Below are 69,235 nucleotides of genomic sequence, written 5' to 3'. Positions count from 1 at the left end.
TCAGATATATACACACACACGCCCAAAGACACGCAGAGATACCCCCAGACATCCCGTCATTGATTCAACCTCTGATAAGTTTCGGCCACAGAGAGGAGGGAGTGATGAAAGACAGGAGCAATAAGAGACAGACAGGTGGGAGAGACAAGAAGAGACGGGGGAGTGAAACAGGACGAGGCAGCGGGGTGGAGAGTCCGTTTGGGAGAAATTTGTAGGTCATTATCTCTGGATTTTAATGGGGGTCTTGCATATGAATTGTGTGTGCGTGTGTGTGTGACAGCAAGAGCGTCCTCCATCCTTCCTTCTTAAATCATTTTTTGAATGTTGTAGATCGACTGTACTTCTTTCAATCACATCTTAAATCTGTGTTTTAAACCGTTAATTTACCTCAGTGCAATACAAACGCAGCTTTAGGCATGCCAGCTGTGTGATTAGCAAATGGCCTTTGGTGCTCCTCTGACTTTCCCTCTGGTGCCACTATGAAGTTACCATATGTATTTTTTGGTAACTGAGTTGATTGGACGAAACGTTCGCCTGGCCCCAGACCTTTGAATGCATCCCTTCCACCTACTTGACTGACTGATTAGCCAGCAGTTTCTCTGATAACAGTAATTGCTCCAATCAGCCTGGGCGAGACTAACGCCACTGTTGAGCTGATTTCAGACTGTGTCAGAACCAAGGAGGAGCACAGTGGCTATAAATGGTAAATGGACTGCACTCAAAGTGTTTCACATTACTGCCACATTCACCCTTTCAAACACACATTCCTGCCCATACGTGGTTTTTGGAGCAATTCGGGATTCAGTGCCCAAAGACGTGTGGACTGCAGGAGGTAGGGATCAAAGCGTGAACGCCCCGACTCACCTCTGAGCCACAGCCACAGACAAGAGATACTTATTTTACATATATGCCATACAGTATCTTCTCGAATTGTAGTTTGTTTTTACTTTGCGTTGTTTGACTCTGAACACTCGAACACTCGATATTGTTTGGAGTGGAGGCGATGGCAGGCTGAAGATTGAATGAATTGGCTGTTCAGTCTGATACTAGACAAATACACTCATTTATATTTCCCTTAAGGAAAAACTGAAAAGTTTGCATAAAACTTATAAATATATTTTAGTCAGACAACTCACTTTGTGATAGTTTCAAATGTTCATTGCAGCAGCAGATTTATTCCACATGCAGAAATTTGAGGAGTGATGAGATCATATCTTAAACCTAGCTAGCCAGAGCCTGCAGGTGGATGCTGGGGGGGTGGTGGTGGGGCTGAAAATATGAGCACAGTATTGGTGCAGGGCAGCAGTGGCAATGACTGGAAATGTTGCAGCTTAAAGTTATAATCTCGAAGATCTCAGTTTCGTTCTCTTTGGCGGCACCTATGGCGATAAACGGTTATTGCGGTAGCACACTTCCCAGATATCCAGACAGTGTCGCATGTGTGACGTCCACGATTGGCTCCAGTTGTAACTCTTGATTTTCTGAAATCATCGATATTTTCTTTGTTTGTTCAGCCATAGTAGATTACTGTTTACTCGTAACACTTGCAGAGACCGGAAAAGCAGCCGCTTTACGTTGCGTTAGCTCCGCCTACCCTCTCTGGCAGACCAACCACTGCTGGGTGATGGAAAACGCGCCACTAACTGGGCATCGCTTGTTAATTTGTATCTGCTAAAGTCGCCACACGCAGTCATTCATTCTGCAAATGCGAAGGCTTTCATCAGTGGGCCATAGGCTCAGATTTATCATTTATAAATGTTATTTTCCAAACTTTTTGCGTAACATAAAAAAGAGAGTCATCCAAAGCAACAGTTTCTTTCTGTACCCCTGAATGGAGGCCCAAATTTTCACTGCAGACTTTGCATGCAGAGGACAGGTGTAGTTTGCAGGCATGCATAGTACGAGAGCACTAGAATTGGATCAGCTAAATAAAGTCATCATCAGTGTTAATTACACCTGTTTGTTTCAGCTGCTGTGGCATACAAAGATAGCTGCTGTGAAAATCATCTTCACATGTTAATCTTTGACTTCACCTTATCCATTTTTACCTTTACAGCAACACCTTGTCATGGATTATCCCCTTTTCAACAGGTACCTTTTCTGCAAACAGCCCTCGTTTTAGACGCATGCATGGAGATGTGTTGATGTGTGCGTTGCATCAGGTTCTGGTGAGATGATTAAATATGTCAGTAATATTCCATATCGCATAAAGCTAGTAAGAAAAGTTATCAGGGTGAATATGATTTATTCTGTTAGCAGTAAAAATGCTACGTTCACATTACAGAGTCATCAGGTTGTTATATTAGCCAACACATTTCCTTTTTTGCCTGACCCCTGTTTTTTTTTCATCTGCACTCATATTTTAGATGCCATTTTTCACCGTTTGTAGTTTTCTTTAAGCTAGTTTGCAACACAAGTGAAATTGGAGACTCGAAATGCAAGCTGAAAAAGCCTGCAGTTCTTCTGGGCCACCAACCACGGAGCAGAGCTGGTGCTGAAAGAACAAAACATTTTGCAGCTGCGACAGGCTGCGCCCCAGAGACATGGGGAACATGGACGACAACTGCAAGCGTTTTTCATACTAAATACTTACTTAGGTTTAAAACAAGCATTTTCCTTAAACTAGGGGGGGAAAGGAAGAATCCCTCCTCCTCCAGAGAAAGATTGATTCAGATGCAACGTGAAAGAAAAGGTTAGCAGGTGCTTTAAGTTACATTTTATAAGCCTTAAATGAAGATGCTCATATTATTTGTTTTACACTGCTCCTTTGTTTCATCATCTTTGGCTTTTATTACCCCCCACCCTTCCATCTTCCACTCTGTCTGTGTCACCCTGAGGCGGTATTTCACATTACCATGTACATCAGTCACAGAAGCTCTGCTTAAATGCACCTCATACCTCTCTGCGGACACACACGTTTATTAGCACACACACACACACACACACACACACACACACACACAAACACACAGTCCATGTAGCGCTCAGCCATGCATGATGACAGATCCTAATAGCTGTGACTTGTCTACACACACGCAAAAAAGTCCAATACATACAGCGGCGTAACGCTCGCAAACACACACACACACTAACACAATAGTGCGCACGTGGATCATGGTGGCACACACACAGAAACAAAGAGCTCATCCAGAGCCGAGTAATGTCGACAGCGACCCTGCTATTTTTAAAGGGCACACTTCACAAGATATCATCTCCTCATCATTTGTCCTCGGGGATCTTTGTCTATTTACACACACACAAAATACACACACACACATAAGCATGCACACACACAAGCATTAACACACACATGCACACAGTAGGGGTTAATGTCCCATCTCCCAGGATCTTTGTGTCGTAACAATTCAAGCTGGTAAAAACTGAAATGACGTTTTTTTTTTTTGTAAGCGAGGTCATGGGGGAGTTAGGCGCTTTTTCTTTGTTCGCCATGACTCCATTTTCACAACATTGTCAGTGTGCAAAGTGCTTTAAATGAGTCAGATTTTACTTCCAATTTGAAACACCTACTTTGTCAAATAAACACCAGCTTCAGAACATTAAATGCATTTGTTATTTATTGTTCTTTTAGACATTCATTGCATTAAATAGAGCCACCAACTGGAGCAGTAATATGCTCGTGCTGTATCTCTGTCTCCCGGTAATTCATAAATAATCAAATACTAAGTGACGCAAATAAACCGTAACTAAATATAACACTAAGTACAAATGCAGGTAAACAGGATGCTGTTGATTCTTAGTTCAAACTGCAATTCCACAATGTTATAAGCTACTGTATGTCAAACATATTTGTGGAAAACTAGGCAGTATCCCTCAATTTTGCACTCCACCATCCCCGATAACAGCTTGTCGTGATCATAAGAAGCTACAGACAGATGAAGAGCTTAAGAGATACACAACTCACATAGTGAACTTCCAGAGAGAGCTGACTGCAGCTTAAGAGAAAGCTGGATAGTTCTGCTTTTTAGGCACAAAAACAAACATTAACTCATGCAAATGCAACTCAGTAAAATTGTTCTTAATAGTTTGTTGTGATGAAGCAGGGCACAAACAGTTTGCCTGAGGCAGCTGAGCAAAACAGCCTAGTCTTCAGTGAGGCTCTGTTTTTTGGGGAATTTCAACGCAGATAAACCCGAGATGTTTACCTCTTGTCAGTGGTGCATTCTGGGTAAAATATATTTGAGGCTTTTATAAAACCTCAGTGACAGTTTAGGGTTACTGGTTTCTGTCTTTGTATTTGGTTTTGTTTAATTTAAGCTGAGAAAAAAATACAAAAGACCATGGTGGTACAGTAATTAATCATCATTGCTGATGTTGACTATAGCAGATCTGTAGCTGTGTCCCAATTCAGGGGCTGCATCCTTCAGAGGACGTGTTTGAAGGCTGACTGCGTCACAGCGGCGTGTCAAAGGCTGAAGGCTGTCCCAATTCGAAGTCTCCTTCAGATGCGGCCGACAAATGTGTCCTCCTTTTCCCAGGACACGATGGATCCATCGGATGCATCCTGGTGGACTCTTAAACAGCTGAGGGATACACTTTTAAATGTGAAGTTTTAAATGAAAAGTTTTTTGGTTTCAACTCAATCAAATAGCTAGTGTTACACATGTTAAAAGATGTGTAACACTTGAATGGGGCCTTGAAACAAAGATCTTTAAAATAATAGTTTAAGTTAGGCAACGTTAGTTATGATGGCTAGTTAGCCAGCTAGCTACCTGTTGCTAGGCGACAGGAGCCGCATTTGGTGATGCAAGGGTAAGGCCGGGAACAGCTGATGAAACAAAACCCTCCGTAGACCAGACCGTCTCGTTTCAGTTTCAGCTTTAATGGTCTACACAAGCTACGAATGACTCATCCTGTGTAGAGTGTGTTCCTGGAAGGATGCAGCCCCTGAACTGAGACACAGCACATGACACACTGATGTCTGATGTTTGTTGGTCCCATTTGTTTGAACACTTCCTGCAATACTCTGTAGTTTTTGATCTGAACCTATGGATGCTGTTGGCACAACTGGACACATAAAAGAGACAGCTAATGCTGGCAAGATCCCATCCTTGTATTAGGTCAGTGCAAGTAGTGTAGTATTTGCAGTGAATCAATGCAAGTATTTCCAGTTGTTTAATCCAACCAGTGTCCAATGCGTTCTCATCCACGGTTGTTAAATACTAATGCTTTGTCACGGGCCTTTCTTGAGCGTCTCATATAGATGCATGAGGTAGCATCTGTTTCAAGGTTCCCTTGAGCATCTGTTTTAAACAGGTTCTTTGGGTTCAGGCACAAAAACACTTGGTTAAGTTCAGGAAAAACCCTAATATGGGTTAAAATAACTACTCAACTGCCATCACCGCCCAAAGGGGACTTCTTAATTTTCTCTACTACGTCACCTCCCTTCACACGTGCTGAACAGCTGGAGCAGTCCCTCTGTGCATCTAATATTGCAGCTAATGGGTTTATATTTGCTCAAGATTACCTGGCTTATATAGGAACTACAGAGCAATACATTTCCTAAGTCTAAGTAGAACAAGTGAACGAGAACAGCCTGAACACAAATGTAACAGTATGATAGGTCCTCTTCTAGTCACACTCATGATATTGGATATTACAATACAGACCTTGCACGAGGTTGTATTTGATTTATAATTCCAGGGCGTTTGCACGGCAACTGCTCAGGATGAGGTAAAACTAAAGAAACACAGTGTTTCAGTGGACATGAACAGTGAATCTGATGCAACGACACAGTGAGGAAGTCTGTTAAACCATTAAAACCATTTTGATCGCTGAGCTGAAATTTGCTGACTGACATTTACATAAAGCTTTCCAAACAGCCTTTTATGTGATGGTGAGGCGATTAACAAATGTGTTGCAGCGCGACTAATGACCGTGACTGAAAATACATGCTGAATTTATTTACTGATTGGCTTGTGCAGTAATGAGGATGGAAACGTCGTTCACAGGAAGTGGGTGTAGAGTAAGCTGTTTCCCTCCATTTAGGTTTTATTTGAGCAAGTAGACAGAGCAATATCTGACACAATTTTTTAAAATTACATGAAACACATGTTTAATTCAAGGGGAACACACTTATAAACCAATTAACAACCCAGTTCCTATTAATTATAATGAGTTTAACCTTGGATTCCTGAAGTACCATCTAGGCAACAAAGTACTTCACATTGAGTAAGACATAAAAAGACATCAACAAAAGTGTATATATAAAAAGACATTTAAATGGGAACTAAAAGGTCAACATAAAGTAATAGAAAGAATATAAAAAGACTCAAACAGATAAAATAGTTTAGAGTGTACCAGATGTTCTTTATTGAAAGGCAGAAATGTTTTAAGCTCCGATTTGTCTTTGTTAATTGAACTTTTGGCACATCCAATCACTGATATATTACATGCACCTACTAAGTGGTTGTTGCGACCTTATGTAAACCTCTGTGTCATCTGCATAATTGTGGTAGATGTTAATTGTGGCAGGTGGGAGCTTGTAGATGTTGAATAGTAGAGGCCCGAGAATGGAGCCTTGAGGAACTCCATGCGACTTACAGACATTAGGCACAGTGCCAGAAAGCCCCGCACAGTTTAAGTTTCTCTCATTGTTCAAGGATGTTGAATGCAGTACTGAGATTAAATAATACTACAACTGTGTCACCAGTTATAAGTGGATGTCATAGAAGCCCTTAAAAAGGTGCCATGTCTGTGCTGTGGCGCAGTCTAAGTTCTGATTTGGAAAAAGGCAAAACTATTCTTCAGAGCCAAGACAGTTCAGTTGTTGAAAAAAGTGCTTCTTTAATCATTTTACCTAAACATGGGAGGTTTGAAAGGCCAATAACTTTTCACTGGGCCTGTGAAAAATAACTAAAGTATAGAGACTTATTGACTATTTCTAGAAGATCTGATACGATGCATTAAAACACTTGCACAGCCTATAAACTCAGGATTTCTGAGGGTTTCAGAGTTAAATTTAGCCAGGGTGATTGAATTGGCACAATACAGACCACATACCTGTATATTGAGGTACTAACTTTCTGTGAGTGGGAAGGAAGCAGGGAAAGTTGTGTCATGACTTAGTGGAGACGTTTCTGGGCTTATTTCAGCCTGCAAACGTTAGCATATGAGATGGATGCATTTTATTGTTTTGAAAATGTCTTGCATTTCTCAGTTCTATATTAAAAAAATAATGAACCAGGAGACACTCTATTTTGAGATTCTACCAGTTTGCAATATCTCCATGGTGCCCTTTTCTTACTGAAGACTACCTTTATTCTAGTGCCATCAACAACAGCTTTAATTTTAGAACTGAATTCTTTTACAAAATCCTTTAAGAAGACCCAAGTTGGGGCTGGAATAGAGGAGAAAGCCTGAAAGAATAATCAACCCATGTTTTCAGAGATATACTGTTTTAGATTACCTCTTTCTGTAGGTATGTGTGCACTTAGATTGTGATCTCAAGGAAAACACGGGAATGGTTGGGAAGAGCAACATCAGTCACCACAAGCTCAGAAATGTTAAAACCCTTGGAGATGATTAGGACCAGAGCGTGCTTCTTATTGGGTGTGGCATTGCACGCTGAGTCAGTCCATAGTTATCAAGAGCAGAACACTGTTCTTTAATGTCCTGGGTTTACTTAAAATTAATGTTAATAAATCACTAAACAATATCTACACAGTCAGAGCTCAAAATACGGCTCGACAAGGGGAATTAAACTAAAGTGTTGGGGGTTAACTTAAAAATAACTACTGCATGTTTGTCTTAGTATAACGTTAAGTTTTCAAAGTAGTCATTCTACCTTAATCAGTAACAAAACTAGAGGGTTTGAGGTGTTAGCATACACGTTAGCAACATTCCTTGTTAGCATGGTGCTTTAATCAATGATTCACCAAGGTCACATGGAGGATTTTGAAACCTCCTCTCATCTTTTAAGGAACCACTTCACATCTTTTCAAACGTATCTCATCTCTATGCTTTTGTCATATCATGACATGCCTTTATACTTCACTGCACTTGTCAATACTCTCTGTACCTTGTAGGCAGGCTCCCTTCACCACCCAAAGTCCTACACCTGATGATGCAAGTACCGGCCAAACGGCGGCAAGAAAGACTCCTCTTAGCCCCCAGACCAGTTATCATTCTCTTTAGATAAGACTGTGAGATTCTATAAGAAGTAAAGCTAAAGTGAGATTTTAACACAGGAGGTTTTCTTGCCGTTGTCTCAACAGATAAAAGATTATTGCAGGAGGAAATATTTTACAATAATAGCTGAATATCGCTTAAGCATATGGGAAATTAATAGATGCATTAAAACTGTTACATGGTCCTTCCAAAAAAGTAGATCGCCCATTTCTGTAAAGCTCGATATGTTAACGGGGATCTTTCTAATGCAACAGAATGTCGATTTTCACACCCTTCCTCTGTATTCTCTGCCTGCTGCTTGCAGATAACAAAACATCAAATGCTAATTATTGCAACAAAACGTTGCATGGAGGTAGCATGTCATGACGAGGAAACAAACGCTAGTTTCGTGACGTTAGGAAATCATGCAGCAAATTTTTTCCAAATCTCCAAAAACAATGAAAAAAGACATGGAGAGAATATTTTAAATAATGAAGAAAATCACCCCAAATACACAAGTGTAAATCCAGACTGACACCAGGTAATGTCAATTTAAAAAAAAAACACTTCCGTTAGCGGTACCGTCAGCTGACTCTTGGAACAATGGGAACATAGACAAACAGCATTTATAAGTGAGTCTTCCCGGGTCTGAGAAACCTGCGTCAACACGCTAATTTCGGTGGGAAAGGGGTATAAGAGAATCAACACAGCAACTGTTGCCCTTAGCTGTTACACTGAGCGCCCCTACAGGCCTGGAGCACTTCTGTTGTGCAGCGTTTTCCTTTTGCATGTGTTTTCTGGGTTCATTTGTTTTTGACTTTGCATCGTTTCTGTATTTGCTGCACGCTTTTGGGTGACCGTTGGGGTCAGCCCTACACACAGGTCTGTATATGACTGACTGACTGAGTAACTGACTGACTGAGTGAGTGACAGTACTTTCACAGCTCTAGAGAGAGAGAGTTGCGACATTGCAATGACAGATCGTGGAGCATATTGGACCTCCACTGACACGATTCTCTAGCCCCTTCACACTGCCCGTTCAAGGCGGGATTCCTCTGTTACGTTTCGTATTCTATGTAAAATGCACGGCGGTGGTATGATGGGACGAAGTCATTCAAACGGCGTCTGTGTAAACTATAGAGCCGGCTGGGCGAAACAGTGCGACGTGTGTGTATTTGAATCACGCGCTGCAGCGTCGTCATCGGCCTCATAAGGGCAGTCCTTGTAATACATTGCCTACAAAAGCACACATTGACCGGATGCCACATACTAGGTTTTGACATAGTCTTGTTTTATTTTATTTTGCTGCACGTTCCCATCGTCGAATGTGTTTTTTATGGATTATTCATCGTGAGTGATGGATGTTCATGTAAGGTAAAGGCTTTATTGCATTGTTTCACATTAAATAATACACCTGTAAATGATACGTTACTATAACTAAAAACTATGACCATTTACTTTGCGTACTTATTAAAGGGCAGGGAAGCTAAAAATTAGTTTTTAAAGCTGTTTACATGGAGCCTTAAAATCACTTTAAAAGCTCTAACAGAAAACACATGCTCCAAATGAACACCTCAATCCAAATAAATAGGACGTAACCGCTTGAATTTGCAATAACAATAACGCAATCTACTGCTCTGAACAGACGATAGATATCTATCATGAGGAAGCTGATCACAAACATGCCAAGGAGCTTAACTGAGTTGGTTAGTGCTAATGGGGAGTCCTTGAGGAAGACAAATGCATGAGGTATATCTATGGAAATAACTTTAATGGGAAACCACATTTTTATTATCATTACTAGTTAATATAATTTATTCAATTGTAATTTATATTCATAAATGAGGTTGGTTTCAAATTCTGACAGCCAGCCAGCATTGCTTCACCCCTTTCTGACCCACCTTGGTTGCAGTGTTTGCAGTGGAGGTTTGTGCGCTCTGTGTTATTTAGTCTACCCTCTGCTTAAAGCAAAAGCATTGTAGGTGTTAATGATGAAAGCGGCCCCTTCAGGCAGATGTAGCACTGTTAAAAAAGAGCTGTCATGTCAGACACTTGCCTCTCTCTCTCTGTCTGCTTTCTCTCTCCCCCCGTCTCTCCCTCTCAGTCCTCCAGTCCTTGATGTTCGGCTCCCACTGGTATTCTTCCAGTCAAACCACCAGTGGCGGAATATCACCCGTTTCCTTACATGTCATGAGAGGAGCGGGGATGCAATTTTTAGTGCCAAAGTGTTTTTTTTATTTTTTTTTTATAAAGAAAGTAGGCCAAGAGCATGAGGATTTTTGAAAAGACAGAATGACAGAGAGACACAGAGGGGGAGAGGAAATGAAATGTGTAAACAAGAGAGTTTCCATCATATTTGTGACGTTTTGTTATTTGTTTGTGGGACATCCATCACTCTCGTACACATCGCGTCTCTCACTGAAAGGAAACAGACAGCCGACATGAGGACAAACTCTCTCTCTGTTATTTCCTCCCTTGTTCCTTTTCTCTACTTACATACATCACTGTCTCTCCGCCTGATTCAACCTGATTTAAAGGTACCGTTCCACTTAAGTAGTAATACTCACAAGGCAGTAATACAGTTCACACAGACACATAAACCAGAGAATATTAATAATATTAAATACTGTTTGAAATAATATATTTTTTCTAAATCCATCCTCTCTGTCCTTCAGGCTTTTTCTTCCTCTCTGGTGTGAAACTGTCATAAAAGTCACATATCTGTCTGACAATGACAGTGACACACACAGATAGATACAAGAGCATGTGAGAGATTTTCCCTTAAGTTAGATGCTACTTTTTTTGTCAAAAACTAGACAACACTTAGAAAAGTGTAGTTCAGCAGGGAAAGGCAAGAAAAAAAAAAGGGCGGGGGTGGGGTATAAAGTATCTAAAGGAAGATAAAAATAAGGAAATGTATACCAGCTAACAGAGGAGGAACTGAGACGAGTCTCTTATATGTAAAAGCAAAAGTAGCCCTCACCGGGCGTTCATACAAGACATTCACACTTCATTGCTTCAGGTACCACGAGACACCTCAGATGTTATCAGACAATTAAATGGTCCATTATCATCCCGATCATAAGAATGCTTCCGCTGGGACCAAGAGCACTAGTAGGCCAAAAGGTGCATATGTTAATAACGTCACAACAGCAGCGACATTGGGCAATGCTGCCGGACTTTTGGCATCATGTTAACAAAAAATGTGGTTAACAACGTGAAACGATCACAGTTTGACAGGGTTTAGATACTAAAACCAGTTGGTTAGGTTTAGATTAATGTATATTTCCAGATTCTACATAGAAATGTAGAATTACCTTCTTATTAATCTCTATAAACGGACATCTGCAGGAAGTTCAGCTAACAATGTGTTATAGATCTAAAGTTCAACTTGAGATAAACTCCCTTGTCGATGTGTTGTGAAAGCCGTTCAGATTTCCCAACTTCCTCAAATGCATCAGAAATGACTGATCGGACCTCCGTTCAACAAACAAGCATTTTAAAAGTAGTTTTCTTCTCCTCTTGAGGACAGACCTGACAAAGCTTCTTTTTTGCTTTTTACTAATCGGCATCGTGATGTTGAAATTTTGGCAAAGGTAAGACCCGTTAATGAAAGAAAATCGCAAGAAAAACTGTTTATTTTTCTGTAAACGAAGCAGCACGTGGAAAAGGAAGTCTTGACTGGAAGTTGCTTATTGCTGACTGCTGGCTACACGCTCGGCATGTTCTCCATTGTCCCCAGAGGCTATACCGTCGTCAGTCCAAGCCGATGATACAGGAGATTGGGTTTAGATTAAAGATCCCTGGCTTTGGGTTAAAATAAAGGACTTAAAAAAAGAACTGAAGCCACGTGACTTACATCAGTTAAAATAACGGGAACCCCGGGCTCATGGCTGTAAGTCCTGTGTCCGACCCATCCTTTCACCCCAACCATCTTCTAATGTGGATTTTCTCGCTCTTTATACATAACCTGATTTCCTTATATGCTTTGTTCCCATCCTCATTACTGCAGCCACAGTAGCATAGCCTTACCAACAGAGGCAAAGACTTGTGTGTTCAGACCAAAATTGCTAAATATACTAGCGTTGCGTTACTCACCTGAGTTTGGGCGGAGGATCATTTTAAAGTGTGTTCAGATCAAATGCGATACAGAAATTTTGCCCCTCCAGATTTTTCGGCAAAATGAACCCCGTCATGTCTTGGTTCATTACATCCCAGGGAGGAGGTTTTTCTGATGGAAACCAACTACTGGCGTTTTGTTTTAACTGAGGAGAGCCCAGTGAGTCTCAAGGGGAATCTACACAGGCAACATATTTGAAGCATATTCTTGACATGCGTCTGCCGGGACAAAACTGCTCCAATGTTACTCAATGCTGCAATCTCCGCCAGCCATGCATGCTGCCACCCCTATTTATGGCCAGAAATCACAACTACCATTGGCTGACTTCGAGACTCATCTTTGCTGTAGTCGCAGCCGGTGTAGATTGCAAAGTAGATGCTGCCGTGACGCTGTAGATTCAGTTTCAATGACTTACTACAGCGGTATGAAGCCAAAAACAAAACTAATTTTCTTGCAATTCATGGATCGAAACTTTGCTGACAAAGCAGCATCATGATACAGATTAGTAAAAATGTAACCTTTTTTTTTTAAGGTAAAAATGCCACTTTTGTGGTGCTGGTTTAGCTCAGTGTGTAGAGCAAGTGCCCCACGTACAGAGGCTACAGTCCTTGAAGCACCGATCGCAGGTTCGACTCCCGATCTGCCGATCATTTGGTTCATGTCATCCCCACTGTCTCCTCTCCATCTTCTTCTCCACTCTTCAGCAGTCCGACAAATAAAGGCAAACAAAAAAATGCAACCTGTTTTTGCATCCCTGGAGGTCAGTGAAATGTAAACACTCAATGACACAGCGTTAAGCGCATTTGTCGCTCGAGTTTTTTAATTCCAGTGAAAACGTGTGTGTTTCCATTGCATCATTCTTGTGGCCCGTCCAAAATTCACTTCGTTACTTTAAATGTAATTTCATCATGTGAGAATTTTAATTTGCTTTTGTTCTGAAAACACAGTTAGTAAAGGCGCAGCGAGCTGCTCTTTTTTTTTACCGAAGGCTTCAACAAAAAAGGCAGTGTGGTGCGCTTTGCGTTTTACAGCCTGCAAAACACGTTCCCTCTGATTGGGCCCTTAATCAGCTGACTAAGAGAGAGTGTAGGCCCCTACTACGTAATTTCTCAGCTCCTGAGGACAACTGTTTATTGTCCGTTTCCATTCTCCTCCTCACCCTGATATCACGCATTGATTACTGCAACTCCCTACTGGCAGGCGACTGGCCTTCAATCAACCTAAAGCAGCACGTCACTCCACAGTCACCGCTCGCATCTAATTCAAACCCTGTTGCTCGCTTAGAAAACAGCAACAAAAACATCTCCTGCCTACCTGAACGCCTTATCCAGGTCTACACTTCCTCCCGCCCACAACACTCTGCCAATGAAAGGCGCCTGGTACTCCCATCACAACAGGGCCCCCAGCTGCTAACTAGACTCTTCTCCGCTGTAGTCCCCAGGTGGTGGAACGAGCTAATAAACTCCATTCGGTCCGCAGAGTCCCTTTCACCTTTAAGAAGAAGCTAAAGACCCAGCTCTTTATGAACACCTCTGACCTTAATGATATTGATGCTACTGATGATGACGACATCGAGGATGTGATTTATGCTGACTTGGATTTTCATGATGATGATGACTATTCTGATCTTGTTGATGTTGCTGATGATGAATATTATTATTATATTAAAAAAAAAAAACCCTTTACACTGAGTGTCTGCACCAGTGTCAGGTCACACTTGAAGCTGTTTGTTGGCACTTAGTGACTTTGTTCCCTCCCGTCTTGATCGTTGCTTGTGTCGTATTAACTCTCAGATGTACGTCGCTTTGGACAAAAGCTAAATGAAATTGTAACATTGTAACCCTAAAGGTCCCATGTGGGGTTTTCTTTCAAACAAACAAAAAAAATCATTTTATTTCAGTGTCTCTCACCAAAACACAGACTGTATATCCTTGAGGTCAACAAAGGCGTTGAGTTCCTTCCTAATAAAACGTTTCCAGAGCAACTTTTTGAAATTATTAATCCTGATTGGAGACATCCATGTTTACTTCATTGCTTTTGTAGGCACACTATGTTTCTTGCATACTACCACAGCTCACTGTTGATAAGCTGAATAACGTAAGACAAGCAGGGGTTGAAACCAGTGCTTGGTGTGGTCAGAAACTTAAACTGTTTCTTACCCTACAAACCAGGTGTAACAGTTTTTAAAGGCAGCAACAAGCAACTGTTTTGTCCTTCAGTTTGTGGAACTTGTTGAAAAAAGTACATGTGGTGTAACTGATACGAACACAGCTCCTGCTATGAGGGAAGAGGACTCAAAGCAAATGTTGGTTTTCTGTCATGTTGATGTTCGGCAGCTCTATTCCCAGCTGCATTGAAGATATTGCATGTAGAGTGGAACTGAAAATGCAAATAACAGGAGAGTGAGCAAACAGAGAGAGAGAGAGAGAGACAAAGACGGAGAGGGAGGACAAGACTGCTGCTGCTGCCACAGGAGAGGTTTCATGTAAAAACACACAGCCGGCTTTCCTGTCCAATTCGCCAAATTACTGACGACCGGCTCTCCCCCTGAAGAGAAGAGGAGGGGGGTGGGATTGATGAAGTGTGTGTGTGTGTGGCGGGGCGTCCGACTCATCTCATTTACCAGCTTAGACAAGATCTCTCTGTCAGATACGCTCACACACACACACACTCCCTCTGAAATATTTACTAGCCTCATGTGGGGAAATCTCTGAGGATTATCCCCAATAACCTGTTTAACTTAATCCTTATCTCACACACATGAATAATAAATCCCCCCACCCTCACTCTCCATCTCTCTCTCTCTCTCCCTCTTCGAGAAGTAACGCCACTCTCACCTTACTCTTCATCACCCCTCCCTCCCTCCCTCCCTTCTTCTCCCTCACACATTCACTCCATCTGCTTCACGAACATGAGCCGGCTGCTTTCTCTGCCTCTCCGAGCGTCTTTGAGCCGTTTTGACATATGCGCTCCCTCTCTGCCTCTTTCTTCTTCTCTGTCTTCCCACCAATTCCCCGTACCTCTTCACATACCTCTACATCTCTGTCTCTCTTTTTGTTCTCCCCCTCCCACTGCAGGACAGGAAAAGGAGCGGTAGCAGGGAGCACCAGCGAAGAAGACTGACCACAATAACAGGAAGAGGAAGTGGGCAGTGACCTGCGAGTGAGAGAGTGAGGACTGTGGTCAGACAGCTGGGGTTCAACACTTTTGACTTCTGGATGAGAAAACCACATCAGAGGCGGCGGGAGGAAAAACTGGAGAACCTGTTGGACTCCTCTGGATGAACCGTGATCTCCTGAGGAGAGAAACATCACGATAAGGGAACTTTAGAGCTGGAGCGACTGGTGTTTTTACCTGTTTGAGAGATCACTGAGTGATCGCTGGGAGAACTCTGGGATACATCCATCCATACTTCATCATCACAGACTTATCTTATTATCTGCTCTTAAGTCCAGAGAAGGATTTGTACGGAAACCTGGTGAAAAGAAAAATCAAGCCCGGAGAGAGAAATCCCCGCCTGTACAACAACACCTGCTGCTCTCTTTCAACATCAGAAAGAGCCCACAGTGAAACAGAAGCGAGAGCGGGGAAGAGACAGAGTTGAATCAGGAGGCGGTTTTACTCCCTGTTGAGCACACGACCACCTACCAGCCTCTAATTTCTGCCACAACCTGCCACATTAATAAAGAATAACCTCAGTGCGAGCGCGGAGGAGAGTGCTTTTAAGGATTTCTATTCGTGCGAAAACAAAGGCTTGAACACTTCTGCGTGGCTTGGAGTATCGGTCTGCGAGGTAAGTTATCTTTTAATGAAAATACTGAAGTGTGTCGTATGTGTGCGTGTACATCCAGTGCTTCCAGCTCAAGCGAATGGGAGTGTAAGCGTCTGATTAAAAAGCCGTCTACAGCCTGAAAACGTAACCCAGATCCTTTTGAATAAAACGCTCCAGGCTACTTCCCCGGTCACCCCGGGGTGAGGCGCTCATGAATACCGGTCAAACTGTCTGGAGGAATGCTCAGAAATAACTTGATACGGTGGTTATAACCCCTGTAAGGACAGGCTGTCGGGCACCGTCACTTTTCACATATGTTGTGCCGATGATGTCGGACAGCTCGGTGTAGATTTGAATGCTGTAATTGAGTGCTGCTCCTCCAAACACACACACACACACACACACACACTTCCCCAGAGGCTGGACTGTCATTCCTGAGCACAGACGGCTGTGACCATTAAGACGATACCGGATGATCTGTGGACGCAACAGGGGGAAAAAAATATTAAAGGACTTCAGCTGCTCATAAAAATCAGTTTTTTATTTTAAATATGTCAAATTGAAGTCCAGTGTGTGAGGCTCTAAAGTCTGTAGTACCCATGATTTGTTTTCCAATCTCCCCCCTTCCTTTCTTTTCCAAACAGGCCGCACAAAATCACACCTTAAAACTGAGGAAATTATTGTTTGAGAGGTTATTTGGATGATTTCTGGTACCGTAATCTCTGGTGCAGTTGTCCCCGTATACTCCATTACGTCTGTATCCGTTATTTATTTCTTTGCACTGATGAATCTCCTCCGTGGCTCGTGGATCCGGCGCCCACAGTGACAGAGGTGATTTGATTTGGTCGTTACATCGAAAGCTGTCGATGCGACTAAAACCCAGCGGTCTAATTCCTGGAGAGGGAGCTATGAGGGGGAAAATCCTCTGGGTGCCATCTGGAAGACTTCAACCTCCCACACACACACACACACACACACACACAAGATTCCTGATTAGAGCCATTCATTCGTTCATTCAGATATATGTCAGAGTGGTTGACAGGCTGTCCAGATGTGGCGATGTTAGCTCAGCTGAAGTTCCTGATTACAACTGAAAGACCCAGTTAGGGTTTTATTTGCAGCAGTCTGACCTGTATTCTGCACTTTGCAGACTCTCACACACGTGTGTCTGGACAAGATTGAATTCTCTTTTACAACATATAAATCGCGTTTTACATCCCACCCCGAGGGATTGCATCAATAGGGACGTAGAGGCATCAAAATGCATAGATTGAATCTGACATTTCGGGTCGTACATTCAGCCGGATGATACATGTAAATGCATCAGACAAAGAGTGAATTCAATGTAATGTGATCGGTGGATTGGTCCGGCTCCTGCTCGGTTCAACATGGAGGATGTGAGGCGTTCGCATGCTGCAAAAAGGCCTTATAACAAATGAACACAGCCTGCATGTTTTGGTTGAAGATGGAGCGACTTAAACTGAAAACATGAGTTATATGATCGTTCAATATCTTATATAAGAACAGGAAAGTCACTCTTTTGGGTTGCTGTAGTTGGAAATTGTGCCTCGAGCTGAGACGGGGACAGACAGCTGAGCCAAAACCAATGTGGATAACACGCTCGGCACACTTAAATCACTCTCAGATGTCTGTTGGTCATTAGTGTCAGTTCCAAAGCAGGACCCAAATCCTCAATTACCGCTTCGCTTTGATAACATCAGATCGTGTAGAGAAATAGAATAAACTAAAAAAGACCGAGCACCAATCAGAGCCTGAGTACACTTTGTGACATGACCGCGTCAGTGAGGACACAGTGTGTGCGTGTGTGTGTGTGTGTGTGAGTGGTAGCGGGTCCTGGTGTGACTCGCTGGCAGACAGATTGTTAGAAGCTGCTCTGTGATTAAACGTGTTTTAATCTCAACAACAGACACCCGCTACAGTGTTCGGCAGCATGACACCACATGCAGATTTAAGGGCTTTCAAATCAGTTCCTGTGGCAGATGAACAAACTCCAGATTTTAGGGTGGTGAAAGAAGACTGAAGTGAGCTAAACTGTGTCAAAGACTTCATTTGGGGAGAGATTTGTGCTTAACAACGCTTCAAGGCTGCAACTGGGGCTGATTTGCGTTGAACTGAATAGTCAGGATTTTATTGTTCTTGGACTTGGCGAGTAGAAGGCCAAGACTTGTTTAAACGACCCCTGGAAGGCTTCATAAACTGGATCATCAATACACCACTTTGAAACAGGTGTTTCCTCTGGGGAGGAGAAACAAATGTCATAGCAGTCAGCCTTTTCCATCATGCAGCATGTTATCTTTGGTGTGAGTGAAAACATTCATGTAAGCGTGGTGCTAGACAAAAGGTTATGCGTTCATCAAAGTCAAGAGGTTCATCCTCTGGGGAGCACGATCAGTCTTAATAAACACCATGGCAACCATGGCAGCAGTGATTTCCTTGTTGGTGTGTTCAGATGTTCTTCCGGTAATGGATTTTTTCAGACTTTTGATTGGCTACAATTTTCTTCTTCTTTGCATGACCGGGTTATATCGGCGCCTGTTGGTGTGGCATTCTCATGACAGCGTTTCTGTTGTGCTTTTGCATTTTCCTTGGGACAAGGTTTTTTTATAACCGTGCTTGTGTGGACAGGGATTTCTTTTTTTTTTAACGGAGGAGGGAAAAACTCAGTTTTGAAAGATACCCGTGTACGTGTAGACACGGCCTTAGACTCTGGGGACAATGAATAAATGCAGCAAATCATAAACAGTACATGATGGAAACCAGGCCATTTGTTGTTGAGTCTTTTGCTCTGGACCCAAAATTACCCAGTGGGCAGATTTACCATCTGACACACCATCATTCCTTCATTTCAAGTTAAAAGCAGGTGGTTATTATTTTGCTCCCTTCAGTCAGTAGAGTGTTGTATCTGTCTCATCAATGTCATCCTAAGTTGACACTTGGAGCACTTAACGCTTTTCATATCTTTTCAGAGAAATAAATCCATTTAATAGTTGTTTTCTCTGCAAGTCGGCTCACAACATTAACAATCTATTCATGCTTTTCGCTTATTTTCTGGCTTTGGCATAGAATAACTGGCATCCCACACCCTTATTCTTGTCAAAAGAACTCAGACTGACTTGGTTATTTTCAAACTAGGGGGAAAAAAGAGTGTGAGCACAACAAAAGATGTTTTTGAACTGCTTTAAAAGTGGAGATGCTGGTAGAAAATCCACATCTGGAACAATGTGGAACAACTTCTTCCTGTAAACTCGGAGTTAGGCGGAGATTGGGATTAGGAGATGACCGAGCCAGCCGTATTTGATTGTCTTACATTGAAAGAATTAAGAAAGAAGTTAGGTAAATAATACATTGCAAGAAGTTAAACTTCCTGCAAATGATCCAGTGTCCCGAGATGACTGACATGCAGACAATTACAGGTGAACAAAAGACAGATACGTCTCTTGTCACTTCTGAGATTTGAACACAGCCAGACTTGTGCACGAACTTCAGCGGCCCTTCAGCGAGCGTCGGGATTATGAAGTCTTGTTGACTCGTTTCTATGCTTTAGCCTTTGGTTGAGTGAAACTAGGTCAGACCTGTCTGCCAGTCACAAAACATCCCGCAGAATGACAACTGTATCTCTGCTCCTCCATCACACTCTCACACGCTCCCTCGCCCGCGGACAATGTACAGATGTAATTACAGATATTCCTGGATGTTATTTATTCTCCATACCTCTGAACGATGCCTTTGATAAACGCTGCCATAAATAACTTTGTATAATCCTGAAGTGGTGAGCTTTGCATGCATGATGCCTGCAGTTGAGGGGAATAAAAGAGCGATTATCAAAAGATTAACAGCTAGCAGCGTAAATAGAAATGACAGGTGTATACAAGTGTACAAAAGGAACCTAAACAACATTTACGTCTACTTGATCGTACTCATGACTCCTGTCACTTTTCATAAATCAATCTGCACTCTCTCTGATGTAAAAGGAACAGTAAAGGAGGTTTGTTGAACTGTTTGTATAAGTGTTTTTACTCCGTGCATCATCCATTAAGGTGCTAAATCTGCTTTTAAGGTGAGGCAGAGAGAGTGGAAGGAACGAGGGAAAGAGAGAGGTGAGGAAGAAAAAGGTGAGAAAAGGCAAAAGGAGGTATGATACACGAGAGACAGAAGTAGACGGTGTGAACATCCAGATTTTACCTTGAGAGTATCAGCTAAAGAGAAGAGGAGAAATATAAGAGGAAAAACCCGTCGACAGAACGAGACAAAAATAAACAGACCAAAAGTGTGAGACATCAGAGAGACAGACATGCAGTCAGCAGCTGAATACCAGGAAGGGTGTGTCCACTCACTAATCACGGCCCTTCATTAACAGACCCCTGCGTTATTTCCCAGAAGGCATTGTGTTTACACTTCCTGTTGCTGATAAAAGGGGAGGAGTGAGACGCGGCCGGCTGGAGACGGAAATGCAGTTTTGAAAAATGCCCATTTAGGGAAAATTACTAGGATTTGTCATGACTGAACTAACTGAATGTGGAGCTGAGGTCATAGGCTGTGACTGTACATGTGTGAGTAAGAGGTTACATGTATGTAAAGGGGAGGAAGAGTCTATCTGAGTCAAGCTGTGTCTCAAGTAAGTGTGTATTTTTCCAGTAATATATCAGGATAGCTAAAACCATATTTCGCCAAATCTAATAATAATACAATAAAAATTCATCCACCACCTTAACCGCTTATCCTGTTCAGGGTCAAGGGGGGGTTGGAGCCTATCCAAGCTGTCATTGGGCGAGAGGCGGGGTACACCCTGGACTGATCGCCATTCAATCACAGGCCTAAAACATAGAGACAGACAACCTTCATGCACACATTCACACCTATGAGTGATAACCTAACGAGCATGTCTTTGGACTGTGGGAGGAAGCCGGAGCACCTGGAGGAAACCAACGCATGCACCGGGAGAACATGTAAACTCCACACAGAAAGGCCCGCTACGTTTGAACCGAGATCTGAACCAGGAACCCCTGATGAAAATCACGTTTTGTTCTGAGTTTGAAAAATGCTCCCGATCCCTTCACGTGAAACCTCCCAACTTTTGGTTTCCTTCTTTGGTAGTCTCTTCCCACACTCTGCTCACACACAGCCAAAACATGAGCTGTACTTACTTAGAAAATGTGAACTTGGAATACCAACAATCTTAAATTGTTTGAACGGGTCAAAATAAGAGGCTGCACAGCTCCACAGCTAGAAGGTTCCCGGTTCAGACGAAGTGGGCCTTCCTGTGCGGAGTTTGCATGTTCTCACCGTGAAAGTGGGTTCTCTCCCAGCACTCTGACTTCCTCCCACAGTCCAAAGACATGCCTGTTAGGTTAACTGGTGACTCTAAAATTGCCCATAGGTGTGGGTGTGAGCATGAAAGGTTGTTTGTCTCTATGTTTCAGCCCTGTGATTGACTGGTGATCAGTCCAGGGTGTAACCCCACCTCTCGCCCAATGACAGCTGGCTCCAGCCCCCCGTGACCCTGAAAGGAAAAGCGGTATAGATAATGGATGGATGCATGGGTCTAAATGAGTGTCAACCATTATATAATAAAACACATTAATTGAGGATTCAGGGAAGTCGGACTATCATGATTTTTTCAATCATGATAGTCTGGAATTTTCAAGTTACAAATGTACATTGTTTGCATTTGACATGATAATAAAAGAGAACTTTCATTTAGTTCATCTCAGTCTTCTCAAAGCTAAATCAAAGATAATGGACTAAAAATATAGATACCACACTTTTCTTGTCTGATGTTCTTTTCCTTGAAAGTCACTCTAGGACTCCTTGTTTCAGGCGTGTGTTTTTGGCAGTCTCTGCGTGGGAGCACACATGCTCAGCTCAGGGTGTGATTGCTTTGTTTGTCCAGAACATGTTGAGAGGAAGGATACGGGTCGACACACAGTTAAAGAAGACAGACACTGTCAGGAAACATGCTCGGCCTGGAACAGTAGCCTTGTCTCACTGTGGAGTGTGAACGTAACTTATGTAAACTAATGAAAAACGTTACATAAAGAGGAGATATTACAGCTAAACGAGCTCAAATACACGTATGATGTGGAAAGAAAGAAAGATGTTAGGCAGTGAGTTAGGCAGAGATTAAGATCCCACCAATTAGCACTTCTCTCAGTTTTATTTTTAATAATTTAGATATATAATACAAGTTTAATGAAATGTAAAAGAAGAGCCCCCCGTTCTTCTTTAGAACCTAGTTTCCCGCTGGTTGTGATGGTTTCGACTCTTGGTCGATGTGATGGTTTCCCCCCAATGGTTGTAGAAAGTAGAGCTGACGTAGACAGTTGCCAAGAGAGCAAATGCATGGGGAGCACTCTAAGAATGGTGGTTAAATAACTCTACACTTCTTAACCATTCACAAATTGCTTCATATAAGCATGCAGCTTTGGCAGCACTCAATACTTGCGCAATATCACAGGAGGAGGAGTGATGTACTGAATATCGTCACGGCTGTGATTTGGTCCTACGAGGCTACAAGTGCTGCAGATAATCACAGCAGTTATGCAAGCAGCAAATAGGTAGTAAAGTCAACAACAGATTACTTTTTGCTCCACCAACTCAGTTCCACATCTTAGCTGAAACTGTTGTTGCCATGCAACCCAAACATTCTCCTGCACTGTGTCGACAGGTTACCACGGATCAGCTGTTTTCATCATGCACATTTATCTGTCTGTTTTAATTTATCATCAACCAGTGAAATAAGAGTATGCTGTGTGATTCAGAGGAACTGAAATGAGGCGGTCTGGTCCAGGAGGATTTCCTTTTTGTGTCACCAGCTGTTCCCGCCCTTACCCTTGCGTAACCAAACACCGCTAACGGGCTAACTAACTAGCATAACTAACGTCACGGAACTTAACCTATTCTTTTAAAGATAATTTGTTTCGGGGGCCCTTTCGTTTTCTTAAACACGTGTAACGCTAGCTATTCGATTGAGTTGAAACCCAAACTTTTACACTTAAAAGTGTACTCCTCGGCCGCGCCATCTCGCTTGAATTGGCGCGCAATGAATCTCAGGATACCTTGATTCTTCGTGTCCTGGGAAAAGGAGGACGCATCTGAAGGAGCCTTCGAAATTGGGATAGCCTTCGACGCGTCGCTGTGACGCCTATAAATACGTCCTTCATAGGATGCAGCTCCTGGATCCTGTAATACCTTTGGAACATGTCACTCTTTATTGGTGGGAGGATGAATGTGAGATGTTAAAGGCAACTGTCACTGTTTAAACCAGCATGTTAGCTGGAGGCTAGGGTTTCTGAAGTGTGATATACCTGTTTTATTGTTTTATTTATCCTGTATTTGTTGAGTTTATTCAGAAGGATTGCTTTGAAATGATGGCAATCTAGAATATGTATAAGATCACAGAGGAATGCAAAATGAGTGCCATAAAAAAACAGCTTGTACGTTATGCTAAACATGCCACGGCTCTCTGTTTAATACAGGAGTTATTTGGTCCACATCTTTAACCACTCAAACTCCCATTCAAAAGGCCACTGTAAAATTGCAATAATAGACTTGTGCACTTGTGTTTAATTAATTTGGTCCTGAAAAGAAACCCAACAAAGAGGAAAAAACAAACCCCGACAAAAGGATGTGAACTGAAGGCCAAACAAACACTGTGGAGTCTTTGTTTGAGCTGATTTGTGGGGAGCCGTGTGAAGAGGTCAGGGGAGGTCAGCAGAATACCAGATTAGGCCATTAGAGGGAGAAGACTTTGTGCCGGTATAATCCCCTCATCCTAATCTCTCTCCATCCCTCCCCGCTGCTAATGGCTAGAAGACAATAAAATGCACTAATCTGTCTACTGGGATGGCACGGGGCTGCGCTGAGATATCTGCAGAGCACATATAGGCTCAAATGTTTTGAAGATTATTTCCCTGGCATTTCTGCTTTATTAGATAGAGCCCAGTAGGAGGGGGGGGAGACAGACAGAGAGACAGACAGAGAGCAGTGAGGGTGAGACGGTAAGAGGGAAGGGGAAAGTTTACCGCCGGTGTTTGTGTTGCCTTATACATTTTCATTTTGGTTAAATAGTGCTAAAATGGCTCGCAGGCAAGAGCAAGTGATGCAAGGCAGTGAAACGTCTTCCAAGTGGTAATCAGTCAAAAGCCATAAATCAGACGAGGTGTCTCTTTGGTTTTAATTTTGAAGGGGATTCCACTAAATTTCAACTTTGATTTTAATTGTTCCTCTGGTTTAGTGTAATTAAATGAAGGAAGTCATATTGTTTTTTAACCACGTTATGAAATGAAAAATGTTGATGATGTAACATGTTTCAAACCTGTCTTCAGACCTGAAGAAGAGCAAGTCTGAGAAAGGGCTTGTGCCCCAAATATCACATGGTTGCATAAATGTTTATGGAAGCATTATTTAGCTTGTAGACTTTATTTTTCTTTTTTATTTACCATGGACTCATGTCTAGCAGCTAATGCTCTTCACTATTGAAATCCTGTCCTTATGTGACACCGACGCCGTTAGAAGCTATCCTTTAAGTAGTTCAGCAGAGAGTCAACCTTTGCAATCAGCAAGTTTAATAGATTTCTTTCGTCTGTTGCCGCACAGCTTTGATTCTGTCAGTATGCTGGTCTAATCTCAAACTCTGCTGTGTGGGCTGCCTTTACATTCTATACAGACATTATATTCTCCAGGGGATGAACCCTTATGATCTTGGTGATGGTGGTGATTGGGGGGTTTGTCTTGATAACTTTTGGTGGCATTGCCATTAAATGCTGATTTAATGGCAGTCGTGTTGTTCAATCTGGGGATCCTCCTGGGTCCATCATCAGGTCAAAATGAATGACTGTATATGAAGTCGGATGACGTGTCTCCATCTACCCTCACTATAGGAAATTGAAGCCAAAATAGCCCCCGTGATAGGCGCTGCCATCTTGCGCTGTTGACGCCGCCGTAGCCACTTCTGCTAACCAAAACGCATTTAACTTATCAGGGGGAAAAAAGCTGGATCTTTGCCAGGTTCTTTTTTTAACGTTTGCGTATTTAACAGCAGAACAGCTTCTTTGTGTTGGTCTGAAGCAGATGTTCATAGATATGGAAACTTCAATGACTGTAGTGATTGTTTTAGTTACGTCTCCTCTCACCGTTCCTCCTCTACTCGAGCCGTATTTGTCAACAGAGCTGTCAATCATCATTTTTAACAGCATCAAATAAATAATTAAAAAATAAACTTGTCAGAAAAATGAACACTTGGACGGAAATCAGGATAAGAACTAACTATAATGACAGAAACCATGTTTGAGAAACATTTATTTTGGCGTGTATTTTGATTTTATAGTTTGACTCATGTCCCATCTGTTAACATGGAGGAGGCGGGCTTTATGACCTATACTGCAGCCAGTCAGCAGGGGGCAATAGAGAGGTTTTGACTTCACTTTTAGGGAGCTGACATGTCGTCCATCTTTTTATACAGTCAAAATTAAATCAGCATGTTTGAGCAGCTAACGTGGCATCAACTCTTAGTATTGTCCCTCTGTGTCTCTGTCGTGTTCGTGTGAACTTGTTGCTATAGACGTCAAAATACACTTTAAATCCACGAGTTTGAAGGCTTATCAGATTGCAAAACGCTGCACAGAGGGTTATAACAGTATAAGAATATAATACTATTTCCTGACTAATTTACTTCAAATGATTTGATCCTCCATCCTGATAATCTCTGGGTAAACAGTAGAATTAGGCCATTCATGTTATGAGGGAAGCTGCCAGGGTAGGTGTTTTGGGAACCTTGTCGTGCAAACATAGCTTCTTTGGTAGATTGCTAATGTCTGTCTGAGCAAGATCGTATTTGGCTTTAACATTAACGTGACCCATCTTTCCCTTATAATCCCAGATATTAAGAAATTGCTATCCAAAATGTCCTCATTGTGTTTTGCCTGAGCCACATTTTGATGCGCTGTATTTAAAGGAAAATATTCAAAATGTCAAACAGTCCCTTCATGGAAAATGTCCTTTCTTATGGCTGATTAAGACAGTCATCCTAAGTGGCTTTAATGTCAGCTCCTCTCTCTGTCTGTCTGTCTCTTTCCGTGTCTGTCTCTCTCTCCTGTCACGCTCCACCAGTGGGTCAGGGCCTAAAATGGGTCACGGGCCTATGTTTAATAGATCCCAATACGACCACAGTAGTGATACGCCTCAGCCCGGGTCCCATGATGAGGGGCTAAATGTTTCATTTGGGTCCCAGGCTGAGGAGGTTTAAGAGCCCTGGTCCTGAATGATAGCTAGACCTCGCGCTCAGTGAGGGGACGGGGAGTCCTTGGCCTTCACTCTGCGCCTCACCCTGGCACAGTGAGGGGGTCTGTCAATGGCTGATAAGTGGTTTTAATGTGATCTCCTCGCTCTTCTTTTCTCATTTCCTCTCCCTCCATATTCCTCACATCACTTATTCCGCTCTTGCCTCTTCCTTCTCGCTCCCTTATTCATTCCTTTAACCCTCTCGCTTCTTCCAGATGATGGCTCGGCTCCAGCTGTGTGCCATGATGGGGCTTATGGCCGCTGTGGCCTTGTCGGTCTCTCTGGCTGCGGCTGAAGATTCTGGCCTTCCTGTCGTTGAGCGAGGCCCTGTCGAGATTGTGAAGAAGGAGACGCATCCTGTTCTGTTCAGGCAGAAGAGAGAGTGGATCTGGAACTCTCTCTACGTGGAAGAGGAGAAACCTGCACCCGTCGCCTACAAGATAGGACAGGTAGGTTAGCATTAGCAGCTAAAACAATCAGACGAGAACCCTCCTCATGTTTCTGGTCTACATCCCTCTACAGTGTCATTTAAACGTGCATTATCTACTTGGCATGGGTCTCTAAAGGGAAGGCAAATGCCTCTCTTTTGATGCTATAGCATGCTCAAAATCTGGGGCATTAACTTGTTGCATGAATATCTGAGTGATCTTTCTGGATTTGCACAAATTTGATGGATGGTTGTTTATTCGAGTAATCACTGCAGCTGGGGGAAGCCGAAACGACGACATTCAACTGTATATTCCTCCACAGCTGAAGTCCAGCAAGAGAGTGGAGGTGAAGAGCTTCAAAATAGATGGCGAAGGAGCCAACACCATCTTCAGCGTGGATCAGAAAGGAGACCTGTTTGTCTCCAGATCTCTGGACAGGGAGGAGAAAAGCCTGTACCATCTGACCGCCACGATGTACGACGGGAACAACAAGCTGATAGAAGATTCTGGAGACTTTATTGTGCAGGTGACGGATATCAACGACAACAGCCCTGTTTTTCCCAGAACGTACAATGGATCGATAATGGAGAGGTCCACGATTGGTGAGTCGAAAGACTTTATTGAAAAAGTTTGGCAGGAGTTAAATTTGATTTCCTCTTTATGTACAACGTTTTAAATGCCAAAAAAACCCCATAAATGAAGCAAATCCTTGCAGGCCAACTTTTTGCTCCAAGTTTATATTTGACATTTACCATCCAGTGATAATTTAAAATAAAAATAGACTAGACTGTGAAATGTCTGGGAAAAATGAAACATAATGTCAACGCCTGTCACAATCATTAGCACTTCCCTCGGTGGATAAAGGCACATAGCTGACTTAAATAACACAATCTTCGCACATAATCATAAAGCATTAATCAGCTGAGCAGCCGTGATGTTCAATACAGGAACAGTTGGGTTTGTGCAAACACTTTACACTGCCGATAATGTCCTTTTATATCTTTATTCTTCAAGGAACTAAAGTAGTTGAGGTGAGGGCAACAGACGCCGACGACCCCACCACTGCTAACGGAGAGCTCCGCTACTCTTTGACCCACGACCTTTCTGCCTTCCAAATCGACAGCATCACAGGTACGTTTGTACCACGGCGACGTTTTATTCCTCATCCTTAACAAGTAGCTATTTTTACTCGGATATGAGTCAGAGCTGACCTCAAAGAGATAACACCCTCTCTCCTTCTGTCTCTCTCTCTCTGACTGTCTCTCTGCAGGTGTGATCAGCTGCAAGATAAACACTCTGGACCGGGAGACCAAGAGTCAGTATGTGGTGGTGGTTAAAGCTCAGGACATGAGAGGAATGGCCTCTGGCAGCACAGCCACCACCTCTGTCACCATCACCATCACCGACACCAACGACAACATCGCTTCTTTCACCCGAAGTAAGAAACAGAGCGCCGGAGGAATGTGAAAATCTGTGCTGATGATTAATATTTTACAAGCCACTCTTGTGCGCACATTACAATGAAAACAATCCTATTAAATATTCACAGTTCTTCACATACTTACTGCCGTATATGGCTCTCTGTCTGCAGAGGTGTACGACCTGCAGGTTCCAGAGGACCACAAGTTGAACGAGAAGATCGGCACTCTGGAGTTGGAGGACAGAGATCAGATCCAGAACAAAGAACCCACTTTCACCAATGACAACAGCAAAATGTTTAACATCGAACTGAGCCCGAACAAGGACGGCAACCTCATGCTCAAACAGGTAAAAGCTCCATGTAGTGAATGAAGATGTGATGTCTCAATCCTGAAACCTTGTGAAGCATTTATATTTCAGAAGTAGAAAGTGGCAGTGTTCATTTCGTTAATGAAAATTATGATGATAAACAATCTTTTTTCCGAGATGAAGACGAGACGTTGAGGAGCTAAAAATAGATCGATGATAATTAAAACTCTGATGACACGTATGTTTTGTTTTCGTTAACGAGACGAGGCTAAAATGTTAGTGGTGGGCTGATTATTTTTCCCCCCACTGTGCGTCTAGTCTGTCTTTCAATATACAAGCAATGCATTCCTGTAACTAGTTGAATTGGTTGAGGGGTGTGTGCAGATCGCCCTGAATCTGACCCAGCCATACAGGTGGTGATGTGGTTATGAACTTTCTCTGTGTCACCCAGGCTTTCTGCTTCAGGCTCTGTGCAAGCTCACAGAAAAAAAGCGTTTTATGCATCAGTTGATGCTTCTTCTGCACAAAAAGGAGCGATCATCGGCCGTCTGCTTTAGTCAGACTGTTTAAATGAGAAGTGAGGATGATGATGGGCAGCGGCTGTGGCTCAGTGGTAGAGTCGGTCGTCTTTCAATCGGAAGGTCGGAGGTTGGATCCCCAGTTCCCTCAGGCTACATGTCGAAGTGTCCTTGGGCAAGACACTGAACCCCAAATTGCTCCCGGTGGCATAGCCAACGGGTGTGAATGTGATATCTGATTGACAGTTGGGCACTTTACGTAGCAGCCTCTGCCACCAGTGTGTGAATGGGTATATGTGATATGTAGTGTTAAAGCAGCTTTGAGTGGTCGCAAAGACTAGACTAGACTAGCGCTATATAAGTACAGTCCAGGATATAAAAAGTTATTTCAGTAAAAACAAACACTGCTGCTGCAAATAAGGCCAGAGAGGAACGTGCAGGATGTTCTACTGTCCTACTGTGACTGCACGGCTTCGCTCTGTGGCTTTACATGCGTAGCATTACATTACAGAAGATTCATATACACACATGTACGCTCAGCTGAGGATCTGTATTACCTGTGCAGAACATCGTCAGGAAATAACTCATGAAAGAACAGCTCTTTACAGTAGATTTAACTACTAATGACTGAAATGTGACTAAAACTAATAAGCATTTTCATGTTTAAGTCTAAGACTAAATCTAAAATCGCTGGCGAATTAACACTGGAAAGTGATTTTGGTTGTGTTAAATACTCTTACTGAAATGATCCACCCTCTAAACCACCAGGAAACTCATTTTAAAGTAGTATTATAAGCTATGGTTTGATGTTCATTTTATATTTGAAGTACAAAAAAAGATTTACATGCCAATGTATCACATTATTACCATCCGAGACAGTACCCAAACAGGATTTCAAAGTATCGTGATGAATTCAAAGTGCTTATGATTGCCTGCACATTTGGCTGCCACATGGCAACAGATGACCTCAACGTGACCAATTATTTGCCTTTTGCAGTGTCAAAAGTGTGATCCTTTTGCAGGACAGTGATATATAACACAGAATTTAAACCCTAAAGTCCCAGCTTTCTATGTTTGCAAGAATTCGAGCAGTTTTACTTCAGTGGATTTTGCTCTTCAGATAAAGTATTTAGGACATCAGAGAGCTGAAAATGTATTCTAATAAAATGAGCTCTGAAATAGCTCGCACCCGAGCCGGCCTGGAATCGAATCTTCTCGCTGCTCCTCTCGCCCCTCAGCTCTGCAGCCCCTCTCATCTCTTCTCAGCGGCTGTGTTTACATGCACAGAGTAAGCCGGCTATCGGACACACTGCGGTTAAGGCCTTATTCTTGTTAAGCTGTTTACACATGCCTTTGATACCCTGCGAATGAATGTACCTGTTAGCATGAATAATCCAGTTAACAGAATACGTCTACCTGTGGTGTCCCATCCTCTGATAAAATGCCTCACGGAGAAAAACATTTACGCGAACAGTGGGAGATTTGTAATACAGGGGGAGGAGATGATAATTCCTGCAGAAATGTGCTGCTAAGAACGGCTGCCTGCCATGTATTTGCTGACATGTAAGTGCATCTGTATCACCGTGCAAGCCTCCGTTTGTGCAGATCGTGAAGAAATGAAAGGAATGAGGTATTTCAAAGCACGGCAACATGTTTAACATAGAGGGAAAGAGTTAGCTTTCATCATGTTCCTTAAATCCAGAGTATTAACCAGGTTGTTCCAGCTGAGTTGAGACATTTAGAGCCTTTTTACACCTGGCATCGACCGCTGTCCTTGGAGAATACACGCAGGTGTAAATGCACCCAGGATGAAAACAGGAAATGCATTTGAGCAGAAAAGAAGTAGAGTGCAAGTGTGATGTCTACCGAAGTCTGAAAAACAGGAGAAAAATATGTGGAAATATAAACTTCTGCAGAGACAGAACACCTTAACTTTATCAATTGGGAAAAAAACGACATCAAGTGTTTACTAAAGACAAAGTTGGATTAAAATTAGGTCTCAAAAACATCTTTTTAACGAGGGAAAGTCACATTAAAGGAGTTTATTTAGGATTTTCAGCTGCATTAGATCAAGACAGAATGAATATTGACGTGTTTTAATGAGAGGAAGAAAAGAGCCTTGAAGGTTAGTTGTGTAATCAAGATTTTAACCCTTTCCAAACCATAAAATATCGACTCTTACTTTGCACTACTCAAAGCTCGTAATAAATAAAATAAGCTTACTCCCTCTCACATTTTCCCCAGGCTCTGGATTATGAGACAACGAACAGCTACACTTTCACCGTCCAGGTGCGAGACAACCTCAAAAACCTGCGTTTTCCTGCCGACAACGTGAACAGCGCCGTCACCACAGCCCAGGTAAACATCAGACAAGACGTCTGCAGTCTTTAATCCATCTTCCAGGAATTCTACTGTATATTTAAACAGGAAAGAAGGCACTGATTATTGTGGCATGTACAGCACTGTTAGTGTATCTTACATAAACTCAACTTTAAAGTCACTCATTTGTAAACGAGTCCTTGTAAATGTCATTTTCTCTCTTAAAATACTGAATGTTCTTGGGCAGATTAGCTCCCAATAATGCAGCTGCTCAATCACCAGCTTTACCAGCCTCTAGTAGGCGGGTGTCAGTGTCAGAATGAGCCTGAAGAACAATATTGTAGACAGCAGAACAAAGAAGTTAAACAATTCTAGTCCATTTAAATCTTTAATGCCGACCAAATGTGCACAGTTTCCTGCCAAAGCTGCTTCATCTGTTGTGATTTAAATCGACAGGTAAACGTCAGGGTTTTGGATGTGGACGAGCCGCCCATCTTCTCCCAGCCCATCTACACCTTCACCGTGCTGGAGGAACGTGTTGTGAGCAACATAGGAACAGTCACAGCCAGAGATCCGGACCGAGCCAACAAGAGCATACGGTACAATCTATAAAGAGAACAAATGACGTGATTTATCCTGAGCTGTTACACTGATATCGCTCTTTCTCCGTATGATTAGGTACTCCATCTTAGACAAGGACTGTCCAATCAGCATCAACCCCTTAACAGGTCAGCTGTCCACCCTGAGGATGCTGGACAGAGAGCTGGAGGCCACACACATGTTTCAAGTTAGAGCGCAGGAGGAGCCGAGCGGTACGTCACACAATTAATCCTTTCAACAAAAGGACCTCAGATAAAAAATGAAAACCATGTGTTTCCTCTCACAGAGAGGGAGTTATACGAGCCAAAAAAGACAGTGTGCTCTCTTATTGTTCCTTTGGATTTATCGAAGGATGGGATTTGACACCTTAACAGGGATTTTTATAGGTTTAACATACTGCCACAACACCTGGTCGACCCACACGGGAAGCAGAGAGTGAGCAGGAAAATCACATTAGAGGGCCTCTTTGTTTCTCTGCAGCTTTCACACCAAACTATATGTATTTTTAGACCGGCAATGAATGAAATCCAGAGATCTATTTTAGTGGCTTGTCACGATGTTTAAGGAACACAATGGTCCCCTGAGCTTGACAAGGTCCTCAATATACAGTACATGTACTGAACTAAAGATAGTTTCAAAATCTCAGACAGCAAAGAGAGCCGCACATTCATCAAAAGACGAGGATTCAAAACGAACGTCAGGGATGTAAAATAAATGTAAAAGCTGCTTTAGTGTGACACAAAAACTGACAAATAACAGGCTCGCAAATAGAAATGCTTTTAGTCACTTGACCTTAATCAGTTGGATTTAAAGAAGAGATGCACACACCTGACCAGACGCACTGTCAGTGATCTGCACATCAAGGTCGATCTCAAACGAGCCAACACAAAAACAACGTTCAATCGGAAAACTTTGTTTAAATGTATTTGCTTAATTTTATTCTAGTTATGCATATTAAAATATACGGCGTCTTTGGGATTTTTGGGTTATATGAAATAGAAAAAATGTAGTAAATCAAGTGGCCAGCAAGAGAAAAAGTACAGTAATGAATTAAACATAACACTGCAATTTCTGTCTTTACAAGATGCTTTGTTTTCCTGCATACTGACTTCACTCTGTGCATTAAATAAGAGCACATCAGAGGAAAACATGTAAGGATGCATAATCTGAAGCATCCCTGCAGGCAGCATACTGATAAGAATTTGAATATTCCCATTGTCAGCAGACTGTGAGATAGTTAAGACAAGATACGAGGACGAGATAGGGGTTGGTGCTTCAGACTCGACGTACTGCGGTTAATCCTGTGTTGTTGCCTCTGCTCTGCAGGTTTGGAGTCGTTTGTGAAAGTGAACATTATAGTGCAGGACGTCAACGACAACAAGCCCGAGCTGGCTGTGGATGAGATCTTCGTCTGTGAGAACGACTTCACTAACACGGTAAGAAAAACGCAGCATGTACAACAGGTCGTAGCTGGATTTTGACAGGACCTGCACTAACATCTGTGTCACGACAAGGAGACCAGGGTGGAAGTTGGAAAAAACACAGATAAAGTATTGAGAAAAATGTGGTTAAAACACTACATTATCCTGCTGTAACATGCAAAAGACATCCAAACAGAGCTGGTGAATGGACTTTATGTGCTGTATATAGTGCCTTTATCCCAGGAGTGGTGCAACTCACACACAAACACAGAGTTTAGAAGCAGTTTTGGATTCAGTGTCTGAAGATGCTGAAATCCTTCATCTAATATTTACAGCGTGAAATAGATGCAACTGGAACAGATGAAGGTTAAAAGTTTGAGCTCAGAGCTCCTCGTGAACATCGCTGGAAAACATTTCAGATGTGTTTAAATAAAGTCTCTTTCCAACGAAGTTTTCATTCTGAGGTTAAAAGGTTGAAAACACAGGGGCGCCGATTAGGCTCGGTTGTGAAATCACACATCCGATATACAGAGGCTACAGCCCTCGATGTGGTGAGGTTTGAATCCCACCCTTGGGCCTTTGCTGCGTGTCATCCCCGCTCTCTCTTCCCCTGTTTCTGACACTATCCTCTGTCCTCTCACTCTCAATAAAAGGCCAAAAAAAAAAGGTTCAAAACCAACCCAGTCTGAAGGTCTCACCCAATCCAAACTAGTGTTTCTCTATTAACATGCCAATGTTTAAATGTCTCAAAATGTCATTTTCAAGGAGAAAGAAAGAGTAATGTAATTTTCATTTTCAAACAATATGTGCTTTTGATTGCGTTTTGGTAATTTCACAACACTACTGCATTAGTCTGACTTCTTTCCCCGTCCTCAGGTGATAGGAACCCTGAGAGCCACAGACAAAGACGACCAGCCGACCTCCTTCAGCTTCAGCTTGGCCAGCGAGAGCTCCAACTTCACCATCAAAGACTACGGCAGTAAGTCTCTGTGTGCTCCGAGCACATATTTACCTTTCTCTTCTTGCTTGTTGCTCTAAATGGCGCTCAGAGGAAAGCGCTGGGCCCCGGCACTTGTTGCTATGCAACAACTAAAACTCCATTTGAGGCACGGGGCTTTGTTGCTGAAAGTTGAAATTATTTTAACTTCTCAAAGCATGCTTTGACACACACAGCCAGACGGGGGATTGAGAGAGCCTGTCTGGAGCCGTAAGTGCTGTCTAGAATGCACAACAGCAAATATTGGAAATAATGAGAGCGAGTGGCTCGGCGGACTCTCAGACGACTCTCTATGTATTTAAACTCATCCCAGCTGAGTGTGTTAAAGGGACATGCTACACACAGAGCTACTGTGCTGCCTTTCACAATAAAATCATGTATAAATGTGTACACAAAAAACTGCACCAAGAGGCCAACTGTTTTTTAAAGGGACATTCATGAGTGAATCACATTTTGATTATTTATATTGTTGAGTTTGAAGCTTAAGTGACTAAAGAGGCTACATTTAGAAACTGTATTGATCAGGCTTAGCCTACAGTATATTTTGCTTGTTAAACTTTCTCTTCATTCTGTTAAACATTAAAGCTCCTGTGAGGAGTTATGAAACAGACTGAAATTAATTCTGGTGACTCTATATGAGCTACAAAAGCAAACCAGACCATCAGCGACAAGATGGATTATTTCTATACAGTTATTTTGCCTGAAACTGCTGGTGGGGGGGTAGGTGTCAGACGAAGCGATTAACTTTGTTTACATTTTCCATGGCAACATTTTAAAGTGAGCGATACATATGACTGTTAAAGAAGCAGGATAAGATTTGTTTAAAAAAAACACCACTTCAGCTTCAGTACGGCTTTGTCCACAGGGGGCGCCAAAGTCAACACAAACTGAAAGTTCCTCACATGGGCTTTAATGTTAAGACGGTATAATGTTCACGATGTCTACCACCTTAGCTTAGCATTTGAACACTGTTAGATTTGCTACTTCACACTGAACACAAAGTACAAACCTGAGCGGAATGTCATTAGCTTTGCATGTAGTTGGTTTTTGATCCATTTTGACCTGATGAAAGGTGCTATGTGTAGATAAAGGTTTTATAAACACGCTAATAGTTGTTTAAACATTTCAATAAATACTACAAATGGGAACTTATGGTTGAGAGGAAGTCGGATATCATCAGTCAGTAGGATGAATGTCTGTACAAAGTTTGAGCCAATCCATCAGGTAGGTGTGGAAATATTTAATATTTACAATTAAACATTTAATCTGTGCCCCTGAAAACTCAGAGGATGATTGGTTATTAATAATTGTTATTAGTATCACAATGAACATCTGTGCTTAAATATAAATAGTATGGGCCTAAGCAGTGGACTGACAGATAGATTGTAAGTGTGGTTTAAACAGTTTTTCCACATTTTTGACCATTTAAATAACATTTGGTTTGATTTAAAAAATAATTGAACTAACGATTAAACTATTAAATGTAGTTATAGTGTTAAAACTTCCAATCTGTTCTCATTCAGGTTATAAAATACAGATTTTCAGGGACGTCTTTATCCCCCTTTTGAGTCAGGAAACTTTCTAACACCTTTTGGTTTGGGTTGAAATAACGGTTACTTGACTTTTGGCACAGCGCAACTGGAACATGTAAGCCTAATACAGACGCTAAAGGCTGCCTTCTGCATCTTTATGACAAAAGTGTTGGTGTGATCCGACCTGGGAATCAGAGCGGCCTGCAGTTCTGAGCTTTTGGTTACTAAATAATTTCTCTAAATTGAACGCAGCATCTGTTGTCGTGAGATCTGATGCCATTTGGGAGTAAAAACGTTCAGATATTAATGTACAAGTTGAAAATGTCAGAGTGAATAAACACATGGTGACACAGGAGAAGTTGTGGACTCCATAAAGACACTTTCTTTGATCCAGAAGTCGATATTTAGGCAAAGGTTGGCGCTCTGTTACGTCAGATTTCTCAAGTCTATTTTGGTTATCCGACATAGGACGCAAAATGGCACAAGTAAAACAGTTTTCATCATTTTTGATCATCACATGCCCTTATGAAACATGAAAGCCAAAGGAAGAGTATTACCAACTGTTCCAGTCAAATATTAAAAGTGAATAGATGAAAGCCTTAAGGTAGTTGGATAAAAGATTTAGGTGAAGTGTTACTATTTAATTTAAGTGAGACTTGAAACATACTGAGAGGAAGATAAACAGAGGGAAAAAAGGCATGAACTTGCCTTATCCATTTTCTTCCCTGCTCGTGCCTAGAGGGGCTGACATGTCGAGCTGACGGAGAGGTGGAAGAGGAAGATGAAGGAGGGAGAAAGGGGGAGACAGCTGAGGCAGAGGTGGAAGGAAAGATAAAAGGAGGCAATAGGAAGGGGAGAGACGGGTTATCTTAAAGTGAGGAGGGGGGGTGAGTGAGAGGATAAAAAAGCCTGCTAAACAAGAGAAAAAAACAGAGGTAGGGAAAGAGGGGAAAAGAATAAAGGAAATGTATTTGAAAGGCAAAAAAAGGGGATAAACACGAGGAGAAAGAAGAGAGAACAAGGGAGTAGAGAAAGAGATGAGACGAGGACATGATAAAAGAAGGAAAGATGACATCAGAAACACGAATGCTTAAATGAAATATTCAAAAGAAAGGGGTAAGAGTAGGAAACTGACAGGAGGAAAAGATGGATGGTATTGACAGACGAGAAGAAGAAAGAGGAAAAAGGAGGAAGAGGTGAAGAGTTGTTTGATAAGTGGTGTGTGTCCGTGTGAACCTCTGCTCTCCCCTGTGGATCAGGACCGTGCCCCCCCAAACCCTCAGACATCACTTAACACACACACATACATGCAACAAGAGCTGCAAAGTGAGGCCTTTTAAAATATTCATCGACTACCAGCTCTTTAAAACTTGCAAAAAAAACAACCGTGGTTTCATTACGGGATCCTGAAACACACACACACTCACTTATTTTAAGAGTCGGTGTAGCTGCACAGAGAAGTGACAGGACTCGCTGTTGAGACCAGGCGGCTACATGAAGCTCACTGCATTAATATCAGACAGACAAGAGACAGGAGGAGGAGGAGGAGGAAGGAAGACAAAGAGATGAAGAGGGAGAAAAAAGACTAATGAGATGCACGGAGAGAGAGAGAGATGGAGAGAACAAAAGAAACACAGAGAGGACAGTGAGGACGAGACAGAAATCCAGAGAGACAATATAGACATGGATTCAAGCAGCGAACGAGCAGGAGATGAAGGGAGGACAGAAGCGGTTTTCATCTTTTATTCAGTTAGTTAAGGCTTCATCTGAACCCATGTCCTCCCACACACACACACACACACACACACACACACACCTTCACAGAATACATGTTGTCGCAGAAACCCGATCCAAGTGAGCTGCTTGTATAAACTCAATTTTGGTGTCAGATGCTTTGAGCCCAAATTACAAGAAACAACTTCACTCGCTCTCCTGCAGCAGTATCTCGCTCTGCAATTAGGTTGAGAGTATGATTTGGCGTATCCTGCTCTGATGGTGTGTGAACTTTTTGCGCCGTTAGCGACCAAGCTAATGAGCTTGCTGATTGACGGGTAGCAATCCTGCTACACTGTATCCCCACATTCAGGGGACACTTATTAATCACCAGGCCTATTTGGGTTTTTTGGACGTCCCCTTCTTAAACCATGGGCTTTGATGTAGAGTTGGACCAATGTTTTTGGTTACAGCAGCTGCTACACTTATGGCAAGGCTTTTCAGAGGGTGTGAATAAGTGGTCACTCAGCCAAGTTAAGGTAGTGAGGTTGGGCTCGCAATCAGCGTCCTAATTCCTCCAGAGGTGCTCAAATGGGTTGAAGTCAGAGCTCTTTTCAGGCCAGCTGAGTTCCTCGACCCTAAACTCATCCAACCATGTTTTCACGCACCTCTCTTTCAATACAGGGACACAGTCAGGCAGGAACATAAAATGTCTTTCCACAAACTGTACCAAGTCACAAGTTTCCTCAAGATCAAATGTTTGGACAAGGATACAATATTTGCTGATATCGCAAAAGCTGTGTCTCAATTCAGGGGCTGCATCCTTCGAAGGAGGTGGTCTACAAAGGATGCGTAGGACGCTAAGGCCGAACTGAAACGAGGCGATCTGGCCTACATAGGAATTTCCTGTTTGCGTGACCAGCTGTTCCCACCCTTACCCTTGCGTCACCAAATGCTACTCCTGTTGCCTAGCAACAGGTAGCTAGTGGTCTAACTAGCTAGCATAACTCTAAGCTTAATTCAAAAGGCAACTGGACTTGATTGAAGTTCTTGAAGATGTTTCACCTCTCATCCGAACGGCTTGTTCAGTTCTAAACTGACTGGTGGACGGAGCTAGAAACATAAGCCTCTGTAGGTCTTACAGTCCTATGCGCAATCAACCTTCAAATATGTCCTTTGAAGGATGCAGCCCTTGGATTGGGACAAAGCTAAAGTCTGCCAAGATACCCTGAAAAACAGCCCCAGACTAACCCTAACCCTCCTCCACCAGCCCTCACAATAGTCACTATGCATCCCAGAAGTGTTTTCATGGCATCCAACAAACCCAGGTTCCTCCATCAGAACACAGTGTGCTTTACACAACTCAAGCTGACTTGTGTGCAGCCGCTGAGTCGTTGAAACCCAATTTCGTGAAGCTCTTGACAGAGTCAGTTTGCTGATGTTGCTTCAAGAGGCAGTTTGGATCTCTGTAGAGGGTGATGCAACGGATGATAGGCAACTGTGACACAATACACACTTCAGCACTTCGGCACAGCTCCGCGAGTTCGCCTGGTCTTTTACTTCTGGGTTGAGCTGTTGTTGCTTCTAAGCACTTCGGGGCCACTTACAGTTGACCAGGGCAGATGTCGTAGGGCAGAAATATTGAAAGATGATTTGTGACTTTAAGTTTTAAATGTTTGCACATGAAGTTTGTTTATCCAGTCATTCCAATCATCATAATGAGACCGTTTGGGTGGAGTCACGGTTCATTTTTAAACATGTGAAACAAGCCCCAGGAGAGATAAGACTGTTTAGGCAAGTGATTAACTGTGTCTCCTTTCGAAATGCAGATATGATTTGTATTCAAAGTGCAAATGTCAGCAACACACAGGTTGTTTTCATTCAAACTCGCCCTTAAACCAGCACTATACTCCCTGTGTCTTTGTCTGAGAGTTTAACCGAGTGGGTCTACTCATGTTCGAGTGTTCACGAGGGTCTTTCCTGCCATTGTGTTCTCTGATATTCCTCCAGCGGTGGGACATTGTGTGGAAAGGCTCTCCCCATCGTCACAGCAGGAAACGCCTGCCTGCCGGGGATTTGACTAATGACTGTATTGTTGGTCAGGTCAGCTCACGGCTCAACATGTCTCGGTTGTTTTTTATTTCTGTTCCTGTTTTGATTTGTTTTAATCCCTTTTGGTGTTCTTGGATTTTTAGCTTTTTCTGTAATTTGACCTTTGACTTTCAAAGCCTGTCTCGTCACCAGTTGACCACATTACAACCAAAAGATTAAGGGCTAAATTGTCTTCGGACAGACATTTCTGGTCTCAATATTCTCATCTGCGAAGGCAAAAGCGATTTCAAGTAGGACGCCACAATTTCCATTTTTTTTAAGTTGCTGCCATTATCTATAATCCTAAGTGACTAAAATCCTAAATGCACCAACCTGACGGATAATCACAAATGATCTGTCTGCCTTTATGCAACGACTCCTCTTGTTCTCGTATCTTGTTTTATCTGTCGAACAGACACTCACTGTATAAATAGACTTTAAAGACTCTATATACTGAGCAGGCGAACATTGGATTCGCTTTGGAGGGATGGGTTGTGATGAGTCAGACAAATTGGACACGGATTTTGCAGAAAGGAAAGGTAAATTTATGTTGTTAAGGTGCTTGTGATATTTTGTACACTCAATGTTTGTATTCATATGCTTGTTTTTTTAGACAGCACAGCTGACATCATGGTGAAACAGGGGCCGTTCAGCCTGGATGACCCCAAGGATTACAACGTGGATGTGCGCATCAGTGACGGAGGACGACCAATTCAGTCCAGCATCACGAAACTGTCAATCAAGGTCTGTGTTTGTCAGTAAATAAACACTGCTTTATGAATCAATTAAAGCGGTATCATGCTGTTTCACATTTTAAGACGTATGTGTTGGATGTCCATACTGAAGTTTCAAATTCTAACATTTTACACAACATTGTACTTAATGTTGCAGTCATGTCGGTGCGATGCCAGGAGGATTCCTACGCAGTGCAAGGCTGGCGCTCGCAGGATGGGAGTGAGCGTTCATGCCCTGATCGCCATCCTGCTCTGCATACTGACCATTCTGGGTAAGTGATTTTCTTCATTTCTTTCTTCTTTGTCATATTTGACGGCTCATTGGCTCATTTTGGAGGCTTTCTGCAGAGCTTCTTTAAGGGGAACTCCAACAACTTTACACATCAAAGTCTGTTTACAGGTGTCAGGGTCTGGTGGACTGCTACATGTGTGAAAATAAGTTGTATAAAGCCTTTCATGATCCAATAGGCAGCTGTGTTGAACCTAAGAAATTGCCTTAAGTGATGTCACTGAAGTCAATGTCGGTTGGAGCTAAGTCCAGAGGAGCCACTGTGACGTCACTCTTTGGTTTGTGGAATACCGTTTTTAAACCTTGAGTTTGTCATTTTGTCCGTCAGCATCTTTTCTTTTTTTGGACCCTAAGTGACCATATTAGAATGAGAGGATGGCTACGCTTTGCCACGTATCTATCCTGTTTCTCAAGTCCCTGTTGTAGCGATGTCAATCACAGGTTGCCACGCCCTCAAGCATACCCTGTTATATCTTCTCCCCAATGGGGTCATAAGTAACAAAATGATCATCATGCTGCGTTGGAGAAGACTTTAAACTTGCGACTGAGAACATTAACTTTTTACTGAGGTCATAAATCAAGTGAGAGTCATTTTCTGGTAGGATTACATACAATGTTACTTCTTTATGCAGTAACCTCCTGCTGGTAATTAGGAAGACTGCAGGTTTAAGGTAATTCAGCATTGTCTTCAATTTACAAAGTCCAATTGTTTTATAAAGTCTACGGTCCACACCTGCGGCCTGCTACTCTTCTCTGCTGGAAGCTAGCTGCCATTAGCTAGCCTACATTAGCTTCTACTAGAAGTTCTCCTTGCTGTCAGCTTCCTGAAGCTAGGACTGTGTCTCAATTCAGGGGCTGCATCCTTCGAAGGACCAGGTCTACGGAGGATAAGTCATTTGTAGCCTGCGTAGACCGCTAAGGCCGAACTGAAATGAGACCGTCTGGTCTACGGAGGATTTCCTGTTTGCGTCACCATCTGTTCCCGCCCTTAATCGTGCCTCACCAAACGCAGCTTTTAATCTCGGATCAAATTGGCACGCAATGAATCTCTTTATACGTTGGGCCGCGAAGGATGCACCTGATGGATCCCATTGCCCGGGAAAAGCAGGAGTCATTTGTCGGCCGCAGCTGAAGGAGCCCTGGAATCGGGACAGCCTTTGAAGCGCCGCTGTGACGCAATCGGCCTTCAAATACGTCCTTCTGAGGCTGCAGCCCCTGAATTGGGACACAGCTTATATTGAGCCTAATACACACTGGAGCACCTGCGTCTGCATGTTCTTTTTGTCAAGCTCGTCTGACCTAGCAGCGGCTACTAAAGAGGGGAGGAGGAGGGAGGGTCAAGTGAAAGTGTCAATCAGAGAGGACAGAGAAACACTGCATTAGCTTTGTTTGAAAAGAGTGCTAAAAACATGATTTCGTGTTCATTGTGTAAACAGCCATGTTCACTTCATCTCAGTTCTGGTGCTGGGGTTTGAGAGAACACACTTTGAAGTTTTTTTGGAGTTGAAAGTTGGAAGTTTGTTGGAGGTAAACAAATCTGAATCAAACACAAACAAGAGGGAAGAAATAGAAAACATCCTTGGTTGCTCTGCGTTTGTTTTGGGGTCTGTCAGAAGATAATGTATGGGCATTAGTGAAATGTTCGTAGTTTGACTGTGGGATACAGAGCAGAAAAAGGTTGAGAAATAGATTTTTATTTCAAGTCTTGGTTGTTTCACATTCTGTTAACAAACAGGTGCAAAACAGAGTTTTCACTCCCTGAGAGGCAGTCATAAAGACGGCATCAATGATAGATAGACAATGTCAGCGCTGAGTGATTGGGGCATGTGCACAGACTCGCTTGCCCTTGCTGTGCGATAAATAAGGTTTGTGTTTTGTGGGGAACAGTTCCCCTCCCTTTGTTGTTGGTTTTATGAATAATGCAGCGGCGGATGTGGAAATAATGCCTGCGGTTGTGAGCTCAATATTCTCTTTGATACCTTCGCCCCCTGCTTCTTTTTTCTGGGGAAAAAGAGACACTTGTCATGTCGGATGAGAGGCACGCCGGAGATAGTTGGCCAAACAAGAGGGATGAGAAGTGCTGAGGAAGAAAGAGCGAAGAGACGAAGAACTTAAAGATTAAGAGGGACGGAGGCGGAGTGACAGATGGGAAAAAAAACTTATATCTAGTCTTAGATATGGGAGGTGGAGAGGGGTGAAAGAGACGCAGACAGACGAGAGACAGAGAGCTGAGGTAGAGGGAGACAGACTGAGTGACGGAGCGAGACAGAAAGAGGTTAAAGAGAGACCCTGAAGAGGAGAATTGTGGGAAAAAGCAGCAGAAGAATAGGAGTGGTAATGAGGAGAGTTTATCAGCTCTTTAGGTGCCGTCTGCTTATCAAACACCACCAAACACTCAACCTATTAACTATTAATACACTCCTTCACTATCGCGTCTTTACCCCTCCATTTCTTTCCTTCATCTCTCTCTTCCTCCTTCTCTCCCCTCTGGGTCTCTCTGTCTCTCTCTCTCTTCCCCTGTCTCTCTCTCTTTATCAAACACCCCCCAACGCAGGCCAGATTAACTATTTAATGCACTTGTCATTATCTGCCAGGGCCCAAAGCAATTTACCGCGCTCCCCATTCACCAACGCATTTTCTCACAAGAAGTCGGGTTTGACACGTGAAAAAGAAATTTTTCTCAGTCGTTTCTGTACAAAGAAAGTGCTTCTTCTCCTTTTTTTTTTCTCCTTTCTCGTCCCTCTAAGTCTGATATCTCCAGAGCTTATTAAACTGCAGAGCATGTGTTGTAAAAGATTAATCTGTTGGTTTCCCAGGCAAACTTAAATTAGTCCCGCTCGCCCTCGTCTAAAAGGCATGGCTAATGCTGCGCGTCCGCTGAGAGAGAAAGAGGTTCATATCAGGACCGAGGCTCGGGGCGTAATCTAATGTCAAATGTATCCCCTCCTCTGCTCATCTGTCTCCGCTCTCGATTTCCTCAGCCCCAAACTTCTCTCATTTCCTCCTCTTTCTCCTTCCCTCAATCGTCTGTTCCCCTCGTTTGTTTCTCTTTTTCTTTTTATCTCCTCTGCCTTGTCCTCATTTTTTTAAATCTTTCTGAATACTTACATGCAGGACATAAACAAGAAAGAGAAACAAAATACTTTGCTTCTTTTACCCACGTTTCATATCAGTTTTGACAGCAAATTCGGACAAAATAAAATTGCAAAAAGCAAAATTATTAACAGGTTGACTGGTTATATGAATAACCTTTTGCCTCTGTTAGTCTTGCCTCTCTTGTACTGCTCTTGCCTTTTCTTTCTGTCCTTTTCGATTGCAAAACCATGTTACAGCCAAGATTGAGGTGTTAAAGGGCCAGTTTGCCGATTTTCAACCTCAGTCCTATCATGCTATTATGAGGAGCTAATGCCATTATGGTAGAAAAAAATGCAATTACGCTATGTGCCTTTGGAGGACGCTATCCGCTTCTCCAATGGGCCCTGGAAAACCTCCACCAGACTACGTATAACGCGTCATCTGGCGGAGGCCAGGGAGCTCGCTAAACTACACTTCCTCAATCTCAGACACCCGCCTCCGATGTCATGTCTCGTTCAAAATCGTCAGGTTTGAAATGTAGACTGCAGACCTGAAGAGATATTAGACAATCCACCGGTATATTCTCGTCCTATTTCGGATTCTGTACCGCTCTGAGCCATTGCCTGCAGCGATCAATGTCCTTGATTGGAAAACGGTAGCATTTCACTCTAGCATCTCTCGCTGGGTCGTTCCTTTCAGAGGGAGTGGCACAATGCACGCTGGGTGTTGTAGGAATGTAGAATGGGCAAAACCGCAAACTGTTTGTACAACTTTCTCCACAGCTATGGCGCCAATTTCAAATATTATTGCTTCTATCGATTACAGAGAACACCAGCTTTGACGTACAGTGGCTTTTTCCAGGGGCAAATTGCTCCTTTAAGAGTGCTGTACACACTACATGTCAGCACTGGCCCATTCACACACACACTGATGAAGATGCCATGTTAAGCTCATCATCACTTAATACATTCAGTTCAACGTTGCATTCAATGGGTTCTTGCCCAAGGATACTTCAACATACAATCTGGAGGAGCCAGAGATCGAGCGGCCAAGCTTGTGGTTTATGGACAACTGGCATTACCTCTGAGACACACCCTCCACTATTACAACATGTTAACTGTTGATTAATCACACAGTGTTTTATGTCTGATAGGATTATGTCCTTTGGCCAGCTGTTAATCAGCAGTTTCAGTACAAAGCAAGAGGTGGAGATGCTGGGGATTGAACCCAGGACCTCATACATGCGAAGCACGCGCTCTACCACTGAGCTACATCCCCTGATGTTCTAATGCATCAGGCAGGATAACATAGTGCCTTTCATGTTATACAGAGAAAATCACTTTGACTTTAAGCACAAACTCAGTTGATCATTGTCAGTGGAAGATTACATTTTAGGTTAGCAATGAGCATCGACTCAGTCAGCAGGAAACAGGAAGTAAACCGTGGTCTCTGCTGACCCATCCAACCAACAACACCGTCTTCCTCTGTGACTTCCATCTTTGCTCCTAACGGACAATGGTTAATATTCCCACAGCTGATCGAGGTCTTTGTATCTGAACATTGTAAGAACATGTCAGTGTGGGCATTTTTCAATGACTTAATTCTTTAAGACTGTCCTCGTCTTCGCTCTCTTACTTCCTCTCCTCTTCTCCCCCTCTTTCTCAATTGTTTCTTCTCCGTCATTCTTCAGGCCCAATTTTCCTTCCCTTTCCTTTCTCGTTGTTTTCTCGTGCTCATTTCCACCTACCATCCTGTATTTACTGAATCTCTCTTCCTGTTCCTTACGCTCCGCTCTCTTCTCTCTCTTTGTTGGATTTGTTCGTCTCTGGCTGAGTAGATTCATTTGAGGTTTGAATGCTCCAGGCGAACGTCTCAGACACCTTAAACCATCCACTCCTCATTTACTCCTCTCGTTCCTGCTCTGTTTTCTAGTCGCTTTCCCTCATTAGTGTTCCACTTCCCTCGCTTGTTTCCTGCCCCCATTCTTATTCTGTTGTGGTTTTTGTGGCCTAATTTTCTCTCATGTTTTTAAAGTCGTAGAAGTGTTGGTCCAGCAGGGATAAAGGCAGGACGATGTGTCTGTCTGAGGGGTTTTCACACTTACGCATACATGTATATGTGGCCTGAATATGTATCTAACTGTTCCTGAGATAATGATTTCCTAGAGTGTCTTTTTGGCAGCTTTAATCTTACAAGCTCAGACTTAAAAGTGGTACAAATTAAGATCTGGTGAATTTAATCTTCAACAGAGATTTTTGATTTCCTGCAGCGGCTGTCAAACAATCAAAGCCTTTAACTGCTTTTGTGTGAAACGAGCAGATGCTTTCAGCTGTGTCCTAAATTCTAATAAACATTTTGATGATTGTGCCGTCAAAGACGATCAAAACTCTCGCAGAATAAATATGTTCTGACATACGTCTTCCTCTGCTGTGCTCTTCAGTCATAGTGATCCTGTTCGTGATGAGGAAACGCTACCAGAAGGACTCTCTGGCCAGTATGAAGAACAGCGGGGAGATCCACGAGCAGCTTGTCACATACGATGAGGAGGGGGGAGGAGAGATGGACACTAATGGGTACGAAGATGAAAAGACTTTTATTGAGACAATCTGAATTTAAGTGAAATGTCCTGACATGCTGCAGCTTCAAGAATCAATTTTTAGTATTCAAAAAGATTAATAAATTCTATATACAGCGTTTTTACTAATCTTTTAAGCTTTGCCAGTGAGGCCTCCTCTTGTCCTCGCTCTCTCTTGTGCGATAACAAACAAATTCACTTATAATAACTAACTTACGCAGAGGGAAGTCAAAGACTTTACTTTGAACACAGAATTAAAACACTTACTTCCAATTTAATTTGTGTTTCTGCTTCAAATACTTGCAACTCTTCCATCATTAATCGCTGCAATATGTATTTTCTTTGCTGTTTCTGTCAATTTGCTGACCCAGTTTGCCCAAAAGACATCATTAAAGTTTAATCTAATCTGAATCTAATCTTATCCATATTTAAGTAGTATTAAAACCAAAAATAATCCTGTACACCAGAGATACTAACTGCGCCACACTGTATGCTGTCAAAGCACATGATGGTGCGCAGTGAACATGTGCGAGCTGACGGATGACAAGGAGCAGAAAGAAAACGGAAGGTTTTAGTGATGTTTATGTTCTTATAATAGTAAATAGAGCTTTCTAAATAATATTGATATTCTTAAAAGATTAAATCGTACTTCCAATTGGTGAGTTCTTGTCAAATATTCAGGATATCCAGGACTGGGGCTGCAGGATAAATCGTTTAACTGTTGCAATTGCAACGTGCGCAGGACGTTCGATAGTGAAGCAAATTAAGTGAAACACATCAAGCTGCTCCTTTATTGTTGCTCGCTGCAAGATAAAAACACGTTTCTTGTTGTCATGACTAATCTACAGAAAAAGTCTGTCTGATATCACATTAGTGCAGCTCTTCACCAGAGCACAGAGTGAACGCGGCACTGCTGCCGTCACAGATCCTGGCGTGGGATAACAAGGCGGACGCTCCGTTTCGTGAGGCAGCTTTTGAGTGTGTGTGCTCTGGCTATCAGCGGCACCTCGTCCCGATGCTGGTTAACGCTGTGGCCACATAAAAGGACCGTTCACGGAGCGGATGTGCCGCAGGGAGTTTAAATTGATCGGCTACACCTGCAGGGCACACACAGCGTCAGAGAGTAGAAGACGGCGAGCCCTCCTTTCCAAAAGATACCGTCACGGGCTGTCACTGTGATTTAACATTTAAACACAGTTAGAAATGGTAGATGGTATAACAGTACTGCATCTGCAGCCCATCAGTCTACTCTCTCTACTTTTTCATGTCCCTGAACCAAGTGTAGTAAAAGTAGTCGAGGGGTTCTGTTTTGTTAGAAGAAAATATATCTGAAATAATAAAATGTATGATTGTTAATTGTTTTTATGAAAGCACACTGCGTTCATCTTGTGTAATTTCCTGTATTTATTAAAATCATGGATGATTTGACTGTAACAACCTCCTGGAAACAAACATTAATAAAGATAAAGTTCATGATCTAGTTTTAAGACAACAAATGTGCCAGCTCTCAGTAAGCTAACATACAGTATCCCTTTCTTTCAGCTATGATGTCTCAATCCTCTCCTCCGCTTGCAATGACGGCTCGTTACTCCGCCGCCCGGACCACCACCCTCACCCCTCTCTCTACGCCATGGTCCAGAAAGCGCCGCCTCTCCACCACCCCCAACCCACCGCATGTAAGGGCGACATGGCCGCCATGATCGAGGTGAAGAAAGACGAGGCGGATCACGACCGAGACGGCTTCCCGTACGACACCCTCCACATCTACGGCTACGAGGGACCCGAGTCTTTAGCCGGAAGTCTCAGCTCTCTGGAAAGTTCCTCCACCGGCTCGAACGTGGATTATGACTTTCTGAACGACTGGGGGCCGAGGTTCAAGACCCTGGCGGAGCTGTACGGCGTGGATGGACCTGAGTACTACCATCAATACTGATGGAGGCCGTCTGCTGACAAGCACATATGATGCCAAAATATACACACATACATCGAAAACAGCCATAGAAATACACTCACAGAGCCAAAAGCATGCAGTAAATATACAAATTCACATCCACATTCAGTAGAACCAGGCTTTCATGTTGTCCTTTTTGTTTCTGGGAAAGGAGCTTTGGTGGAGCAGACATCGGTATTCTCCAAAGACTGCTCGAGCTTCTGAAAACAGAATCAGGGCGCTCTATTTTTTGCGCAACAACTAACTTTTGTGATCATGAGCGATTCAGTGAGTCGTCACCACGAGGCAGTCCGTAAACAGGAGCTTCATCAGCTCCTGGAGGGAAGCTCCATCGAGTTAAACCAAGCTTGGAGATCTATTTTTTGGCTGTTCCCTCCTCCAATGACATCTTGGAAAGATTTTAACACCAAGACATGATGATAAAAGAAAGTGAGAACTAACTACATCACAAATGTGTAGAGGATTGATTGTTGGTGACAGCGTGAGATCCTCCAGTGTGGATGAATTTTATTCCTTAGGTGGTGTTATGTGATGTTTGACTTCATAACCCTTTCATTCTACCTGAGAAGATCCAATCAGATGACATTCTGCTGCGGGCCGTCACCAATAAGAGTTTATTTTGGATGATTATGGGCTTATCAGGTCACTGCTGGCCAGCGTTGTTTCTGAGTAATTCAAATTATTTGTCTTTTAAACTTTGTGTCTTAGCTCTTTCTTTTGGCACCATTTTGCATCCCCTTTTTACTACCAGTGTTTGTATTGAAGCTTAAAGCTCCTGTGAGGAACTTTGGGTTTGTGTTGATTTTGGCGCCCCCTGTGGACAAAGCCGTACCTCTTCTCTCTTTGCTGATTTTGTCCTATACATGCTTGAGTGGTGGTTTTTGACAAAAAATCTCATCCTGCCTTCTTTAACAGTCACATGTATCACTCACTTTAAATTTGTGGCCTGGAAAATGTAAACAAAGGCAGCGTGTGGTTAATCACTTCGTCTGACACCTGCCCCCCAGCCAATAGTTTCAGGCATTAAAAATAACTTTATAGAAATAATCAATCTTGTCGCTGATGGTCTGGTTTGCTTTTGTAGGTCATAGAGAGTAATCAGAATTAATTTCAGTCTGTTTCATAACCAGTGAAACAGTCCTCACAGGAGCTTTAAAGTTTGTATCCCATAGTTCTTTCTATGTTCATATACATATGCACTACACAGTTATCTATTTCATTATATATGAAAACATCAGATTGGGAAACAACAAAAACAATATTTATAAACTATGCATACTTTGTTATTATGACTAATATTTCCTGTCATCACCTCATCATCTACATATATCCTTATTCAAGAGTTCTGACTAACTTTGAAGATGCATTGAATGGTTAAATTTTAGCATAAATGGTCATTTTCATTTCCATCCTACTCGGGATGCCAAATGGTGCATGACAAAGCATTCATTGCTGATTGGCTGATCTTTGTCATCCTGTTTTTTTTTTTAACTTACTCTTTTTTATTGGTGGCCTGTAATCTCTTCAAACTTTGATTTCTTTTGATTTCTATGACAAATGGGGCACAAACAACTCAAGAACAAGGAACGTGCGAAAATCAATTTTTGCTCTGACGTTTAGGATTTGGTTTGGGCCGCAACAAGAGTTTCAACTCAAACACGTTTGAATTGTTTGATGAGAGTGAGATGCCAGTTGTGTTTACTTGATCTAAAATACTAACGATGAAAGTTGAACTCTGGGAAACTCATCAGTCTGTGATATGTTCTCTCGATATATGCATGCAGCAATCCCTGACATTGTCTGCGAAGGAAAGCTCAGATAAGTTGCATCAAAGGTTCCTGATATTTGACGGTCGTAAGGTAGAAACCTCGAAGTGAACGAGGAGTCTTTTTCGATGTGAGTCATTTCATCCATTTTGCTGGTTATCTTTCGCTCTAAGGGGAGAGAAGACAACAGACAGACAGACGGACAAAAAGGAAATGGCACCGCTGCTGCTCAGACAGAATTACAGTGTGTTCCCAGGGCTTATTTGACAGGACCCATCATCACAGTTATTGTTGAGATGAAAGCTCTATTCTCAGAGGCCCACTAGAACAAAAGTCATTCAGACAGCTCCGGAAACGCTGAGTGGCAAATGCAGCCAGTCGGGCCGTTGTGATGGCTCTGAGGTGGCTCGAATAGCTTTAACCTTTCATCCTTTTTGGCTGCTGTCTGGGTGTAACTCCCTGATCCAATATTTCAGCAATCTGTAGAAGATTTTAAGCATTTCTACAGACAGGAAAAGCACTGGACTGATAATCCTGAAAATAGGCTTGAAACCCTTGATTGACTTGGAACTATTTCCCATCTTTAAATAACCTTTGACCCCTGGATATCTGTAGAAAAGCTTTAGACCATGTGGCCAAGAACTATGTATCAATGCCGCCATAGCATTTAAATAAAAAAATACAGCCTTTCTAGGTTATATTGTTCGAATGAAGGTTTTCATGGCCTTAAGGGGTCAAAAAGGTAAAAGGTCACTCATTGTTGTTAGTGACAACTTATCAATCATTTATAAAGTGGTGCCCTTTTCTTATAAACAAGCCTCTTTGACGATGCGATCTTGAAATAGCCCTGTCCCACTCTGCTGAAGACACAGCCACGTGTCTTTTGGACAGTCCCATTGTTTTTTAAATGTAATTCATTCTAGTTTAGAGAATATAGTTTATTTATTCTCCTGTTTATTCTGTTTTGTTTGGACTTGAACTTGTTTCTTTAAAACCCTGGCCTCTGTGGAATGCCATTCGATAAACGCTGGATACAATAGCTGGAAGCCCTCTGAACGCCTTCCTGTTGGGTTCACATACATACTTAGAGCAACCAGTTCCTCCACCTCACTCTCAGTCCGTCTCTCCTGCTCCCCTCAATTGCCTCCACATATCTCTCTCTCTCTCCGTCCTCTAATCAGCTAAGCCAAACACTACAGTCAACTTCCTGTCCATCTGGGAGGTTGCTCCCGCCCCTTCCTGTCTGTGTTATCTTGAAGGGAGCTAACACATTGTGCTCACTTCCTGTTAGCCCGGCCTGGGAAACAACCTTTAAGAGGAAAAGGGAGCGGGGCAAGGAGAAACATGGGATGAGGTTGTGGGGTTAACAAGAATGAACCAAGAGAAAAGAACAATGTAGAGCAGTGATGAGCTTTCCAGCTGAGCAGAAACACTTCAGAGCAAAGACGTTTCTTCAAGGCACCTTCATGAAATAAACATTTCATAGTCGAATCTTTAGATCTCAAAGGAAAATCCTCAATTTGCTGGCTTAAGTAGACACCAAAGTGTGTATGGGTCCGTTTATGAGGTTAACATTCAAATCAAAAGTAGACCCTTGTTTAAAATATGTTGTTTCAGCCCACATTACTGCTGATGACATTTCCAGAATCCAATCCATTATCAATGTGAGTTTACAATTTTTGTCGCTTACGTGTAACATTTATCAATCCAACAATGGCTTCCTGTCATGGCTGCCATCTTTGTTTGGGTCAAAGAGTGGAGACTCACCCTGTGATTCAAGGTAAAACTTCACCTTACACTGGAGGAAAACAGTATTCAAGTTGTTGTTTTTTTATTTGTTGGCGTATTACCACCATTATTTTTAAGATTGGGGTGCACCATTATGTGCTCTCCTAACAGCAATAAGTGTTGTGTTTACTTACAGGGAGAAAATCTGGGACGTTTGGGGAGGTAGACGGGTACATTTTCCAACAATTTTAGCCAGCACTGTTTTCCGCTTGTTTAGTTCAGTTCCAAAACTGTATGTAAAAGTATTTACCATCCATATCCATTTGTAAAAGAGTAATCATTAGAATACATCAATCATTCAACACGAAGACTAATGTTGCGAGTGATTTGAACATATATAACACATTGGTATCGGTTTTCATTTTCATTCAGTAATTTGCCTCTCCACAGTGACTCATCAGATATCGCAAAACATTACTTAACTCCTGGACTCGTACATGAAACTATTTGACATCTTAAAAAGTGCCATATTTAGTCTTTATTTGAAGGCCGTGAGTGGTTGTGTGAGAGCATCGTCTCCTTTATCAAATCATTTTGGATCCAGACGGTGAATAAATATCTCTCAGGTTGGGATCCAGGCACAAAAATAATCAACTTTATGTCGAGAAACAAATGCCCCATTTATATCAATGTACTCATCTCACAGAGCAGACCTTAAAGTAATTAATCTGTAATTTCATTGGTGTTTCCCATGTGTTACTAAAGGAGACATGTACATAGAAAAAATGTGCCTAATAGTGTTTTTTTCTCTGGCCTCACCTTGTTTATATTTCTGCCTCAATAACTGTATTTAGAAGATGTTCAACTTGACACAATCTCTTTTTATTGCTGTAAAAAGTAACAATAGGTTCATTTCCTCCAAAGGACAGAGAGTAGTCTTTGATGCATGAGTGACAGCCCGAGTGAACATGTGATTTTTTCCGTTTTTGTTAATGTGTGTGTCCGTGTGTGTGCTTGTGATTGTGCCCATGTACATACACACAAATGGGTGTCAAAAAAATAGCAACCACATAGAAATACATCTTTTTTCTTGTGTAAATACAGTGAGGGACTTGAAGGGAGCAACATGTGCCTTTATTCTTTAAAAAAAGAAATACTGTAACTCATTTTTTGATGGCAAACACTATGTTTTCTATATTGTTTTTATGGTGTAAAGCAACTACTTTTTATTACCTGACAATTTTTGTAAGTGTAGAATAAAAAATAAACACTCAAATAACTTTGCTTGTCTTGTGAGTTGTGTTTTGAAGCTCTACACCACATTGGCACTTAGCAAAGAAAACCATACATCATTTTTTTATGAATCAAACAACAAAAATTATAACTGAAGCACGAGCTTGAAAAACCATCTGCTGTACTAAAGGTGGATGTAGCCATGGGGAAGTCACCTGCTGGAGTATGTATCACTGTTTCCAAGCCTCAAGTATGACATTTGGCTTCCCTCATCCATAGGAGTAGACGATAGAAGTGACCGTATTTGGAAGAGAAGGTGAATATCCAAGTGGCACCAACCTGTAATTCAATGAAGCCACGCCCCCAATTATGCATAACTTTAAAGGAGCAATTTGCCCCTGGAAAAAGCCACTGTCAGTCAGAGCTGGTGTTCTCTGTAATCGATAGAAGCAATAATATTTGAAATTGGCGCCATAGCTGTGGAGAAAGTTGCACAAACAGCTCGTGCCCAGCAGGAGACGCTGGAGTGAAATACTACCGTTACACTGCAGGCAACAGCTCAGAACGGTACAGAATCCGAAGTATGAAGAGAATATACCGGTGGATCATCAAAAACATCTTCAGGTCTGCAGTCTACATTTCAAACCTGACTATTTTGAACAAGACATGACATCGGAGGCAGCTTCTAACATTGAGGAAATGTAGTTTAAGCAAGCTCCCTAGCCTCCACCAGATGACGCGTTTTACGTAGGTTTTCCAGGGCCCATTGGAGAAGCAGATAGCGTCCTCCAAAGGCTCAGAGCCAAATTGCTTTTTTTCCTACCATAATGGCATTAGCTCCCCATAATAGCATGATAGGACTGAGGTTGAAAAATTGGCAAACTGGCCCTTTAAGCATTCATATAATTGCAAAGAATGATTTATAAAAAAAACAAACATCCATAACTGGCTCACTGTGGGAGCCCACCCCAAGTGGTCACTCAAGGAACTGCAGTTCCACTTCCACTTTGGCTGATTATCAGCCTGATCCAACAGAAATACATAAAATGGCCACGGCGTCTTAACACCGCATTACATGGGAAGTGGCATGTCATATGTTGAAATCAAACACCACAAAAACAATGCCAATGCAAAGTTCATGGACAAGAAAGCCTTTACAACATGCTTCGGTTAACTTTGTGAAACATTTTAAATTGTTAGTTTCTGCAAAACCCCTTTTTTAACAGTGAAGTTTAGTTATTTAACATCTTAAAAAAGTGCCACATTTAGTCTTTATTTGAAGGCCAGATGTTGAATAACTAAACTTCACTGTTAAAAATTGGATTTTGCAGAAACTGCAACTGTTTCACAAAGTTAACCTAAGCTTGTTGGAAAGGCTTTCTTCTACCCCACGTGAACTTTGCATAATTGGGGGCAATGCAAAACCAGTTGCAATTTGGTTAGGTTCAGTCAACAAAATTCTTGGTTATGTTTAGAAAAAACAAGTTTTGGTTAAAATAAGTACTTGCATCAGTAAAATTACGTACTAACTTTGTGTACACGAAATAAGAGGTTTCGGGGGCACTGACATGTAATTTTAGAACGTTTCTTAGGGCGCTGGTTTAGCTCAGTTGGGAGAGCAGGCGCCCCATATGCAGAGGCTACAGTCCTTGATGCACTGATCGCAGGTTTGACTCGCGGCCTGTGATCATTTGGTCTCTGGCATGTTTGGTCTGGACTCTTTTCAGCTGTCCTATATCATAAAGGCAAAAAAAACACCACATACTTCTGTGAGACCACAGAGTCATTTTTCAGGCCCTGAAGTTTCTGCTGGAGGAAAACTCCAGAAAGAAAAGGGAACAAGAACAAGGAAAAAGACAAATAGTAGAGATCTTAACTTACAGAAACGAGTTTCAGAGGTTTTCTTTAAGACCGGTTGAGAAGAAATGACATCATGTGTTTTTATGACTAAATCCCCCATCACACCCGTAAAAGGAGAGGGTGGAATTTGCTGACAATAACCCAACAACAGGTCAGGTCAGATCAGGATTTGTAGCAGATTTTCACCAAGTAAAACCAAAAGTTTGGGTGTTGACATGGAAATGAAAAACAGATAAATGTCTCTGTTACAAGCAAGTGCTTTTACAGTCAGTGTTTTTATATATAAGATTCCATGTGGTGAAGATCAGCTCTGTTTCTTTGTGTAAAACGATCCAATATGTCAAATGTTACACATTGTGGGGCGGTGTGAGGAAAGCTCTGATCTCCTCCGCCTTGATCTTTGACATGTGATCAGAGTGTAAATTCAGCGCAGGTTCATGCAGTTTTATTATTGTACGGGGCCGGTGGTTTGAGGGGTCAGACCGCCATATATGTGATCACATCCATATGAGACATGAACATGTAGGAGTGTGTGCACGAGATCACAGGGGTAACAACGGGAGAGAGAGAGAGAGACCATGAGAGGGAAATACCAGGGTGACGTCAATTCTCCCGGTACGTCTCGTGTTGACATCCTGCTGGGAATACACACACACACACACACACACACACACACACACACACACACACGCTTAGACACATTCATGCGTTTAAAGTTCAACATAGATTCTGTGTTTCTGAACTGGCTGACAAATCTGCCTCTAAAACAGGACCAGGTGTTCATACACCTTCAGGCTTTGTGCGCTGTAAGGTTGTTATGTGTGACCACATTTATACGCACATTTACGTGTCAGGAAGCTCAATTTTCAACGAGGCCTGATGCCTACAGCTAATTTGTCTTACTGCTTTGTGCTTTATGAAAAAAGCCAGATGACTTCTCCAAAAAGGCTCATTGCCTTACTCATGTCACAATGCTTTCACCTTTGTTTATGAGAAAGGACAGTGAGCACTTGGAATGAATGTTTGTCAGTTTTTTGTGGGAACATGCTCTCAAATTCAGACCAGTTCTTAACATCAAGATCACTGATTGCTGGTTTCTCAAATGGATCATTTTTAGCTTAAATCAGTGTTGGGTAACTTTTCTTTTAAAAGTAACTAGTTACGTTACTGCATCACCTACTAAGAAAAGAAACAAGTTAGATTAATTTTGCGTTTCCAAAAATGAAAACTTTTGCGACTCGTTACACCTGTCAGTTATATCGTCAGGACGGTGTGTAGCCTACTGTACGTCTATCTTTGGATGTATTGACTTTACTGTCCCTGCATAGCCTCGTCTACAACCCATAAACTGTAACTCTGCAGCCTAATAACACTTTTAGAAACTCTGGTTCCATGGAGACGTGTAGACGGGGTAAATAGCGTTTTTGGCTCATGACGTCAGGCTGTGCGCAGTTATCTCCTTTGTGAGGCGCCACAAATGAACAGTGATGCTTCTAACCGTGCTAACACGTACTGTTACTCGTCCACTATATTGAGGAACAGAGGCGCTGCAATTTTCTTTTTCTTCTTTGCATGACCGGGTTATATCGCCGCCTGTTGGTGTGGCATTGTCATGACAGCGTTCCTGTTGTGTCTTTGCGTTTACGTTTGGACGGGGATTTTTTTTTATAACTGTGCTTATGTGGACGGGCTTTTTTATTGGAAACGAAGGAGGCAAAAATACCTGTGTAGGTGTAGACATGGCCTTAGTCCCCACCAGTGTAGCAGAGCTGCTTTTAGCTGCTGATGCTACGTCAGATTTAAAGTCGAGCTCTTCACAGCTGCTGAGCACTTGTCCTCCAGGCACAACTTACATTTCACCGTCATGTTGTTCTTGTCCCTTTTGCCCAAAAATTCAAAGCAATGTGAATACTTCCACAAAGTAACTGCTGTCCTCTCTGCCATCTTGCTAGCTGAATTAGCTAGCTACGCACGCTCACTGACACAGCTGTGTTTACCTCCTGCTGGTGCGCAGCTACCTGCCAAGAAGTAGGAGAGGAACAGAAACAGTGCTTTGGGGGTTTTCTTTTTTTGTAGTGGCAACGTAAAAAGGGAACAACAGCAATTTTTTTCAGTAACGATTGACTTTTTATGAAAAAGTGACTAAATAATGGATTACTTGACTGACTTGCAGAAGTAGCGAGTTACGTTACTCGTTACAACGAGAAAGTAATCAACTCTAACGGATTACTTTGTAACTCGTTACCCCCAACACAGGTTCAGATGCCCTTCATATTTTATGATGCGCTTCTCTCTGTGTCGTAGTTCTATTCAGTAAAAGCAACTATAGGTTTGTTGTTCTGCATAAATGTAGTGTAGATCCTTGATTGTAAGTACATAAATTAACAGTAATGGTAAGAAATCCTTCCTGCTACCCCACTTAGTTGTCTAATGTACGCTCACATTACCTTTCTGTCTTCACTCTCTTGTTCACTTCTATGGAAGCCTGAATGACAAACACATTTAATCGAGGTGTTTCTATCGAGGTACAATCTACAGCTGAATGAGGCAGATTCACTTTTCGTGTAGTTCACCGACACACAGCTTTAACCGGTTGCCCAAGAGAAAGCTTTATTCACTGCTTTTGGAAATGGAGACATTTAGAATCGCCAGCTTAGGTCTAATATCACTTTTATAACAGCTTCACCTTCAAAGACTGTTGAACAGTTTGTCATCACTCTGCGCTTACCTCGAGGCATGTCTGGATGAGTGTATTATGGCGCCTTCAGGGCTTCTCCCGGAGATGTCTCTCTTAGGAGACTCCTTTTCGTGTCCTGTGTCAATGTTGACATTTTTATTTTCGTCCAAAGCATGATCTTTTCTTGAACCTAACCAAGGAGTTTTGACGCCTAAACTGAGCCAAACACAAAGGTAAGGCTTTCCGGCAGAAAGGCCTGAAGGCAAATTTCTCCCATGTGCACAGCAAAGGTAGACGCGTGAGAAGGATGTAGCACCATGAATCAGCATTTTAAGCAGATTTCTGACTCCATGCCACGAAATATAAGAAAACACAACTCTGTTTTCTGATATTTCCTTCATGATAACACTCTCATATACCACCTCAACAGGAACAGGGGTTCACTGAGTCTTATGAGCTGCACAGGCACCAAATTTACCCTGTCATCAGTTATTCAGGCGAGGAAGATAGCTGGGAGATGTGACGGATGTGTGCAGGAAGGAGCGATACTGAAAGGAAAGAAAAAGTCGGGGATCGAGAGAGGAGAGAGGCGTATTTCCATCTCCTCTTCCCCCTTCTTAAACCTCAGCTAAACTTTGGTCTACTTGTGGGCGAGGACGGGACAGGAGCAGCTGGCGGCAACATGCTAAACACTGCGATATGGTCAAGCTACAAAACCAGACTATTAAACCGAGGCGTGCTTTATCCTTGAATACGATTACATGGGGACTGCGGACGGATAATCCTTTGAAGCCTGATCAAAGAAAGTCTCAATTTTAAAGTGTGTGTTTACATGCAAAAGGAGAGGACACGGGTAGCTGTTTACATGAGTACAGCATGTAATCCAGTTAGAGAAGACTCTGCGTTTGGTCACGAGGAGTTGTGTTTGTTTCTGTTGCCGTGAAAAAGAGTGTGAGAGAGAAGAAGCTACCTGTGCACACTGCAACAACAGAGATTACACGGTCATATCACATGATTTTGTGTTGAAACATTCAATGTGTGCATGTTTTTAGGGCCTTTTTTCCAACCTAGTACTCCTTTTGGCTCCATTATATCATGATCATATGATTTAGCATCCATCCATTATCTGTACCGCTCATTGGGTGTGAGATGTGGTACACCCTGGACTGATCGCCAGTCAGTCACAGGGCTGACCCTTTCCCGCCAAATTCCCGCTAATAAATGCCGATTGCCTCTTTTCCCATTGCCAGTGGAGTATACTCCTTTCGCTCTCTTTTCTGCTGCATCACCGTCTGACGTCACAAACGCGCCGGAGACAGAGTTAGTAACATACGAAGAACTTACATTATACTCTTTGGTACGCAGCATGGAGGCCAGGGAAGATGTTACTTGGTTAGGTCTTTTTTGTATCTCTTACTCATTCAGTTGCAAATATGGAACGATGTTTGAGCGCTGCTCGGACGGAGACGGGTGGAATTTGTAGCTGAGATGACGAGGAGTTGCGTCAATGCACGTCATAGCATCGTGCCGGAGATTAGCGCGTCGACCTGGGTTTTGTGTTCCCATCATTGCGGCTCAGAGCCGAGGCGATAATTACCCAGGTGTACTGCAGAGTCATTTGACCCGGGTCTGAATGCCGATTGTAACCTTTCCCACGAAGCCAAAAAGCTGAGTGTTAGCATGTTTTTTGACCAGTGTGAAAGCGGCTTTAGAGACAAACATTCACTCTCACTCTCACAGGCACTTTCAGAGTCACCTATCAACCGGACGAGCACGTCTTTGGACTGTGGGAGGAAGCCGGAGTACCCAGAGAGAACCCATGCATGCACAGGAAGAACATACAAGCCCACATGGAAAGGCCCACTACGTCCTAACCAGGATTCGAACCAGGAACCTTCTAGCTGTAAGGTGACAGCGCTAACCACTGCAACACTGTGCAGCCCAAACATCCTTTAGATCTCAAATGGTGGGTTGGGACCCAAAAGTGGGTCATGAAGCAGTTTTCAGTGGGTCGGGGAAAAAAAGTTGTGTCAAAAAGTCTATGCTGCGCTTTTATTTTGAAGGACATGGGTTTCCTTTGACATGCGTGCAGTACTAGTGTAGTTTATTCACACTCCATGTATCCACTGATTGGGTAATCCCAGCTACATTTACATTCTAAAGACTTGATGAGCCTGACAGTAGTTGCATTTATGTTGCACTTCTTCTGTTGAAAGAAAGGCTGCTAATTGAATGAGTTAAAGAGGGAACATTTCCTCTTTCTTTTGGTGACACAGTCCTGCTGTTTTTTTTTTGATGTTGACATACTGTGACGTTTTGTTCCATGTCAGGTCCAAACAGATTTTTCATTAAATAAATTTGAGTGGTTAAAATTCTTTAGAAATTTGGGTCACGATTTGTCAATAAGGAGTCGGCGGCGGGCCCCGAGGCGAGACCACTGCTTTGGATCCTTTAAATTTCATTATATATCATCGATTTATATTCCTAAATTTGTAACGGGTATAACCATCTCGCATATGTCAAAATACGTCTCGTTCAGTCTGACTCGTCTTGCACAGAAGCTGAATATGGAGCCATGCAATTTTAAAACCCTCAAAACCTTTTAGATATTAAAGGAGAAAATGACTCTCACTATGATTCTCAGTGTCATTCCAAATAAATCAGAGGGATACACCGAAAATGTGCTTTTCAGTATGTGATTGCTGCAGCTGTAAAAACGAGGCCTTGACTTTATGATGCACCCAGAAAATATGTTCTTATTTTGAAGCTATTTAAAGGTCATTATTTTGCACACAAACAGAGTAATGTCGCATAAAGACGATGATATTTAAAACCTAAGTCACTGCTCAGTAAATGCAAAACTCGTCATGTCTCATAATTTCACGCACATTCACTATGATGTTTGGGATTTTCAGACAGGTTGGAAACCCAACAAGAAGTCAGAATACATTTCAAAGGCTTCAACCAGGTGTCTTAAAGGGATTGAGGGGTTTAAAGACTGAATTCAGTAGATTTAAAACAGCCTTCCTGTCCGTTTCAACGCGAGGAATGTCTTCAATTGTTGGAGGCAAACTGTTGTTGTTTCTAAAACCTGCCAAGTTGTCTCCTGTCCTAAATCTCTTTGGTAAAATCTCACACACAAAAAACGTCTCTATTGTTATTGCAGGAGGATATTTCCTTTGGGTTGTCTGTGTAAATATTTCACTGTGGTGTAACATAAGCATCCACAGACTAAACACTGTGGCACACACACAGGTTCTGGCTTCATACAGTTTATCAGGATTTGTGTATCTTTTGTTTCATGTCCTCTGTTGGTCGGTACAGCAGATGTGGTTTTGTCTTTGTCACAGGCAGACATAAAGCTGCTGCATGTTGCTAAGAAGGTAAAAACATGGCGTTGCCAGATTTCAGGGGGGTTCAGCTCCCTGCGTGAACGTCACGGTAGAGCAGGATTACCCAAACATACCGGTACCCCTCCCCGTATGGATGCCCACTGGAAACGGGCCTGGTCCTCATTCCTGGTTTTGAAAAGCACTGCAGTCAACCATCACAAAAGCAGAGCTGCATCAAACATCCCACTGACACGCTGACAAACAAACCGCAGCACAAAAAAGCACGAGCTGCAGCAGATGTAGACGCCGCCGAGGTCCGACATCTCGCTGAGGGTTTGTTGGAATCTGTTTGTTGAGAAAGAGACATGTTGTGGTTTCGTGCAACAACACTGAAGCCTGAGTTATCGGCTGCTGTAATGTGAAGTGAAACATGCACACACAAAGGGAGATTTAAACGATGACTGTTTCTGCTGTTTTAAACAACGTCCTGTCTGTGAACGGTAAATACTTAACAATGTGAAGAAGGAGGATATCCCCTTTCCCCATCCTCTCATACCCTTTGTTGGCTCCTTTTTGCTGCGTGTGTCGAAAGTTTTATGCATTCACAGTTTAAAGAGTCCTTAACCATTTCAAAAAGCTGGCCTTGAGCCATATGATCATTATGAAGTCAAAAAAGAACCACCACTTCTTTAATCCACTGAGATTCCACAGTCGTATGCTAACCTATGCACCTGAATGCATTCTAACAATAAAAGCTATGGTTAAATTATATGATTGTTTTAGCCATACTTAAGCAGTTGTAATTTAAAATATAATAAAAATGACAATTTTCAAAGACAAACATCAAACTGTGTGTAGGTGTTTTTTTTTGCCAAATTAAAACATTTTGCAAAGACTCCATCACAGATTCTGCGTGACACGTCTGCGTGTGAGTTTTACAGTGTTGATTATAATGTTAATGTTGATGATACTCATTATATGCATGAGAAATGGGATAACACATCATTTATTCACGAGTGAAGGGACAAAGCAGCCTGAAGAAGGTAAACTGACAGCTTGCTAAAATCAGGCAGAGCTCTGTCGCCACCCTGTGGTACAACGCATGAAATACACCGTAAGACTTCCAGTCATGTTGAAATGTTGGATGATCCTGTGGTAATAATGTCCTCTTTTTTAGTAAACATACAGTATATTTTGATTTTCTGAATCAGTGAAATAGAATTAAATATTTTTGACTCAATCTGCTGCGCCAAGCCGGCCCTTAGTGTAGTTGGGCCTCCTGACACATGTTGCTCTTTTGGCGTAAGAACAACTTAAATTCTTCAGGCTCAAATTTTATTCCAAGAAGAAAGACACGAATATTAATGGCAGTAAAATAAATAGCTGCTCTCTTGCCTCGTGTCATTCCCTATCTCTCTTCCCCTGTTTCCAACGCTATCCACTGTCCTCTCTATAAATAAAGGCCAAAAAAAACATATTTTAAAAAAAAATGAAGTAAGTAAATAAAATGCTTGGAATAACAGAGATGTGATTTCACTCGATTCCATGTCAATCAATCTCTTTAATTACAGCGACCGGACATTTCTACCAATAAGCAAGAAAAATTTTCTTTTAAGAGGCAGAAACTTGGAGCAGGACTGGACTCAGGGTGACAGCCATCTGCCTTGACCACACTGTCCCAAAGCAATGATTCCGTTATCATTAATTGTATGACTTCCTTCATTGGCATGTCTCACTATCAGGTGTAAAGAAAAAGGCCTACTGTATTACAGCTGTGTAACTTGAGCTTCCCTCGTGGGTGCAACAAGGCCTTCAGGAAGGTGAGCTGTCAATCAGTCACTGCTAAACCAGTCAGAATAATTTAATCAGCTATGTGTGCAGTGACTTAAAAACATCTGAAGTCAGCAAACATCTGAACATAAAAACGTTCTGTTATTGTTCATTATGTGGTTCCAACACCATGGGCGTTATTCTGCTGCTTTAAAAGCCACAACACATCAAGTCTGGGGCTTTTCACCAGAGTTTGGGACATGTCTGCAGTGATTTGGTCCCATTCAGCCTCAAGAGCATTAGTGAGGTTGGCGACTGAGGGTGGGGTCAGGGCTCTGTGCAGGCCAGCTATGTTCTTCAACACCAAACAGGGAAAACCATTTCTTTATTATCTCACATAGTGCATTGGGGCATTGTTAGGTTTAAACAGCAAAGGGGCCCTGAAGGTCAAAACTAAAAGCCATTAAGCCCCCCTTAGACCCTCTCTCCCCCAATAATATTGTTCCATGTGTAGCCTATATTAATGCAATAAAAACAATGATGTAAACATGTGGAGACATTGATGTGGCTTTTACTTAAAAGTATGTAAAAAAGAAATACACACACACACACACACACACAATCCTATTTTTATTTATATAAAGAAGTTCCTTTGATGTAAGTGATGACTGTTGACCTGCTTTTTGTGCGATTTGATTGGTGAGTTTGTATTGTGGCGTCTTAATGTGCTTGAACATGTGGGACAGCGTAGAACTTCATCCTATTCCAGCAGTGTCTAGTCTAACAACAGGTGAGATACAAAATACAATAATTTGGTGCTAATCAGCTGATAATGGAACGTATTATTTTATATAGGCCTAGTTATAAACGAGAGAGAGAGTGAATGATGGTGGTCGCAACAATCACAGACTGCTTTATCTAGCATTGAGGATGCTAACGTTGTGAAGCCAGTTTGAGTCACCGCATCAATTTGTGTCAGAATTTGTGAAACTGACACCCAATTGCAGTGAATAACAATTAATTCTGCACGTGACCTTTTTATGGGCATTTTGTATTTTTCAGTTAATCAGATATTGTGAAGCATGACTATATGCAATATATCATTTATCGCTGTATCGTGATATTATCGTGGGCTACATTTCGTATCGTGAGTAACCCTGCGATTCCCACCCCTAGAGGAGAATGTGAAGGACAAAGAGGAGAACTGTCTGAATGAGCTGCATTAAAACTGTAAGTTAGCGTTGTTAGCTTAAAGCAAGCTACTTCTGTTGTGTGCTGTTTGCGCCGGGCTAACGTTAGCTTAAGCAGCAGGAAGCGTTAGCTAGCATCCTGTTGTGATATTTACATATATATATAGATATTTAGTTACGTAAGATGAAACTACTTTACTTACTCGAGTAAGGTCTGCAGTTGTTTTTGTCACAGCTGAAGCATCTTGTAAATCCACAGATGCTTTTAGTTGGAGCATGATTCTTTGTAGCTTTAACTGTTTCATCTTTGCTTTGAAGCTTAATCCAAAAGACAACTGGACTTGGTTGAAGTTCTCGCAGTCGTCCAGGCAAGACCTGGATGACTGCGAACCTTCACAGACAATCTTTGTATTCCTTTTTTTATTTATTAATGTGCAATTTAATTATATACCTAGCATAATTTTTCAGTTTTAATATTGTTTGTTTAGCCCCGTCTACAAACAATCCAGACACCCTTAGCTTAATTATCTTGCATTTAAACCTCTACTGTCCTTTTAATAATCTAACATAACATAACAAACCTATACATTTTATCACCTTGGTAATTTTTTGGTGACGCTATATTATTTAAACTTCCCCACAGGAAAAGGATAATACCTGTAGGATTTTGTTGTGATTTCGTAATTCCGGGTGTTATTGTATTTACAGTTCTGCAGTGTTCCGATAAAGAATTTAAGCATGATTTCTGCTCGTGAAATCGTTGTACTTATTTCTTCTTCTTGTTAAGGGATTTCCTAGCTGGCTGTCTCACCATCGGCATATGGCTGCTGTGGATGAAACGCTCCTCTTCCCAAGCATGACACACTTACTGGGCTGCAGAGCCGAGCCACGGGACGAGCCACGGGACAGAGACGCGGAGAGGCAGCCGCGAGGACACAGTCAGACGAAGAGGAGGATGAGGATGCGGGAGGGAGAAGCACATAAGAGCTAATGATGATGATGAATATGCTATCGACAGAGAGACGTTCGTAGAGAAAGACGGAAAATAAAGCTCTGCGGGTTGGAGGATTATGACAGTGCTGCTGCTGCTGCTGATGGTGAGGCTGTGAGGACGGCACCGCTCGGAGGAGGACGCTCGGACGATCGGAGCGCGTGTCTGCTCTGTGTTGATCGTCGTGCGGGTAAATCTCGGGTATCACCGAGAGTTTAACGAAGCGCTATTCTGAGGAGGTGGGCCAAGTCCCGAGAGAGAGAGAGGGAGAGAGAGAGAGAGCGAGAGGACGGAAGAGAGAGGAAGGGAGAGAGAGACACCTTCGGACTCGGTAATCTCTCTGGGATGTTGTTGCTGCTGTTGTCAGAGATGTAAAGCGACATTAAGGAGCAGATGAAAGGACTCCTGCATGCGCGTGGACATATATTTCTACATATTTGCAGGTGAGCAGCCAATCGCTCTTTCTCTCTCTCGCCATCCTTGTCTAAACTCTCTCTCTCTTGCTCTCGTGATCTTCAAACTACAAGTGCAGCATATATACAAACAAGAATATGCACTAAGAGGGATGTATGGTTGTAATTTAGGCTATATCATTGCTACTTTTATGCCAACATTTTTCATTTTGCACCTCCTACAGTATCAAAACGATGTTATGTAATCATCCATTAGGTGCACTAACAGGAGATTAACAAACACTGGAAAGTGCAGGTCAAATTAAATCAGTGGTGGCATGCACCACACATGCATTTTCTCCATAACAAGTACAGTATTTAAGGTATTTAAAGCAACTTAAACTCACTCACAGAGGCAGTTTTTTTTCTACTTTTTCCTCCACTAAATGTAATGTGACAGATATCCTAATCTGACAGAGGTTCAGTCCTTTAAGGGATCATCAGTTTATCGTGTAAAACACAGATTACTCGCTGCCAAACTATAAATAAAGTTAACATGACCTCCAGCTCGACCTGCAACAACAGCAAAATGCTGCTCATGCATTTGCAAGCATTAGTTGTTGTAATCTCGTAACACTGACAGGAGAAAATCTGCAGCCTCATGGGCTCCTTCAGTTTGCACTGTTTTGCTGATTATACTTTTGTACTTTTACTTAAGAATGCACAAAGTTTACTTGTAAAGGAGAGCTTTAAAAAATCTTTATTACTACTTTTAGTTAAGTTAAAGATATGATAATTCTTCCACCACTGGAGCAACACGAATAAATGTAAGTTAAAAGGTGTCTACAGTATAAATGTGCAATAACATAATAGATGCAGATGCATGCGGGGTATGAGGTGTCATTCGAGGCTTGGATTAGTTTGAAATATCTATTTAACACATTACCTTTGGGTATTTGTTTAATGGAGAAGGTAAAACAGGAGGGAAATGAAAGTCAATAACTACAGACAAGTTATCCAAAAAGACCTCCTTATACTTATTGTTCATGCAAAGGATTTAACGACGTCTAAAAGGCAAACAAAAGTGTCAGTATTAGTAAATCAGATTCACTATGGAGAACCACAAACACACTGTAGCTCCCTATAGGAATATCTTGTAGGCGTGTTGTAGTGATTTTTGGATCGGCTCATTTCTCTCTCGCTCAGCTTTCCTCCCAGGCTTTTCCTCCCACACACTCTAACTCTGTTGTTTCAGCAGTGAAGTACAGAAGCTTTACAGCCCCTACAGTAACAGTAACAGTTACAGTGCGGAGAGGAGGACTGTTTCCGTCGCTCGGATCAGCGCGCTCGCGTTATATAAAAGTTATTTCGGCGTGTAAAAGGAGAGGGAATCCAAACAGGTGCAGGTGACGTAATGTAACCGGATGGGTGGGGATAAAAACAGAATACACGAAGCGGATAGCAGAAAGTAGAAGCGAAATAATAGAAATCAGCAATAGTAAATCCCCTTGATGCATTCAGTGTGGTCGTCTGCATCGTAGTGTGAAAAGCCATTTTTCCAGTTTTAATACGTGTGACTTTTCCGTGACGGGGTTGACAGTTTGATCTAAAGAGCCTCACAGTAACAGAGCAGCACGCAGCCTTGATGTCGGGTTCCCCAGAGGATATCAAAGCCCTTCCACCGGTTATCTAAGTGGCTTTCTCTCTCTCCACTCAGCTATGAAGGTCAGTGCTGCAAAAAGCCCTTTGACACTCACACGCTCTTCAAACTGTAACAAGTTCAATGAGATAAGACGGGATGTATACGAGTTAGAGATGTAGTTTTTAGTTATCTGTTAATGTTCATGTGAGAAGTGCCTGCAGACCTTGGCATCATCAGGCTTATGCATCCAAAGTATTAAGGGAAGATGAAGCGACACGTTTAGTATTATGTTATGTAAACTACAAAACACATGAAGAAAACTTAGAAGTGTGTGTGCTGTGGTAGAAACCTGTAGACAGCTTATATGAAAACCACACCCAATAGACATACAAGGTAAGATAAACTTGCAAAATCACCCCAAAAAAGTGCAGAATTTTAGTACAAGAGGAAAAAACCAGAAAGAAGCACGAGATAAATGTTGCCTTACCATGGTAGGACCATCAATTTCTCATAGCGGTCATCACTCTTACAAACATAATCTTTATGAAAGCAGGGAAAGTCTGTTTTTGTGACACAGAGGAATTCATTTAATTATTGTTCTAAATATCTGCCCAATATTTGCTTGAGACATGACCAAGGGATGTTTCATACAAAGGAAGAGGGAGACCTTTAGCCTGTCTGGTTGGGGAGTTATGTAACTTTGAAAAAGTAAATCTCTGTTATTAGTTATTAGTTAGTTATTATAAGTTACTTTAAAGACAAATGTACAGATATGAACAATGGAAATGTAGAAGATATTCACTAGCGAGATGTGTTAGTTGTGTCTGGAGGATAAGTGCTCGTCAGCTGTGAAGAGCTCAACTTCAAATAGAGAATACTGTCTGCCTCTGCCCAGTTTGCTGTCAGATTGTTAGCATAATAAAGAGCTGTAAAGGTTATTGTGTCTGTCATTCCTGCAGAGTTACAGATCATGGGCCGTAAACGAGGCTATGCAATGACGGTAGAGTCAATACATTTAAAGGTAGACGTACAGTAGGCTACACACCGTCCTGACAATACAACCAACACTGGTAAAGAGGGGTTTTTATTTTTGGTAACATGTTACTTTTCTCAGAAGGTAACGCAGTAACGTAACGTGTTACTTTTAAAAGTAACGTTACCCAACACCTTTTGTTGTATACTTTTATTTTGAAATGTCTCCTTTCAAAGGCCTTTGACATTTTCTGCTTTTTGTTCCTCTTGATAAAGTTGGTTTTCTTGGCAACTTGTTGAAGTTCGCTCTGATCGCTCATTTAGTTGCCTCATACACTTTCTTTGTAAGCCAGGCCTGCACGTTATCGCCACCGATAATAACAACAGAACCTGTAAAGATGATTCAAATTGTATAAAAACTTTTTTTATATAACCCGATGACAGCACAGTAAATGGAGATTGCGTGAAGACCTTCTAACAAGCGATGATCTCTCTGTTCCGCGAGGACTGACCCTCCGACCTTCTCACTCTGGGGTCGCCTCCGCGACCCGGCTGTCACGGGAAATGAACCCAAAGGCTCTCAGCGATGGCACGGACACTCGTACCGCGGGTCCTGCCTGCCCGGCTGCTAACACTAGTCAGTGTGTGATTGTCGCTGTTGCCAGGACTGACAGGTTGAATGGATGACAGGGCTGTGTGGGCCAAATAGACTGTCAGAGAGAGCTGTGAGGAGATGGATGAGAGGAGGGAGTGAGGGACAAAAAAACGGAGAGAGGGAATCAGAGGAAGGGGAATACCAGAGAGTAAGATGGAGAAATGATGGAGTGGTGTTGTGGCTGCAGGCAATACCCAAATCCCTCTGTTTCAGCTTCTCTGACGGGTCCTGTCCCTCACTCTCTCTTCCTTTCTCTCATCATCACTGCCTGCTTTTGTCTACTCTGTAAAATATTACAACCTCCGCTCAGGACTATTTTACTACCAGCACTGTGTCACACCTCAAACACGTGCTACAGGTCCTGTTTTTTGGCAACTTGGAGGGTTACTTATACAATAATGCTTTTTAGAAAGAGTTATCCCTTCAACAAGTCCACAGGACAACATGGCAGCAGATTCCTGTGTAATCAGTCATCCTCGGTTGGATAGTTATGAGGTTTCGACTCTACAAGTTGCTGCCATGATGACCTGTCAACTAGAATAGATCCTTAGCGATGGATATCCATGGTCTCGTCCAAATATGATCACTTCTAGCTTCAGAAAACCAAGAAGGTGACAGCAGACATGCTAAACTCAAAGCCACAAACCTGCGGGTGACGTCAAGGTGGCTACGTCCACTTCTTTCTATCAAAAGCACAATCTTTTTTCTAAATCTAACGTAGTTTTAGAGAATAACCAA

The 69,235-nt window shown here is 42.3% G+C and overlaps 1 protein-coding gene and 1 non-coding gene across 2 annotated transcripts; one reads left to right on the top strand and one right to left on the bottom strand.

Moving 5' to 3' along the window:
- Nucleotides 1-15,475: 15,475 nt before the first annotated feature.
- On the top strand, nt 15,476-53,033 carry cdh5 (cadherin 5). Its single transcript, XM_069658842.1, has 15 exons — nt 15,476-16,040; nt 26,534-26,767; nt 27,069-27,348; nt 27,761-27,877; nt 28,017-28,184; nt 28,338-28,513; nt 31,237-31,350; nt 31,768-31,910; nt 31,990-32,123; nt 33,238-33,347; nt 34,209-34,311; nt 40,279-40,409; nt 40,557-40,671; nt 46,204-46,336; nt 47,881-53,033. Exons 2-15 carry the CDS (start codon nt 26,534-26,536, stop codon nt 48,269-48,271), a joined length of 2,349 nt encoding a protein of 782 aa, XP_069514943.1. The 5' UTR covers nt 15,476-16,040; the 3' UTR covers nt 48,272-53,033.
- trnaa-cgc (transfer RNA alanine (anticodon CGC)) lies at nt 44,970-45,041 on the bottom strand. The gene has a single exon. It is a non-coding gene; the product is annotated as a tRNA-Ala (tRNA).
- Nucleotides 53,034-69,235: the final 16,202 nt, after the last annotated feature.

Source organism: Semicossyphus pulcher, unplaced genomic scaffold (genome assembly GCF_022749685.1).
Source record: "Semicossyphus pulcher isolate SPU_LCO1_2020_fin unplaced genomic scaffold, fSemPul1.0.p SCAF_12, whole genome shotgun sequence".
Lineage (NCBI taxonomy): Eukaryota > Metazoa > Chordata > Actinopteri > Labriformes > Labridae > Semicossyphus > Semicossyphus pulcher.
This window is presented reverse-complemented; position numbering and strand designations above follow the sequence as displayed.

What these genes read in the sequence shown, in the direction of transcription:
- cdh5 (XM_069658842.1), top strand. Translation starts at nt 26,534, where the DNA reads ATGATGGCTCGGCTCCAGCTGTGTGCCATGATGGGGCTTATGGCCGCT. An exon ending in GCAACCTCATGCTCAAACAG is followed by an intron (nt 28,514 to 31,236) that starts GTAAAAGCTCCA and finishes CATTTTCCCCAG; the next exon opens with GCTCTGGATTATGAGACAAC. An exon ending in CGAGCCAACAAGAGCATACG is followed by an intron (nt 31,911 to 31,989) that starts GTACAATCTATA and finishes CCGTATGATTAG; the next exon opens with GTACTCCATCTTAGACAAGG.